At 54.3% G+C, this 60,948-nt stretch overlaps 5 protein-coding genes across 15 annotated transcripts in view; 3 read left to right on the top strand and 2 right to left on the bottom strand.

Annotated features, from left to right (window-relative positions):
• Positions 1-1,475: 1,475 nt before the first annotated feature.
• Positions 1,476-2,631, bottom strand: POP7 (POP7 homolog, ribonuclease P/MRP subunit). Of its 2 annotated transcripts, none has more exons than XM_082712953.1 (2): positions 2,432-2,631; positions 1,476-2,105 (listed from the first exon to the last, which is right to left on the bottom strand). In XM_082712953.1, exon 2 carries the CDS (start codon positions 2,093-2,095, stop codon positions 1,673-1,675), a length of 423 nt encoding a protein of 140 aa, XP_082569079.1. In that variant the 5' UTR covers positions 2,096-2,105; positions 2,432-2,631; the 3' UTR covers positions 1,476-1,672. The 2 variants fall into 2 exon arrangements, with proteins under 2 accessions (XP_082569079.1, XP_082569078.1); XM_082712952.1 differs by having other exon boundaries at positions 2,349-2,600.
• Positions 2,632-12,989: 10,358 nt separating this feature from the next.
• On the top strand, positions 12,990-27,963 carry GIGYF1 (GRB10 interacting GYF protein 1). Of its 6 annotated transcripts, none has more exons than XM_082712818.1 (29): positions 12,990-13,209; positions 16,245-16,374; positions 17,264-17,481; positions 18,406-18,557; positions 18,644-18,702; positions 18,802-18,914; positions 19,009-19,138; positions 19,248-19,343; positions 19,491-19,602; positions 19,707-19,815; positions 20,182-20,222; positions 20,411-20,581; positions 20,802-21,055; positions 21,184-21,292; positions 21,752-21,889; positions 22,067-22,164; positions 22,373-22,544; positions 22,664-22,830; positions 22,974-23,059; positions 23,150-23,266; positions 23,352-23,452; positions 23,602-23,684; positions 23,795-23,938; positions 24,030-24,257; positions 24,528-24,712; positions 24,819-24,979; positions 25,088-25,251; positions 25,337-25,466; positions 25,561-27,963. In XM_082712818.1, the coding sequence occupies exons 6-29, from the start codon at positions 18,880-18,882 to the stop codon at positions 25,611-25,613; spliced, it is 3,084 nt and encodes a 1,027-aa protein (XP_082568944.1). In that variant the 5' UTR covers positions 12,990-13,209; positions 16,245-16,374; positions 17,264-17,481; positions 18,406-18,557; positions 18,644-18,702; positions 18,802-18,879; the 3' UTR covers positions 25,614-27,963. The 6 variants fall into 6 exon arrangements, with proteins under 6 accessions (XP_082568944.1, XP_082568940.1, XP_082568939.1 ...); XM_082712817.1 differs by having other exon boundaries at positions 12,991-13,209; positions 24,525-24,712; XM_082712816.1 differs by having other exon boundaries at positions 12,991-13,209; positions 22,959-23,059.
• Positions 27,964-28,295: 332 nt separating this feature from the next.
• On the bottom strand, positions 28,296-33,803 carry GNB2 (G protein subunit beta 2). Its single transcript, XM_082712918.1, has 10 exons — positions 33,393-33,803; positions 30,944-31,089; positions 30,701-30,739; positions 30,477-30,583; positions 30,026-30,089; positions 29,780-29,942; positions 29,616-29,682; positions 29,152-29,353; positions 28,847-29,063; positions 28,296-28,771 (listed from the first exon to the last, which is right to left on the bottom strand). The coding sequence occupies exons 2-10, from the start codon at positions 30,998-31,000 to the stop codon at positions 28,665-28,667; spliced, it is 1,023 nt and encodes a 340-aa protein (XP_082569044.1). The 5' UTR covers positions 31,001-31,089; positions 33,393-33,803; the 3' UTR covers positions 28,296-28,664.
• Positions 33,804-33,896: 93 nt separating this feature from the next.
• Positions 33,897-54,869, top strand: ACTL6B (actin like 6B). 3 transcript variants are annotated; one of them, XM_082712912.1, is made up of 15 exons: positions 33,897-34,054; positions 41,182-41,653; positions 42,151-42,227; positions 42,431-42,596; positions 42,876-42,976; positions 48,600-48,697; positions 49,362-49,456; positions 49,539-49,645; positions 50,314-50,403; positions 50,559-50,620; positions 50,734-50,848; positions 51,009-51,089; positions 51,190-51,285; positions 51,477-51,563; positions 54,569-54,869. In XM_082712912.1, exons 2-15 carry the CDS (start codon positions 41,629-41,631, stop codon positions 54,647-54,649), a joined length of 1,281 nt encoding a protein of 426 aa, XP_082569038.1. In that variant the 5' UTR covers positions 33,897-34,054; positions 41,182-41,628; the 3' UTR covers positions 54,650-54,869. The 3 variants fall into 3 exon arrangements, 2 of the variants coding, with proteins under 2 accessions (XP_082569038.1, XP_082569037.1); XM_082712911.1 differs by having other exon boundaries at positions 33,897-35,825; XR_014306099.1 differs by lacking the exon at positions 33,897-34,054 and having other exon boundaries at positions 51,460-51,563.
• Positions 54,870-56,173: 1,304 nt separating this feature from the next.
• The window catches only part of TFR2 (transferrin receptor 2), a 14,781-nt gene continuing 10,006 nt past the window's right edge, over positions 56,174-60,948 (top strand). Inside the window, exons 1-3 of one of the 3 annotated variants that reach the window (XM_082712844.1) lie at positions 56,174-56,459; positions 56,705-56,954; positions 57,063-57,249. In XM_082712844.1, coding sequence (XP_082568970.1) covers positions 56,421-56,459; positions 56,705-56,954; positions 57,063-57,249 — 476 coding nt within the window. In that variant the 5' untranslated portion in view covers positions 56,174-56,420. The remainder of the gene's footprint in view (positions 56,460-56,704; positions 56,955-57,062; positions 57,250-60,948) is intronic. The other 2 variants (XM_082712842.1, XM_082712843.1) reach the window with 2 other exon arrangements.

Genomic DNA, 60,948 nt, shown 5'->3' with positions numbered 1-60,948 from the left:
CCCACCCTGGGCCTTGGCCCACAGTAGGCATTCAGCATGTTTGTTTGAATGAAGCACTAGTCCTCCTGTAAGGAGTCTTTCTGGAGTTGCTGGCAGTCATCACCCAGAATCTAAGTCCCACGACAGGAATAACCAAGCTGGAGGGAAGGATTTTGACAAATGAGAAGCCTGATACTCAGAATCCCAAAGCATGCAAGCAAACTAGAGTAAAATTCTGTTACTATTAGATCAGAGGCTTTCAAACTCTTGTGACTTGCATCCACAGTAAAAAACACAATTTATATGATAACTAGCCCGTGTGTAGTACACACAGATCTGTAACTGAAAAGCACTAACAAAACATTACCATTTCAGGTCTGTTTCTGTAAAGAGAAAGAACTTTCCAAAAGGCTAGGACCGAGTAAATTGATTTCGAGACCCGCAAATAGATCACACACTTTTACAAACATTACTTTCAATGACTTTAGCTTGATAAACATGAGAAATCAGATCCCCTCACAAATACCCAAGCAAGAGCGCTTGGGTGGCTCAGTGGGTTAAGCCTCTGCCTTCGGCCCAGGTCATGATCTCAGGGTCCTGGGATCAAGTCCCACATTGGGCTCTCTGCTTGGCGGGGAGCCCGCTTCCTCCTCTCTCTTTCTCTCTCTGCCTACTTGTGATCTCTCTCTGTCAAATAAATAAATAAAAATCTTAAAAAAAAAATACCCAAGCAAAAAATACTTATTACCTGTGAGCCTAGTAATTCAGGCAGGGGAATCTCCTCTCCCACAAGAGCAGCCCACCCAGGTGTGTCTAAAGGGCTCTGCACCACAGCTGCTTGAAACCACTGGGCCCAGCAGGACCCGGAATCACATAAAGCAGTGTTACTCCCTGTCACAGAGCCTGACACAAAGGAGATCCCAGTCTTTGCTCCCTTCATCCTTAAACTCTCCCTTTCCTCGTCCTGGGAACTGCCATCAAAAGCCAACTGCTAGGGTGCCTGGGTGGCTCAGTGGGTTAAGCCTCTGCCTTCAGCTCAGCTCATGATCTCAGGGTCCCGGGATGGAGCCCCGCATCGGGCTCTCTGCTCGGCAGGGAGCCTGCTTCCCCCTCTCTGCCTGCCTCTCTGCCTACTTGTGATCTCTGTCTGTCAAATGAATAAATAAATAAATAAATCTAAAAAAAAAAAAAGCCAGCTGCTTCCTGAGTGTACAACCATCCCAGCTGCGCTTTCAGCAGCCAAGAGTGTACACCTTCTCCACTCGACCTGCCTCTGAGAGTACAAAAAATTCAAAGCAAACACTGGGATTCTCAGGCTTTTTCTTGTACTAAAAGCTTGTTTTGTTACACTGTCCAGAGTACTATTAATGCACTCTGCTGAGGCCGGAAACACTTGGGGTTCCCTCCTGTACATACATACTTGTAAAGGTTCTTACTCTCCCTTGCCCCATACATACAGAATTTACACAGGGGAGAAACAATGGCAGTGGGGTGGCTGCATGCTAACAAAATTGGTAGTTTTTATTGCCTAGGACGATGGTTACAAACCACAAAGACTGGGAAGACCCACTGCTTGGGCCCAACAAGAGACAATACTCTCTCTCTCTCAATTCAGAGTCCTCTGTACAAGAGGAGCCATATCTGAGCCTAGTCAGGTGGGGGTGGGCGGGTAAGGTGGCCATCCCCATTTCCATTACTTGGGGGCAACCCTGAAGACCCGGATGTGGATGGCCGAGTTGTTGCGGATGCGGGTCAGAGGCTCTCGCGCATCAGTCTCTGGTTCCAGCTCATCGACCAGCTCCACGGTGGAGGTATTGGCAGCCACCTGCAAGGACCCGAAACTGCCCGCCTGCAGCTGTAAGGCAATGTTGATGGCACGGTTGATGGCCAGGCCCAGGCCATGAATGTAGATCTCACTGCACGAGTTCTGACCCCGAGCCCCTCCGTCCAGCAGCTTCTGGCAGCGGGCCAGCTGGGCCTTAAAGTCAGTCTTCATGTTGACATAAATGTCATTGGGTCTCCGGGGCAGGCGGTGGGGGAGCCGCTTCCGAAGGGTATACTCCACCGGGTCCAGCTCAGCCTCGACGGCCCCGCGGGGCTCTCGGTTTTCCGCCATGCTGTGCGCCCTGACGCGGATAAGGGAGGAGATCAGAGAGAGGTGACAAGCGACTTCGCTGCCTTCCCTACCCTGTTTCCAGCCCAAAGGGTGCAGACAGGAGGGGGCGCATTCAACTCCCCTCTCGCCTCCCAGCCTCGGTCCCCTCCCCATCACCTCAAGCTCCCGGATCTCCCTCCCCCTCAGTGTCTATTCATTCTGGGCATCGCCCCGCACCTCAGGCCCCCACCGCACCCCCTTCCTCCGCGCCTACACTCTCCAGTCCACGGTGCTCTCCCCGAGCACGCGGCCCGCTCCCGGCCAAGCCACTCAAGTGCGGCGCCCACCCGCACGGACCGAGCGCGCAGCGTCGGACACACACGACCCGGGAAGAGAAGAAACGGCGGCGCTCTGCAGGATCGCGAGATCGCGGGCGCCGGGACGGCTCCGGGCTCCGGACCGGGCTGCGCAGTGCGCACGCGCGCCTGTCCCCGCGAACCGCGAATCGCCTTCCCGGCCTCCGTTCTCCCCGCCCCTCTGGGCGCTCGCGCGACCGTGCGCTGCGTCTAAGTCACGCGAGAGCGACGGGAGACCCGCTCCTCCATGTGTGCGCCACGCAAGCGGGGCGCGGAGGCAGGAGGCGTGTACCAAGTCAAAGCTCGGGAGGGTAAGCTTTCCTAGGCCAGTCCCAGTTCTTGGCCCACGGAAGGGTCCTGAAGCGGGGAAAGGGAGAGAGGAGACTCTAATAGGAGCGTGGAGGATTGGGGATAGGGGCTGACAGAGACAACCGGCGGGGCTGAGAGTTCAAGAAAAGGTGAAGGGGCCTGAAGGCAGATCTGGACTCCCGCGTCCATCGCAGTTCCGCCGGTCGGAGAAGGCGTAGCGGAGCTGGCAGAGCCGATCTCCCACCCAAGGTCCCTGCTGACGGAAGACGCCGCCTCCGGTCTCCCCTGTAGGACACGGGGACGCGTTCTTCTCCCCTGTCTCTTGGAAGGGCTGAGCCCCCAAGTCAGCCCTTGGGGACCCAAGCTATGAGCCCTAGGTCCAGCCTTCAAGGCTCCCCTCAGAGCACGCAGACCCTCCCCCACCCCCCTACCCCCGTTTTACCCACCTGCTAGCTTATCTGCCTCTGCCCACCCCAGCAGGGACCTGCGCCCCCTGGCGGGCAGGGAGGGACGGCGCCTCGGGATTCGTGGCTCCCAAGGGCCGGTAGGGTTTCTCCCCTGGCCAGATTGGTATAGCTTTTGGAGAGTTCCCTTCAAAAATGAGTTAGACCATTAAAAAAAAACAAACAAACAACGAGTTAGAACTGCATTGGGGACCTAGAACTGTTGTCTGCTTGAGTTGCCCCAGCACTCAAATGAGGATGATAATTCGTTTTGCAACTGCGAAACTTAGTATAACCCTGTAAACTCAAGCCTACGCATGTGAGTTGGCATTTTTATGACCCCATTTGACTAGAGGTTGGAAAGGGGTCAGGTTCCTGAAAACTTCTCTCCCAGCACCATTTAAATCCTGTAGTTCTCCTTTTAGCCCCAGATTCTTCCATAATCACAAGTTTGGGGGTTTTTGTGGGGGTGAGGAGGAAAGGCTGGCCACAGCCCTGTTCTGCCTCCAAAGTAACATTTGAGCTGATTTTTTTTTTTTTTTAAGATTTTATTTATTTGACAGGGAAAGACACAGCGAGAGAGGGAACACAAGTAGCGGGTAGTGGGAGAAGGAGAAGCAGGCTTCCTGCAGATTAGGAACCCTGATGCGGGGCTCGATCCCAGGACCCTGGGATCATGACCTGAGCCAAAGGCAGATACTTAATCCCTGAGCCACCGAGGCGCCCCTTGAGCTGATTTTTTGATGGATAAACAGGAGTTCTTCAGGGAACTAAGGAATATTCTGGAAACACTGAAGGGTATTTTATTTATTTGAGAGAGAGAGAGCATGAGAAGGGAGAGCTTCAGAGGAAGAAGCAGACTCCCCGCTAAGAAGGGAGTCCACCGGAGTCAATCAGGCGGCTCCCTGATCCTGACCTGAGCTGAAGGTAGTCCTTTAACCAACTGAGCCACCCAGGAGCCCTGAAGGGTATTTGTAAAAGAATAGAAGTGCAATCTAAGCTTCCCCCTCAAGAAACTAGAAAATGAAGCACCAAATAAAGCCAAAGGAAGAGAAGTGAAGAAACAATAAATAAAACCCAATAAAACTGGACACAAAAACAATAGAGAAGCTCAATATAAAAGGTGGTTCTTTGGAAAAGATCAATAAAGTTGATAAGCCTCTAGCAAGGCTGACAAAAAAGCAAGAACAAGAGAAGGAAAACTGGAAGTGCCTGGCTGGCTCAGTTGGTAGAGCATGCAACTTATTTATTTGACAGAGAGAGAGAGAGATCACAAGTAAGCAGAGCAGCAGGCAGAGAGCTAAGGGGAAGCAGGCTCCCCGCTGAGCAGAGACGCCCCATGCGGGGCTCGATCCCAGGACCCTGAGACCCTAACCTGAGCCGAAGGCAGAGGCTTAACCCACTGGGCCACCCAGGCACCCTGAGCATGCACTCTTGATCAGGCGTTGTTAGTTTGAGTCCCATGTTGGGGGTAGAGATTACTTAAATATAAAATCCTAAAAAAGAAGGAAGACCCAATTTATGATTACCAGAAACGAAAGTAGGGATAGCACTAAAGATCCTCATAGGCCAAAGATACTTACTTAGAGAATAATACAGGCATACCTTAGGGATATTGTGGGTTGGGTTCCCAACCACTGCAAAAAAGTATCACGAGAAAGTGAGTCAAATTTTTTTGTTTCCCAGTACCTATAAAATTTATGTTTACATCATACTGTAGTCTGTTAAGTTTGCAATGGCATTAGGTCTAAAGAAGAGTATACATCTTGATTTGAAAATACTTTATTGCTGGAAAATGCTAATCATCCTCTGAGCTTTCAGTGAATTGTAATCACTGATTACAGATCACTGTAGCAAATACGAGAAGTTTGAAATGTCAAGAGAATTACCAGAATGACACACAGACACAGAAGTAGGCAAATGCCGGGAGGCTGGGTGGCTCAGTCAGTTAAACATCTGCCTTCAGCTCAGGGCGTAATCTCAGGGTCCTGAGATCCTTATGGGGCTTCCCTGCTCAGCAGAGAGCTGGCTTCTTCCTCTCCCTTTGCTCCTCCCCTTCTTGTGCAGGTGCACTTTCTCAAATACCAAAATTTTTTAATAGACTATTTTTTTAGAGATTTTACTTATTTATTTGACAGAGAAAGACACAGTAAGAGAAGGAACACAAGCAGAGGGTGTGGGAAAGGGAAAAGCAGGCTTCCCACCAAGCAGGGAGCCCGATGTGGGACTCAATACCAGAACCCTCGGATCATGACCTGAGCTGAAGGCAGACACTTAATGACTAAGTCACCCAGGCGCCCTATTTTTTTTTTCCAAGATTTTATTCATTCCTTTGATAGCACGTGCAAGGGGAACAGCAGGGAGAGGGAGGGGGAGAACCAGGCTACTTAGCAGGGAGCCTGATGTTTGATTCCAGGATCCTGGGATCATGTTCTGAGCCGAAGGCAGAGGCTTAACCCACTGAGCCACCCAGGCGCCCACCAAGCAGAATTTAGTCCGAAGTTGCCAGACTGGTTCAATATTAAAAAAACCGATAGCTCTCATTTACCATATTAACAGGCTAAACAAAACAATGTATATGATCTTCCCAATCAATGCAGAAAGAAGCATTTAACATAATTTAGTATTCATTTATGAAAAAAACTCTCAGCAAAGAATAGAAGGAACTTCCTCAACCTGTTAAAGAATATCTACAGGGACACCTGGGTGGCTCAGACTGTTAAGTGTCTGCCTTCGGCTCAGGTCATGATCCCGGGGTCCTGGGATCGAGTCCCGCATCGGGCTCCCTGCTCAGCCAGAGAGTCTGCTTCTCCCTCTCCCTCTCCCCTTCCTTTTGCTCTCTCTCTCTCTCAAATGGATAAATAAAATATCCAATAAATAAAAAATTTAAAAGAAAAAAAAAAGAATATCTACAGAGGTGGGCCTGGGTGGCTCAGTCAGCTGAGTGCCTTTGGCTTAGGTCATGATCTCAGGGCCCTGGGATCGAGCTTCAGCCCCACATCAGGCTCCCTGCTCAGTGGGGAACCTGCTGCTCTCTTTCCCTCTGATGTTCCCCCAATTGTGCTCTCTCTCTCCTGTCAAATAAATAAATAAAATCTTAAAAAAAAAAAAAAAAAAGGAACATCTACAGAAGTCCTACAGCTACAATCATACTTAATGGTGTAAAACTAGACACTTTTCTCTTAAAATCAGGAGCTCTCGTGATTAAAGTCCCAGCCAGTTCAATAAGGCAAGGAAAGGATACAGTGTAATAAGGCAAAAAAAAAAAGATTGGAAAGGAAGATATAAAACTGTCTCTATTTGTAGATGGCACGACTACATAAATAAAAAGCCCCAAGGAATCTACAAAGAACTCATAATATTAATAAATGAGTTTCGCAAGTTTAACAGGATACAAGATTAACATATAAAAATCTACCGTATTTATATGTATTGTCAATAAACAACTGGAAACCAAAATTTAAAATACAATACAGGGGTGCCTGGGTGGCTCAGTGGGTTAAAACCTCTGCCTTCAGCTCAGGTCATGATCTCAGGGTCCTGGGATCGAGCCCTGCATCAGGCTCTCTCTGCTCTGCAGGGAGCCTGCTTCCTCCTCTCTCCCTGCCTGCCTCTCTGCCTACTTGTGATCTCTGTCAAATAAATAAAAATTTTAAAAAAATCTTAAAAAAAACCAATACAATTTACAATGGGGGATATACAGGGGTTGAGGAGGGAAGTAGGAGGGAGAAGTATTTAGGTGTATGTCGGACAAAACATGTATAGGATCTGTATGCTAAAATCTACGAAACCCTGATGAAGAACTCAAGTACGATCTAAAGTAATGGAGAGATGTCCATATCCATGTACTGGAAGACTGAACATAGTAAAGATACCAGTTCTTTCCAAACTGAACTCTAGGTTTAAGGCAATTCCTTTGAAATTCCCAGGAAAAATCTTTGCAGTTATAGACAACTTTATCATTGTAAAGTTAATATGGAAGGGCAAGGAAAGTTAAAGAAATTTTGAAAAAGTTGGATTTGCACTACCTGATTTTAAGACTTACTACTACATAAACACACTGTGGAGACAGTGTTGTATCTCCCAAGGGATAGACACACAAATCAATAAATTGGAATAAAGAACCCAGAAATAGAGTCACACAAATATAGCTAGACAAAGGTGCAAAAGCAGTTGAAAGGGGAAGGAATAAGTCTTTTCACCAAGGTGCTCAAACAATTTGATAAAAAGGCAAAGATTTGAACTTTAGCCCTATGCCAAAAAATTAGCACAAAATGGATCATAGGTCTAAAAAATGTAAGATTATGAAAATTTTAGAAGAAAATAAAGGAAAAAATCTTCATGAACATAGGGTTAGGTGAAGAGTTCTTAAGACAACATGAAAAGCACAATCTATTAGAAGAAAATTTATATTTTATCAATTGTATCTCAAGGTGGCAAAAAGGGGAAAAATAAAAAAGCTTTCACGCTGTGAAAGACCATATTCAGAGAATGAAGAGAAGCCATAGACAGGGAGAAAATATTTGCAAATTTATTATCAGACAAAGGACTTGTATCCAGAATAGAACTCTCTGAACTCAAGAGAGAAAGCAAAAAACCCGATTAGAAAATGGGTAAGTCTTGAACAAACACTTTGGCAAAAAGGGTGTAAGGATGGCACATAAGCATGTAAGAGAGTCAACATTGTTTGCCATTAAGGAAATGCAAATTAAAACCGTGATGAGGTGCCACCACATGACTAGTAGAATGTCTATAAGAAACAGTCTTGACTTAATGATACCAAGAGAATGCAGGGGAACTCAATGTTTCACACACTGCCTGTGGGTGATGTTAAGTGGTCCAGCCACTCTGGAAAATAGTTCGGCAGTTTCTTCTAAAATTAACCAACATTACATACACTCAACATACAACCCAGTAAAAGCACTCAAAGGCATTTAAAACGTATTCATGGGGCACCTGGGTGACTCAGTCGTTAAGTGTCTGCCATTGGCTCTGGTCATGGTCCAAGGGTCCTGGGATTGAGCCCTGGGTCGGGCTCCTTGGTCAGCGGGGAGTCTGCTTCTCCCTCTCCCTCTTCCTCTCCCTCTGTTGCTCCCCCTGCTTGTGTTCCCTCTCTGTCAAATAAATAAATAAAATCTTAAAACACACACACAAACACACACACACATTCATGAATGTCTGTAGCAGTTTTATTTGTACTAGCCCTGAACTGGAAACACCCCAGGTGTCTTTTGATGGGTAAATGGTTAAACAGAATGGCACATCCATACCAAGGAAAAGTCCTCAGCAATAAAAGGTGCATCAAGAAGACTTGATAGGGGCGCCTGGATGGCTCAGTGGGTTAAGCCTTTGCCTTCGACTCAGGTCATGATCTCAGGGTCCTGGGATCAAGCCCCGCATCAGGCTCTCTGCTCAGCAGGGATCCTGCTTCCCACTCTTTCTCTGCCTGCCTCTCTGCCTACTTGTGATCTCTCTTTCTGTTAAATAAATAAATAAAATCTTAAAAAAAAAGAAGAAGAAGACCTGATAGGCTATTGGAGTACCAGTTATGTCACAGGATACCGAGCTGAGCAGCTCACAGTTACGTGTGGACAGCCAACAAGATGAGCAAAATAGTGTGCCCAGAGCTAAACGGGCAGCATGTACCGGATTTGGTGGAGCCCCAAGGAGGAACAGTCAATATGACCTTGGGGAGATCTAAGGTTTCCCAAAGGAAGCAGTGGCTAAGGTGAGACAGGAATGTCTAGCAGTGGGGCTCAAGTCTGTGCAGTCCCTCCTGGTACAATCGAGAGGTCTGGAAGGACTGAGTCCTGTGAGCTGAGGAAGAAAGAAGGAACCAGCAAAGGACTCAGAAGGAGTCTTAGGTAGGTAAGGAGGTAGGAGGAAACCCAGGGAGTATGGTGTCCTGGAAACTCGATGAAGAAAGCATTTCCTGGAGGAGGGAGTGACCAGCTGTGACAGACACCACAGACAGGCCACATAAGATAACGGACCAGCGGATTCAGCAACATGCAGGTCATTGATGACTTGACAAGCTGTTAGGTTTGGTAGACCAAAAACTTGGCTCATGGCAGAAAGTAACTCTTGCAATAAATTCATGTTGAGGCCCATTTTGTCTAGTAATTAACAATAAACACACAGTCTATGAGCTATTACTCCAGGGGCTTCTGGGTGGCTCAGTTGGTTAAGTGTCTGCCTTTGGCACAGGTCATGATCCTGGGGTGCTGGGTTGGAGCCCCATGTGGGGCTTCCTGCTCAGTGGGGAGTTGCCTCTTCCTCTTCCTCTCCCTCTGCCCCTCTTCCCCTGCTTGTGTTCTCTCTCTGTTGCAAATAAATAATTTTTTTAAATTTAAAAAAAAAATTTTTTTTTAAGAGAAAGAGATGGCAGGACCCAGGGTGAGAGGGAGAGGGAGAAGCAGATTCCTTGCTGAGCAGGGACCCCAGTGGGGCTCAGATCCAGGAACCCTATGATGATGATCTGAGCTGAAGGCAGATACTTAACTGAGCTACCCAGGTGCCCCAATAAACAAATTCTTTAAAAAAATTTACAAAAGGGGTGCCTGGGTGGCTCAGTGGGTTAAAGCCTCTGCCTTTGGCTCAGGTCATGATCTCAGGGTCCTGGGATCCAGCCCCACATCGGGGCTCTCTGCTCTGCAGGGAGCCGGCTTCCTCCTCTCTCTCTGCCTGCCTCTCTGCCTACTTGTGATCTCTCTCTCTGTCAAATAAATAAAATCTTAAAAAAAAAAATTTTTTTTTCAAAAAAAACCGATCACTCCTTTACTCAGTATATGTGTCTTTTCATGAGATCTGAAATATGTTCTCTAAACTTTGACATCCAGATGAATATAAAGGTTCATGATTTAGGTGGGTGAAGTCAGGCACTATAATAAACTGATTTGACATTAAGAGGGCCTTAATCTTTTTGCATTTCATTGAAGACAAATACCACAGAGGATTCTGCCATTAGGAAAAAAAGGCAGAGCTTGGCCATTTAGACTTGAGACCTCCCTTTCACCTCCATTAATCACCTAACCAGTTTCTTTTAGTAGTTCAAGAACGTGCCTATTTATTTATATTTTACTTATTTAAGGGCGAGCAACAGAGATAGTGACAGAGATAGAGAATGCGCCCAAGCAGGGGGGGCAGCATTCTGAGGGAAAAACAGACTCCCCAGCTGAGCAGGGAGCCATACACGGGACTCGATCCCAGGATCCCGGGGACCATGACCTGAGCTGAAGACAGATACTTAACTGACTGAGCCATCCAGGTGCCCCCAAAACATGCCAATTTAAAGCAACAAAGACCAAGACATTTTACAGCCTAACACCTGAATAAACAAAAATATTTTAGGTCTACATGATTTTTTGGTAATTCTCTTTTTCATTTTGTATGGGAGATGCACAGTTCTGATTTCAGTTTCCATTCTCAAAGAGGGCACTGAACAGATTTACCTTCCACAGTGTCTTCAGCAACAGGGGAGCTGCAACATGTTTCCCAGTTTTACAATTGGGGGAGATTACCTGGCCAGGGTCACAAATTGGAACATAAGGAACCCTCGGTGATCAGTCTTTTTTCTTTTATTATTATTATTTTATTTATTTGACAGGATGAGAGAAATCACAAGTAGGCAGGCAGAGGGAAAGGAGGAAGCAGGCTCCCCCGTTGAGCAGAGAGCCCAATGGGGGACTCGCGATCCCAGGATCCCGAGATCATGACCTGAGTCAGAGGCAGAGGCTGATCAGGCGCCCCTGATCACTCCAATCTTGTACCCTGGAGTCCAGCATGTGCTCCTTGCCACCTACTAGTGGGTGCTATGGTGGCATTCAAAGCCCTCAGCTGAATTTCCACTTCCTTTCTTATCCAGCTAGCAATCCACGAACTCTTCTCCAATCAGTTGGATTGCGGCTACTGTAAAGCAGACCCATGCTTTTCCTACACCTACCCAAATGCCTTCCGTGTAGCTCAGCATAGGCCCCCATCGTCTCCTACAGACAGCATTCCGCAGAGGTCTCCCCGCTTCTCCTATACCATTTGTCCACCAAAATTTGCAATCTGGCATTTGATAATTAACAATTGAAACATGCTAAAACCTTACTCATTCAGAGATTAGCTAGGCTGCTTGGGAACTTGAATCGCCTAGGACACAATCTAGAAAAGTTAAAAAACAAACAAAAAGCAGCAACAAGTTTTTGAGTAACAAAAAACTGTCCTACATTTATGAACTTTAGGTGAAGAATTCTCACTCAAGCCTGGGTTCTATTGATACATTTTTATTTATTTATTTATAAAATATTAGGCATACTCATTTTTTAAAAAAAGATTTTATTTATTTGACACACAGAGAGAAATCACAAGCAGGCAGAGAGGCAGGTAGAGAGAGAGGGGGAAAGCAGGCTCCCTGCCGAGCAGAGAGCCCGATGCAGGACTCAATCCCAGAACCCTGAGATCATGACCTGAGCGGAAGGCAGAGGCTTAACCCACTGAGCCACCCAGGCACCCTATTGATACATTTTTATACAGTGTTAGCAATCTATTACTGTCCACCCTGCTGGAACCAGAAGCCCCTGTCAGCTAACATTTGTGGAGCCCTTGCCCTGTGCCAAGTACTATGTTAAATGTTTTACCATACATTCAAGAGACGGAAGAGATTATTTTCAAGGCCACAGGTAGTAATGAATGAAACCTGCACGGGAACCCTTGCTTTAAACAACTGCCATCTTCCAGCAAACAGTGAGACTGGTAGCATTAAGATAGAAATCCTGACTGCAGGAATGTGAAGGGAACTGGGTGTGTGTGTGGGGGGGGGGACACAGACACTAAAACTGCAAGTGCCTAGAAGCCTGGGGAACACTAGGTGCAGGAACAAAGGGCCTTCTGGTAGCTACTGAGGTCTGTGCTCCAATATGGCACAACCCAAGGGACTCCAGTTCCCAGTCTGACTTTACCTTTCCCGGTCCTGAGAAGGATTACATTGTGTTTGCTAACAGCTGTTTTAGGAAGCTGGAAAGTGAGGTATACATTCTGGAATAACTATCCCCAACCCCCATCCCGCAAAAAAAGGTGGAAATACACAGAGGAAAAAAATAACAACTTTGATCCTAAAAAGTTTAGGGATTTTAAAAAAGTCTTTCTTGAAACGCCCCTTTTTAAACAAAGAAGGTGCCAATCTACTTACATTTGCATAATAATTTATCTCTTTTAACAGCCTTTCATATTCACCTATTTTAATTCAGCACTTGGGGAAGGGAGAGGAGTGGAGATGCGGGGTGGGGTGGGGCGGAGAACAGCATTAACACCTGACTCTCCCCCGTCGGGGTCTAGAAATTAGTCGGTGGCGGAGCCGGACGGAATGGGTCTCAGCAGCCAGGGCTGCCTCGGACAGTTTCCAAATCATTAGTTTCTCACTTATTTCACATATCCCAGGACGTCTGATAAATGCAGCTCTGGATTTTATGTTATCTCCTTCAACCCAGGCGGGCTTCCTGGAGGAAGCCGACTGGCAAGGAAAGCCCTGAGATGCCACCTGCGGCGGTCTCCGTCGCGACGGTCGCATGTCACGTGCCGCGAAAGAGACGGGGGGCAGCCGGGGAGCGCCCCGGGGGGGGGAACCTCCTCCCGACCCCCCTGGCCAGCTGCAGGCCCTGCGTCACGTGACGAGCCAGGCCTCAGGTCACCTGCCGGGGGGTGGGGGCGGTCGGGGGCGGCGGGCGTCCGGGCTCCCCACTGGGCAGGCGGGGCGGGCGCGAGGCCGTGCGGGTCGCTGGGGACCGGAGCGGCGGAGGGGGCGGCCGCGGCGGCGGCGGCGGCAGCAGCGGCGGCGGCGGAGGGGGCGGCCCCGCGGCCGCGTCACGTGGTGCGAGGCGGGCAGCCATCTTGCTACAAACACAAACAGAGAGGAGCGGCCGCCGCGGGAGCGCCAGCGCCCCCTCCCCCGCCGCCGCTGCCGCTGCCGTCGCCGCCGCCGCCCCCTGGCCCGCCGCACGCGCCGCCAACGCCCCGGCACCGGAGCCTCGCGCCGCCCGCCGCGGTAAGCGCTCGGCGGCCCTGCGGACCCCGGCCCGCCGCCGGGCCCGGGGCAGGCCCGCCCCCGACGCCGAGGCGGCCGCGCCGAGCCTGCGAGAGTCAGAGCGAGAGCGCGGGCCGCCGGCACGGACCCTCCCGCGTCTCTGCCCAGGCCGCCGCCGCCGCCGCCGCCCGGTGCGTCCGCCCTCCCGCCGGCCCCTCCCCGGCGCGGCCCCGAGGGAGGCCGGCCCCCTCCGGGTGGGCGGCCGCCGTCGCCCCTCGCCCCGCGCACCTGGCGCCCCCTCCCTGAAGGGCACGCTGTCCTCCCGGGCGGCCCGCCTCCTTCCCACCCCCGCGCTCCTAACGGTCGCCCTCCGGCCCCTCGGCAGCCCTGCCCGGCCCCCTCCCGTCCACCCGCATCCTCAGGCGGGCCCGCCCGGGGGCCCCCCGACCCTAATGCCCGGCACTCCCGGGAGACTTCCCCAGTGTGTCTCTGGGCTCTTGTCGGAATTAGCTGGGCCCTGCGGGTCTTGGAAGTCCAGGCGTTCCATGACTTTGGCCAACGTGGAAGCCTTGCCTCTTCACCGAAGCACCTCCGCTGGGTCTTCAGCTAAATTTCCTTTCGACGGGCGACATTAGTGCTTGGTCATTGGGGTCTCCTTCCTCCTTGTTGCCCGGCCGTTTCTAACACCTTAGTCTTTTCCTGTCTCCAGGCCAGGCTCTTCCCAGCCCAGCGCCTCTGATGCAGCAGCTCCCCGGCCACGGCCCCTCACACTTTGCACCCCCCCTCCCCAAGTTAACTTGAAAGACACCCTCATCTTGCATTTCTTACCCAGTCATTACCACAATTCCCAGTAAGCTTCCTGGTCTGGTCTTTCATAGGGCTCCAGCCCTGGGAGATGCTAAGTCTATTGCCGGCCTCTTATTTCTTCCTCCACTCACCCCAGGCTCACTCCCCTCTCGCTTCTTACTGCTGCTTAGCCAGAACGCACCCTGCAGACCTCCTCTCTCCACTGTCCCTCCCAGCTGACAATGCCAGTTGTACCTTGGCGCCCCCCAACCCCCGGTCTCTTCATCCCAAGCCCCATGGATACCAACAGGCTGGTTCCTTTGCCACTCCTGATGTGGAAGTTTGCCCTCCGGATCGCTCCCCTGTACTTTTTTCCCTGTGCAGTCCCAGACCACCAATCCCTCACCCAGCTCCAGTTTTATTTCCTAGTTGTAGGTCTTCTGTGTAATGGGGAAGGGCTGAAACAAATCTGGGCTTGGTGTTGCTGCCATGGCCCGAGGACCAGAAGCCGGAAGGGTCCCATATGGTGATGACAGTCAAGTGAGTTGTGTTCCTAGACCTCTAGCCTGCCTTTTTTTTAGCCAGTGGACAAGTTAGTTTTGTGATCTGATGAATCCAGGGACCGCTGTGTGCCCTTGTGTGTGGTTGGAGTTGGGAATAGAAAAAGCAGCCCCACTTCGGAACAGAGAAAGGGAAGAGAGAGAGGTTGCTATGTGAAAGATTTTTTAAAAAATTCTAAGGAGAAATTTAAAGTGGCTTAAAACTACCCCTTCTCCAGTCTCAAATAGTGTCTAGGAACATGGGGTCCCCTGTGGGGGCAGCTGCATCCTCCCTCCCTTGTTTTCCCTGGCTGGGTCCCAAGACTGGGCAAGTAGGCAGAAGGGATCAAGTGAGGTAAAGTGTGAAAGCGCTTTGAAAACTTAACCAGTAGACACGCCAACGGGTGTTACTTCTCGTGATGGCTCAGAGAAGTAGAGAGCTGTGCTAACTGACCAGGCGGGGGGTACACGGTTGTACCCCTTCCTAAGCCTGGAGAATCTTTCTATCCTGAGAAAGGGCGGAGTCCTCTCCCAACAGGGTCGGAACTGGGCGGTTTGCTGGTTGCTCAGATGTTGGGGAATTTGGGACTCCACTTCTGTCAATAGTGGTACCTCTTTGTGCCAAGGCACATTGCTCTGGAATGGGGCTAATTTTAGGGGTGATGGAATGAGGAAATAACGTTAACTTAGCATGTCCTAGGACTGCCTATTCTTCGCATCTTTTTCTTCTGAGAGTTCTGAACCCCAGAGAACAGGCTTCCCTCCTGTTCTGCCAGCCTGTTCTGAGCACGCTGGAGCAGTATGTGTCCTCTCGTCTCAACTCCAGCAGGGGGCAGCCTTTTAATAGCAATAATTCCAATGCCAGGAGAAGGAGCTTTTACAGAGGCAGTACTGAGGCCTGAGAAGGAAGACAGGGCAGGCAGGGACAGAGGGAGCTCGAGTAGGGAGGTGAGGCAGAGAGAAGGTAGGACCACAGGGTGGCAGGTAAGCTGGAAGGAGTCTGAGGAAATCCTTAGAAGAGGAAGCCCGGAAAGGGTGCTGTGCCCAGTGCTGTCTGCTCCCTGTCCCGGCCAGGGACCCAAACAGTTGGCTTTGAGAGTTTGTGGTCGAGAAACTTAGCAGAACGTTTTAAATCTCTTCTTGAGGATTTCCCTCCTGGCAGGATTTCAGCTGTCTGTCATGGGATCGTGTAATTAGGAAACGGTTTCCTTGCTTGGTCTTCAGCGGGGAGACCGACCTCGAATCGGTTGCTCTCTCGTCTTCGTTCTTCCCAAACAGCAAGGAGGCTTTACCGGTGCTGGTGATGCGGCGGAAGGGCCCTCAACCTTGGCAGTGTGTTGCTGTGTTGGGCCAGCTGCCGCCCTCTGTGTTCTGGCCAGTGTAGCAGCGTGCCCACCCTTCGCCTGTTAGACGCCAGTAGCACCTTCCGGCCATGCCCACCAAAGCCACCTGCAGATACTGCCACGTGTCCCCTGGGGAGCACAGCCCCTCTCCCCCATTGAGAACCCCTGGCTTGGAGGAAACCTGGAGAAGACTCCCTCGGGTCTGCAGGGCTGGGCACCGTGGGGCGGCTCGGGAGCTGCTTGGCCCCACTTTCCGCAGTTTGGGGAGCGGCCGGCGGCCATCAGCTGCCAGGACTTGGTGGCGAGGCTTACCTGGAGATGCGACTTTTTTTTCTCCAGCTGCCCCTCGGCTTCCTCTACCCTGACTGCCTTTTCCTTGCTTCCGCAGTTGCCCTGCTTCTCACACCGGGAGCCACTCCTCCTCGGTTTGCTCCTTCCAGCCGGGACGGAAAGGCGAAGGCCAGGAGCGGAGAGAGTCCAGGAGAGCTGCCGTGGCCACTCCCTGGAAGGGAGGGAGGGTGAGTGGTCCCCTGTCCCCGGAGCAGCCTTCCACAGCCACAGGGCTCTTCTGTCCCCCATCTTCCCCTTGAAGAAGTGGCTCTTCTGGAATGAGCTGCAAGAAGCTCAGAACAGTCTTTCCTGAGGTTTGCTTGAAGGGATATGGGGTGTTTTCCTTCGGGTGAGGAAGACTTAGATATGCAGTAGCTATTCCCCAATTTTTTTTTTTTTTTCCTAAACCTTTTTTTAAATGGTGGTTAAATATACCATTTAATTGAGTTTTCAGCCGAGTTTCTGAGTGTCCAGCTCTGTGAGGTCAAGTTTGTTCGCGTTGTGCAGCGGTCACCGCGGTCAGGCTCTGGAGCGGCTTCATTTGCCTCCTTCAGGCCAAAACTCAGCACCCATTTCACTGAGCAGCTCCCGGCTCTCCTCACCCGCCCCAGCCCCGGCCCGGTCATTCTCTTTGTTTCTAAACTGGATTCTTCAGGAATCGCTCATGAGAGGAGCCCTGTGGTATTTTTCTTTTGTGACTTCGTGGTTTCCTGTCGCATAATGTCTTCAAGGTTGATTGATGGGTCGAATGAAGCAGGGGTGTTAGCATGGGAAGAATGAACCCCGCTCTGTCGTCCGGGAGGCCTGCCTTAGTCCAGTGAAAGGGAGATGCAGCAGATGAGTCTCCTGACGGCCACCTATGCTATGGGGTTGTCCGTCCCCAGCAGTGGCCACTTGGGACTGCTTTGAAGCAAAGTCCGCACTGGGGGAGGTCCCCCGTTCCAGATGCTCTCCAGAGCCGCATTTCCTGCTGGGATTCTGGGACCGGGTCCTGCCTCTGTCGGGGCATTTTCCTGCATCGTTCCGTGTGCAGCTGTAAGTGAGAGTGGGAAGAATCCGCTCCTCCTTTCTTGCCAGAGTTGTGTGGAGTCGTGGACTTGATGGAAACCGTGGAGGCCCTGGGGTCCAGCCTACCCACCAGCCAGTGAGGGAAGCCCCCGTGCAGCTCCCTGAGACCTTGCCCACCTGTCCTCGCTTGGAACCGCCAGGGATGAGCTGCCTCCTCAGAGCCGTTCCTTAGAGGGACAGATCACTGCCACTGCCACTGCTTCTATCGACCTCATTTCTACTTTATGGTAAGGGGAGCTCTTTCTTAGTTTATAGCATAAGAATCTTCCTTTCTCGGGGGCACCTGGGTGGCTCAGTGGGTTTAGCCTCTGCCTTTGGCCCAGGTTATGATCTCAGGGTCCTGGGACTGAGCCCCGCATCTGGCTCTCTATTTAGCTGGAAGCCTGATTCTCTCTCTCCCTCTGTGCCTGTCTCTCTGCCTGCTTATGATCTCTCTCTCTGTCGAATAAATAAAATATTTAGAAAAAGAAAAAAAAAAGAGCCTTCCCATCTTGGTTCTTAGTAGTTGTGACGGGCTCTTCCTGAATTGTGGGAAGGGTCTGGGTGTTGATTGCTGTTGGGTAAACCAGCCCGACCGAGGCGGTCACTGGCCAGACTTACCTGCCCTCAGCCTTCCGCGTGCCCTGTCTTTGGCCTTGGAATAGGGTCTCCCCGCCATCACTCCTCTTCTTCTGGCTTTCCTCCCGACATTAAATCCCTGGATTCTAGCCACCAAACAAGCAGTCCTGAGTTCTTTCAGAAGGGAAATAGGTTTGCTCCCAAACTTGATTTGTAAATTTTTTTTCATAACTGATGTTTTTTGTCTTTCGAATATCTGGCTTCTGATGGGTTTTTGGTTTGCTGGCTTGTTTGTGTTTTGTTCTTGTGTTGAGCGTGCCCGCATGCCTCCACCAGCCCTTTCCCGAATGCCGCGCCGCGCAGGGAGGGTGCTGAGTCCCGTGTCTCGCTCAGCTCTGCTGAGGGAGTTGACTGCTCTTGAGGCCTAATGTGGGGGACAGAGGAGGAGCTGGGGCTGTAGTTCTCTGCGCTGGACAGCTTGAAGTTTCCAGCATCAGTAGATCTCCCCATTAAGCAGGACGGAGGGCCAGAAGTGGGGGGCCCATCTGGCCCATTGGTTTAACGCCAGCTCTGTTTCCTCACCTTTGGGTAAGGATCTTTCCCGGATGTGAAGCTCCCTCCTCGGGCGCCACTGCAGTCAGATCATCATCCTGTAGCTTGGGGACCTTGGTTCATTCCAGCATTGGCCCCTGCCTGAGGAGAGCCCGGCCCGGCCCTACCTGCTTCCTGTGGGCAAGGCTGCCAAGTGAGTCTGGGGCGGAGGGAGGCGACCTCTGAAGGCTGCCAAAGCCGGAAGGGGCTCTAGCCGCCCTCGCCCCTCCTCTCTGTCAGGTCTTCCCTCCTCGTGACAGTTCGCGTAACTCATGGTGTGTGGCACGTGGCTGGCTTAGGTGAGTCCTTTCAGAGTCCGTGTGGGAGTCTGTAGTTGATTCTGTCGTGGTGCTCCGCGTGTGCGGTCTCTCAGGCCTAGTGTCCTTGTGCCTCCGCAGGTGTTTGGAGAGTGAACGTGCCAGGTCCCCGCTCCTCCCTTCAGCCTCTCTGACCTCGAGGACACGCCCACCTCCATAATGGCAGCAGAGACCCTCAATTTTGGGCCTGAGTGGTGAGTTCGGCACGCTGTGGATGGTCTGGAGAAGCCAGAAAAAATAGGGTTGCTCAGACTCCTGTCTCTTTCCTTCCCTGTGTTCCTTTCGTAGGTTGAGAGCGCTTTCCAGTGGTGGCAGCGTGGCTTCCCCGCCCCCCTCCCCCGCCATGCCCAAGTACAAGCTGGCCGACTACCGCTACGGGCGAGAGGAGATGCTGGCGCTCTACGTCAAGGAGAACAAGGTGCGGGGAGACGGGTGGGGGGCGTGTGGCCCAGCTGCCTGATTGGTCTGAGCGGGTGGAGAGGGCCTGGGAGCCGGTGGGATCCCAGCTCTCCTGTCCCCGCTGACAGGTGCCGGATGAGCTGCAGGACAGGGAGTTTGCTGCGGTGCTACAGGAGGAGCCGCTGCAGCCGCTGGCGCTGGAGCCGCTGACCGAGGAGGAGCAGGTGGGGCGGGGCCGGGGCGGGGCCGGGCGCTGGGTCTTCCCCTGCAGAGGGGCCTCCGGAGCTGGAGCTGGGGAGGTAGGCGGTGGGGCTTGGGGTGAGGGGGGCGGGTGTCTGGGTCCTCACTCCCACCCCTGGCTCCCTCCTCAGAGAAACTTCTCCCTGTCAGTGAACAGTGTGGCTGTGCTGAGGCTGATGGGGAAAGGGGCTGGTCCCCCCCTAGGTGGCACCTCCCGTGGCAGGGGCAGCACTCGGAGCCGAGGTAGAGGGGGGTTCTGGGGGTGGGCCGGGGGGTGCTGCCTGTGGTTTGAGGGTGCAGAGAGGTGGTCCGGCAGGTTTCCCACATGTATCTCGTCTCTTCTCCAGGCCGAGGCCGTGGTGACAGTTGCTTTTACCAAAGAAGCATTGAAGAAGGCGATGGGGCCTTTGGCCGAAACCCCCGGGAGATCCAGCGTAGCCAGAGTTGGGATGACAGGTGCTGGCAGCATAGTGGCAGAGCCGAGGGAAGCCCTGTGGCTCGGGTCTCTGTTGTTAGAGGGCAGCCGGAGACCCTCCAAATAAGCCCTGGTCACAGAGTTTCCTCTTGGCCTCAGACTGGCTCCCTGCGGCCCTTTCGTCTTCCTTCTGATTCTCTTGGTACCTGTTTATCCCGTGACCTTTTCCTGTGTGCCCTCCTACGCTCCCTCCCAAGCCTGACATTTCTCTAGGACACCCCCCCCCCCAACGCCCTCCCTCTTCCCACCCCTCTGGGGGCAGAACGGACAGAGGGTTCCGAGGTGCCGCACGTGCAAGGGCTGGGTGGAGTCTGTCCTGTCCTGACCAACACCTTTTCCTTCTGCAGAGGCGAGAGAAGGTTTGAGAAGTCGGCCAGGAGGGATGGAGGTATGGAGAGCGGCGATAGCCTGGTCCTAAAGGTCATTGAGAGGTGTGGGGGGGGGGGGACTTAAGTGGGTGGTGTCAGTAGAGGGTGTCTTCCTGAGGGAGGCGGAGGGGACAGGAGGGCCTGGAGCTGGGCTCCTCCCGGGACCGTGGCTGCCGTTGCGCTGACTGTGTCTTCCCCCACCCCCAAGCACGATCCGGGTTTGAGGAGGGAGGGGCTGGCCCGAGGAAGGAGCATGCCCGCTCGGATAGCGAGAACTGGCGTTCTCTTCGGGAGGAGCAAGAGGAGGAGGAGGAGGGCAGTTGGAGACTCGGGGCAGGACCCCGGCGAGACGGCGACCGCTGGCGCTCAGCCAGCCCTGGTGAGGTTGGGGCCGGATGTGTGTCGTGGGGTCAGAGGGTGACAGAGCCTTCATGTGAGGGTGGGCTCCTGCGGCCGGGGGCAGGGACAGGAGGGGTTGTGGAGTGGGGTGCGTGGGAGGGCAGACCTGGAGATGCCTCTGGTTCCCGGGCTGGAGGGGAGGTCCTGGTGGGCGGCTTGACCGGGATCCTGACCTTCCTTCTCTGTCTTTCCCTGCCCAGATGGCGGCCCCCGCTCTGCTGGCTGGCGGGAACACGGGGACCGGCGTCGCAAGTTTGAGTTTGATTTGCGAGGGGACCGAGGAGGGTGTGGTGAAGAGGAAGGGCGGGCTGGGGGGGGCAGCGCTCACCTGCGGAGGTGCCGGGCGCCCGACGGCTTCGAGGAAGACAAGGACGGGCTCCCGGAGTGGTGCCTGGATGACGAGGACGAAGAGATGGGCACTTTTGACGCCTCGGGGGCCTTCCTGCCTCTCAAGGTACTGGAGGAGACGCAGGGAAGGGTGCCACGGGAGGGCGGCGGGGCCTGCCCCGGCGGGGGCCTCTCACTCCCACCCGTTCATCCCCTGCCTCTTGCTCCCCCACCGTGTCCCCTAACACTGTGCAGAAGGGCCCTAAGGAGCCCATTCCTGAGGAGCAGGAGCTTGACTTCCAGGGCCTGGAGGAAGAGGAGGAAGAGCCTCCCGAAGGGCTAGATGAGGGGGGGCCTGAGGCAGGTGAGCCTGCGGGGTGGGGTGGGGAGGAGGGAGAGCGCCTTGAGCCAGGCCAGGTGGGCAGAGGGGCCCTGAGCAGGTGTGGCTGGCTGGGGGGGGGGGGGGGGGACACGGAGCAGGCCCGTGCCTGGCCCGTGCCTGAAAGGCGGGGAGGCAGTTCATAGTCCCGCGTCATCAAGGTGATCCATGCAAATCCTTTGGAGAATCTGAAGAATGCGGCTTTAGTAGGTCTGGGGGCTCTGGGCTGTGACGTGGACACGTGTACGGTGTGTCCAGTGTTGCGAGACGGAGTTTGTGGTACTGATTTGCTGGGTGTTAGAGGAGTTGAGCAAAGTTAGGTGGGTGGATTCGAGGTTCGGAGATCTAGGTTTGGGCCACGAATGGGGGGGTTTGTGTCAGGTCATTTTTTAAGGCCTTTCGGCCCTTTGGTTTTGAATTCTGGTAATTACCTGTGTCTTTCAGGAGGAAAGGAGCTAACCCCACTACCTCCTCAGGAGGAGAAGTCTAGTTCCCCCTCCCCACTGCCCACCTTGGGCCCACTCTGGGGGGCTAATGGGGAAGGGGATGACGCCGCAGACAAGGACCTGCCAGCAGCTGAAGGTAGCGGAGTGGGGCATGGGGGGACACTCCTCTTCCTTGTGGTGGGATGGAGGTACCTGAGGCATCTTGGGAGGAAGGAGTAGAACTGGAGTCCCACTTTCCTGGTGAGGGTGCATAGGGAAGCCTCTCCTCCTCTTCTCTGGACCCCGCCCCCCATTCCACTGTCTTTGCTTCTAGATGATGTGAGGGGACTGCCGCTGAGTCCTGGGGTAGGCTCACCGTCTGGCCCACCTGGAGATCTGGAGGATGATGAAGGCCTGAAACACCTGCAGCAGGTGTGAGGGACCTCAAGGCTCTGGGCATCCCGCCGCACGGGGACGGAGAGCCATCGTTGTGTCTGTCCCTGCCCTGTCCCATGCTTTCCCCATCTGATCCTCCGCATTGTAACCTGACCTCCCGACCCCACCCCGATCTTGGCTGCAGCCCATCCTCATGCTGCGGGGATTGGGCTGTTGAGCCTTAACTCTCTCCTCTGTCTCCCAGGAGGCGGAGAAGCTGGTGGCCTCCCTGCAGGACAGCTCCCTGGAGGAGGAGCAGTTCACGGCCGCCATGCAGGCCCAGGGCCTGCGCCACTCAGCGGCTGCCACTGCCCTCCCCCTCAGCCATGGTGCCGCCCGGAAGTGGTTCTACAAGGACCCCCAGGGGGAGATCCAAGGTGCCCGTGGGGAGTAGGAGCCATGCAGGAGGGGCTGCTGGGGCAGGGGACACTGACATTCTCGTTCAGGGCTTCTCTGGCACGGCTCTCTGGCCAATGTCGTCCTTCCCTTGGTCCAGGCCCCTTCACAACACAGGAGATGGCAGAGTGGTTCCAGGCGGGCTATTTTTCCATGGCGCTGCTTGTGAAGCGGGGCTGCGATGAGGGCTTCCAGCCCCTGGGTGAGGTGATCAAGATGTGGGGTCGCGTGCCCTTTGCCCCAGGACCCTCGCCACCCCCACTGCTGGTAAGCACGGCCCCCTTGGCGAGGAGTGGGGAGGGGAAGCAGGAGCGGGGCTGGGGCCGGACGGATGGCAGCAGGGGTGCGGAGGGAGAGGAGGTCAGAGCCACAGGCGCGCTCTGGCCCTCACCCAGGGCAACATGGACCAGGAGCGGCTGAAGAAGCAGCAGGAGATGGCCGCCGCAGCCTTGTACCAGCAGCTGCAGCACCAGCAGTTCCTGCAACTGGTTGGCAGGTACGGGGCACCCAGGAGGCCCTGGCGGCTGGGTCGGGCCGGGCCGGGCCGGGTGGCCTTCGCCCCTGACGCCCGTCCCCATGTTGGCAGCCGGCAGCTCCCGCAGTGCGCGCTCCGGGAGAAGGCGGCTCTGGGGGACCTGAGTCCACCACAGCAGCAGCAGCTCGCGGCGTTCCTGCAGCAGCTCCAAGCTCTCAAACCGCCCAGGTTCGTGGGCCGGGGTCTTGTCAGGGGGAGCAGGGCAGCCCCAAGAGGAACTCGGAGTTCTGAGAATGGCGGCTTTTCTCCTCAGAGGCGGGGACCAGAACCTGCTCCCGACCATGAACCGGTCCTTGTCGGTGCCGGATTCGGGCCCCCTCTGGGACATACATACCTCAGCCTCATCACAGTCAGGTGTGTGGCCTGCTTGTTCCTGCCCCAAGTCCCTGGGTGAGCGGGGGCTGGGGGAGGAGGTGACAGACACGGTGTCTGCTCGAGCCCTCCGGCCACTCCAGCCCAGCCGAGCCTGAGCTGCCTCCCGCCACCGCCCTTGCCTCCTGCAGGCGGTGAGGCCAGTCTTTGGGACATACCAATTAACTCTTCGACTCAGGGTCCAATTCTAGAACAACTCCAGCTGCAACACAAAGTGAGTGGGTTGCCTGGGGCTGCGGTCCTCGCGTGGCGGGGGTCGGGCTGAGGCAGGGAAGGCCAGGGGGGCCCCCCGGGTCTGCCGTCTGAGCTCGTTGGCTGTGCCAGTTCCAAGAGCGCAGAGAAGTGGAGCTCAGGGCGAAGCGGGAGGAGGAGGAGCGCAAGCGGCGGGAGGAGAAGCGGCGGCAGCAGCAGCAGCAGGAGGAGCAGAAGCGGCGGCAGGAGGAGGAGGAGCTGTTTCGCCGCAAGCAGGTGCGTGCCCGGCTGCGCCTGCCCGCGCCGGTGTTCGCCCGCCCGGGCCCAGGGCCAGGCCGCTGGCCCTCACCGCGCTGCTCTGGTCCAGGTGCGGCAGCAGGAGCTCCTGCTGAAGCTGCTCCAGCAGCAGCAGGCGGTGGCCGCTGTCCCCGTGCCGCCGGCGCCCAGCTCCCCGCCCCCGCTGTGGGCCGGCCTGGCCAAGCAGGGGCTGTCCATGAAGACGCTGCTCGAGCTGCAGTTGGAGGGCGAGCGGCAGCTGCACAAGCAGCCGGCGCCCCGGGAGCCGTCGCGGGCCCAGGCCCCCAACCACCGCGTGGTGAGCAGGCCGGCCCTTCCCCCGCTGAGCAGCGGTTTGGGAGCCGTGGGGAAAACCTTGCAGTCAGCTCCCAGGGTGACCCGGGGTGGGGGGAGTCGCTTAGCCCCGACTTTTGAGGCTGAGCCCTGGTCCGTATCTGACTCCGAAGCGTTTCTCTTCCGGGCGGCCCTCCCCTCGCCCCACTGGGCCACCTCGGTGAGCCTCCCCGCTTAGTTGTTCTAGAGTGTGTCCCCGGATCGGGGCCGCTCTGATTCTTGCCATCTGTAGCAGCTTGGGGGCCTGAGCTCGGCCCCCCTGAACCAGTGGGTGTCTGAGGCCGGGCCGCTGTGGGGCGGGGCCGACAAGAGCGGGGGCGGCAGCGGCGGCCCGGGGCTCTGGGAGGACTCCCTCAAGAGCGGCGGGAGCCTGGCCCGCAGCCTGGGTTTGAAGAACAGCCGGAGCAGCCCCTCTCTCAGGTGGGTGCCCAGGCCCGCACGCCCCGTCCGGCCTCGGGCCAGGGTTGGAAGGACGGGGCAGGTGTCCCCTCATTTCCTGGCTCTCGTTCCTCCCCGGCCCACACAGTGACTCGTACAGCCACCTGTCGGGTCGGCCCGTGCGCAAAAAGACGGAGGAGGAAGAGAAGCTGCTGAAGCTGCTGCAGGGCATCCCCAGGCCCCAGGACGGCTTCACCCAGTGGTGCGAGCAGATGCTGCACACGCTGAGCACCACGGGCAGCCTGGATGGTACAGGCCACAGCGCCGGGGCCGGGCGGGGCCGGGCGGGGCCGGGCGGGGCCGGGGCTTCCGGGCCTGTGCCGGGCGGACCCTGACAGCCCCCCTCCTGCCCCTCAGTGCCCATGGCTGTAGCGATCCTCAAGGAGGTGGAATCCCCCTACGACGTCCACGATTATATCCGTTCCTGCTTGGGGGACACGCTGGAAGCCAAAGAATTTGCCAAACAGTTCCTAGAGCGGAGGGCCAAGCAGAAAGCCAGCCAGCAGCGGCAGCAGCAGCAGGTAAGGCCTCGCGGGCCCCTGGCGGGTCGGGGGAGGCTTCCTCTCCTCTCCCTGCTGACCCGGCCTCCCTCTCTGAGCCTCACAGGAGGCGTGGCTGAGCAGTGGCTCCCTACAGACAGCCTTTCAGACCAACCACAGCACCAAACTCGGCCCTGGGGAGGGCAGCAAGGCCAAGAGGCGGGCGCTGATGCTGCACTCAGATCCTAGCATCTTGGGTGAGTTCGGGGGTGTGGCCACGAAGGTGGCTTTTTACTCAGCAGGGGCCAGGAGCCTGGGGAGAGCTCAAACCCAGCTTCTCCCCGGCTTCAGGGTACTCCCTGCACGGACCTTCTGGTGAGATCGAGAGCGTGGATGACTACTGACCAGCCCGTCCCACCAGCCCCTGGGCTGTAGGCCAGGGGCGGCAGCAGCGGCTTGGACCCTTGGGTCCCCAGCCTGCAGGCTCCCCACAGGGAGCGTAGGAGGAAGCAGGGGCAGGGTCCCCAGCACTTGTTACAAACCACACGATGCACCTTAACTCACCCACCACGAGGCACTTTACAGAATGGGGGGGAAGGGTTTTTGTTTTTTGTTTTTGTTTTGTTTTTGTTTTTGTTTTGTTTTTGTTTTCTCTTGGGGAAAAAAAAAAAACATTTTAAGCAACCCTGAAGAAAACGTTAGGAGAGACAAGAAAAAATTGTTTAAAACTAGACTCTAAGCACCCCTTCCCCCTCTAGGGACAGTGAGGGTGACAATAGAAGGTCCACAGGTTTTTTGGGATTTTTTTGTTCTTTTTGTTTTTTGTTTTTTTTTTTAAGAAAAAGAAAATGAAAAAAAAAAAAAAAGGTTAGGAGATTGAAAGAAAAAACCACACTGTTATTTTGGGGCAGTGGGGACACGGGCCCCACGGACCTGTCCTGCCTGGCCCCCGAGGCTGCACTTACCCTCCCTGCCCCGCATGGTGGGCCATTGGGGTAACTGGAAGCTGGGGTGCCAGCAGTTTGCACAGCGAGGCCCCCTCAGCCCCGCCAGCCGGACCCGCTGTGAACGGCTCCCTTTGTTGCTCTGACTGTGGCAGAGGCGTCCGGGGTTGGGGCCAAAGTAGCCCCTCGGCTTTGCTGCTTTGGGGGAAGAGTTGCACAAATGGGCCGGGCCGCCTCCGCTCTCCGGGCCTCCGTCCTGTGCTGGCTGATGAGGTAGAGGGGAAAGGGCCAGCCAGTGCCAACCTCATCTGGTTGTCAGGGTGGTGGAGGTTCCGCTCTGGCCCTGGTGAGGGGCTTCCCCCACTGCTGCCATTGGGGGGGTGGGCGGCCTGGGCATGAAGCTGAAAGCCTCAGCTCCCTGCCTTGCCACATGAATGTATTCTTCGGGCCACAAGCCCCCGCTGCGCCTTCTGCCTCTACCCTGCGCGAGGTGGGAGTGGAGCAGTGCCTCCAGGAGCTGGAGAGAGAGGCACCACTTCGGGACTGTTCGCTCCTGTGAAAGGGCCTAGGAAGCCGAGGGAGTGGGCAGCGCGGGGCTTCAGGTTGCGGCGTGGGGGCTGTTCGGAGGGAGTTCCCTGCCTGCAGCCAGCTACGTGGGCTGCGGACCACCCAGCTCTGCTCTGACCCCTCCATTGACCAAATGGGAGAGGAGCAAGTGGCCTCTCCCCTTCCCGCTCCCCCGATGCGTTTTTCATGTTGGGTAAGGTGCGGGGGTCCGGAATGGAAGTGTCGTCTCTCCTGGGTCAGGGGTAGGCTGCCCTTCTGTCGCTCACCAACTCTTATTCCCAATCACCTACCTGGGTTTGTCTCCGTTTGTGTTTTCTTTTCTTTTCTTTTTTTTTTTTTTTACGTTTTTCTTTTGGGTTTTTCATTTAACTTCTCCCATTGACCTCATTGCTCAGAGCGCAGTATTAGGGCAGGAGTCTGCCACTGCCTCCCCTCCATGAATGTATTTATCCTTCCTGCCCTGGGGAAATGGGGAGTGGCCTGTTTTCTTTCCCCATCCATCCCCAGAGAGACCACATTTTTGTTTTTGTTTTTGTTTTGTTTTGCACCAAAGTGGCAACTGGGTCAGTGTTGGGGGATAAAGCTGGCCTCGGGGGTGGAGGGGCACCCTCCGCCCGCTTCTCCCTGGTTTCAACAGTGTTAGCGTCCGTGAAAAGACAATATTCTCTCTAAAGCAATAAGGGGGTGATGGGCCAGGGGGAAATGTCTTGCTGCTGCTGGCCCCCCGCTCCCCCCTTCCTCATGCCAGTATTTGGCGGCTAGAGGAGTCGGGGGGATACTGTTGTGACTGAATGTAACCGCCCCCACCCCTGCCGCAGCCAATGCAGGGGAGGGGGGTGACACTCTTCCTTGTCTCTCCCTTCCCCTTCCCCCCAGCTAAAGAGACTTTGAACTTAGGGGGCCCTTGAGCCTGGAGAGGCCTTAACCCTGTGAGGAAGTGTAGGGGGAGCCCTCTCCCACCCCCATCCCCTTCTGAGAGTGGTCAATGTTTACAAGCCCCTGAGCCCCCCAGCCCAGGGGCTCCAACCCCACTGTCGTCCTTCCCCACCCGTCTTCCTGGGTCTTCCTGGGCCCCGGCTGCTCTCCCACCCGCCCTGGGTTGGGGTGGGTGCAGGGGCTGTTGTGTATCCCCTTGTCTGCCCTGGACCCCAAACCTCCCCTACCCCCACCCTGTGTGACTCCCCTCTCTTCTACCTGCCCCTGTAAATACTCCCCTTCCCCCAATAAAACTTGGTGTGTGTTCTCCCCTTCTGCCCTGTGTCTTTTGTTGGGGAAGAGGGTCTTTGGGGAATGAGGCAAGGCTAAGCGCTGGGAACTGAAAGAGCCGTGGCCGGGGACAACTGGTCAGCCAGCCGGACTCAGGGCTGTGTGTCTTTGGGAGCATGCATGGCCCTATTGCGTAGAAGATCCTCCTGCCTGACTTTAGCTGAAAAATTCCTGTGGGAATTTCTCCCTGGTCCCGATTTCTAAGGACCCGTATCCACCCCACCACCCCCACCGCACCCCTGATGCATACACTGGTCTGCCCTGGGAGCAGAGACCGGGAATGAGAAAGACACAAGGGCAGAGACCAGGTACAGAGTTGGAATTGGTTCCTTTATGGAAAAACTGAAAATATAATAAAAATTAAAATAAAACCAGTTTTAAAAAAGCCAGCCCCTGGAGTTTCTACCTCCTGCCTCTGGCCCTCCAGAGGGACGAGGCCCCAACCCCAGGGCAGCAAAAGGATGAGGGCTTTCTGCCCCTCCTCTTCCCCCATTCTATCCCCATCTTTATCTCCACAGTGGGGGCCCCCGGGAGGAACCAAACCTGGGTAGGGGAGCAGGGCAAGGCCCCGTGGCCCGAGGAGGGAGGCTTGGTGTGTACCCAGCCCCAAAGCTCCTGGTCTGTAGTGTGGGCATGGGCAGGGCCCCTCTTGGCCTGGGCCCAGTGGGGCGGTAGCTGTTAGTTCCAGATCTTGAGGAAGGAGTCCCAGGAGCCTGTGGCCACAGCCATGCCATCATCAGTGACCCCAAGGCAGCTCACACGGTTGTCGTGGCCGGCGAGGACACCTGTGAGGGACAACCGTCAGAACCCAGGCTCCCTGGGCCCAACACCCACCCCGCCTCCTGGCACCCGGCACGCACCTGCACGGTCGCCCTTCATGGCGTCCCAGATGTTGCAGTTGAAGTCGTCGTAGCCGGCGAGCAGCAGCCGGCCGCTGCGGGAGAAGGCAACAGAGGTAATGCCGCAGATGATGTTGTCGTGGGAGTACATGAGCAGCTCCTGGTCAGCCCGCAGGTCGAAGAGGCGGCAGGTGGCGTCGTCGGAGCCGGTGGTGAAGGCGTAGCCGTTGGGGAAGAACTGCAGGGCACGGGACCGGAGCGGGATGAGGGTAGAGCAGAGCTGGGAGCCTGGCAGACGGGCCAGCCTGGCTCCACCCGGAACTTACCGCCACGGCATTGATGTCCGACTCGTGGCCGATGAAGGTCTGTCGGCACATGGAATCCCGCACGTCCCACAGCTTGATAGAGGCGTCACAGGCACCAGACACAAAGGTGCGGCCATCGGGGGCCAGTGACAGGGACATCACATCTCCACTGTGCCCAGCAAAACCCACTGTCTGCTGGCCTGTCTCAATGTCCCACAGGGCACTGGAGACATGACGGAAAGAAGGAAGCGATCAGAGAGGGATACAGGGCAACCCCCCGCCACCCCAACCGTGCGAGCCCGGCCCTGAGAGAACGTGCGAGCAGGGGGCACACGGAGCCACCAGGTCACAGGAAAGGGAGGCCAAGTGTTCAGAAGACCCCCTGCTCGCTCCGGGCACACGCTACATACTAAACACCAAGGCAGGGGCACTCCAGGCAGGAAGTATTGGAGAGTCCCGACTACCTAGCCCTGGCAGGGCCTCACCAGGTGGTGTCCCCGGAGCTGGTGATAATTTGGTTGTCATCCAGGAAGCGGCAGCATGACAGGTACCCTGGGGGAAGGGGCTGGTCAGCCGAGGCTCTCAGGGCGGGCGGCACAGCCCCTCCTCCCTGCAACTGCGCCCCGGAGCCCTGCCAGGTCCCTCTCACCGGTATGGCCAGGCAGCTCCCGGCTGACCCGGACATTGCCCTCGCGGGTCTTGAGGCTGTAGATGGAGCAGATGTTGTCTAGCCCTCCGCAGGCCACAAAGTTCCCTGAGGGCGCATAGGCACAGGTCATGACCCAGGAGGAGCGCAGAGGGATGGCATGGACCTGGAGAGAAGGGGCAGTGCCAGGGGTTGGAGCCAGCCAGGGCCTGCGGCCCCCCGACATCTGGCCTCAGGCCCCACCTCTACCTTGTTGGTGGTATAGCTGTCCCAAATGATGAGCTTCCCGTCCTGGGAGGCGCTGACCAGCAGCCTATTGAAAAGTGACAGGGGAGAGGCAGAGGGGTCAGGGTGGGAAGCTCCCTCTGGAGACAGGACACCGAGGCCCTCTGCAGCAGCAGACCTGCTGACCCCAGCAGCGGCCAGGAAGTTCCTGCCAGTGTGCTCCTGCTTCCCACCCCCTGGGGCTGTCTGGGAGTCACTGTCTTCCCAAACACGCTCAACAACACACAGGCATGCCGCTCATCTCGCCAGATCCGCCAGGTTGCAACCCCTGCCCCAGTCGGCCTGCTACAAACTCAGCCCAGGGCAAACACACCCCTCAGCACACGGCCCCAAACACACACACACACACACACACACACACACACACACACCTCAGCACACGGCTCCAACCACCCCCCCCACCCCACACACACACCTTGAGTCTGTCCCCCAGTGCATGGCATAGATTTTTGCCAGGTGCCCACGGAGGGTCCTCCGTGTTCTCATCTGGATTCTTCCCACTGGGTCCAGCCCAGCTGTGATCTGGAGGTAGAGGCAGAAAGCGCTCAGAAGGGTTCAGGCAGCAGGGCCCACCAAGCAGGGTGCCTCTGACCCTCGCTCCTGCCCCAAACCCCAGGTTCAGCCCTGGATTCATCTCACCTGGGTCAATGTTGAATCCCCACATGCTTTTCGGGCATCCTGAAAGAGATGGCAGAGCCCCTCAGAGGCAGGAGAAGAGGGGGAGGAGGAGGCAGGGGAAGGGGTGACAGACGAGTGGAGGAGAGGAGACAGAGACTAGGGTGGCGGCAGACACAAGAATCCACCCCCCACCACCACCCCGGTCCATTTAGGCCACCTGGCCCTGGCGGCTCAGCCTCCCCAGCCCCGCGGTCAGGCCCTCACCCGGATCTGGTTCCGGAGCTGCTCAGCCTCCTGTCTCAGTTGCTCCAGCTCACTCATGGCGCCGGGCCCGTGGGGCGGGGTTGGGGGCGGCTGGGGGCCGCGGGACGGGGGCTGGGGGAGACAGCTCCTCGCCGCTGGCCCGAGGCCTGGGGGATGCAGGGCTGACGTCAGGCCCAAGGCCGCCGGGGAAGGGGGAAAAGGCGGGGTTGAAGAGCGGCCCGGAAGGGGTAAGTGCCGGTGGGGCTGGGGGGAGGGGACAGCAGCGGCGGCCGCGGTCGGCCAGGCAGAATCTGGGTCTTTGGCACAGGAGGGATGTTGCCCAGGAAGAGGTGACTTCCCCAATCTTCCTCCCGCCCCCCGGAAACGGAGCGGGAAGTGCAAGAGGAAGCGCAGGGGAAACCCCTCCCTCGGACAGCAGCCCGGGCGGGACACCCGCGGCAGGAACTGAAGGGGGGACGACGGGGGGGAGGGGAGGGGGCGGGGAGAGTCCCTTGGAAAACAGACCTGGCGTCCGCCCGGGCCCGCACAGGCACCGCCCTCCTAGCACCTAATTTTAAAAGGGGCGGTGCCTCTTTAAATTCACCCCCACACGCCGCACACCCTCCACACACACCCCCAGCTTCGACTGGGGTGGGGGAGAGACCAGAGGGGGAAGCTGGGCTGTTCGTGGGGTTGCCTAGGCAACCGTCACCCGGACTGAGAGCACCTCATTGGTGAAGTGCCCCCACCCTAGCCCTGTTGCCAAGGCAACCGCATCCACGGCAGAGACCTGTAGGGTGGGTGACCCCACCCCCGGCCCCATCGCCCCCGCCCGACCCAGCCTCCCGCCCCAACCCAGAACCAGCCGGGGTGGCTGTTTACAGGATTTGGGAAAGCCGATTGGCACTAATAGGTTCGGGACGGCTCACCCCGGATAATCCCTGGGCCGGCTGCGCCCCATTAGCCGCCCCTGGCGGGCGGAGGGAAGGGTGGCGGGGAAGGCAGCCCCAAGCCGCTGCTCCCTCCAGCGCCGAGGCCGCCTGTCCCAGCGCGCCCGCAGAAAGCCCGTGGGAGCCGCTCTCGAGTAATTAGTGCTCCGAGGAGAGGTCCCCAGCCCCGAGGCGCGGAGCTGCTCTCTCCCAGACGCGAGCCGGCGGGCGGGCTGGCGGCCCCAAGCGGCCCGGCCCTGCGCCCTCGGCACCCCACGAGCCCAGCCTCCGGGCTCCGCGCCGGGGCCCCAGGGGCCCGGCCGGCTCCGCTCCAGGGCCCGCAGTCCTGCCCCCTTCTCCGGACACCTGTGTGATCTAGCCGTGCACGCTGCACTCTGTCGACCCAGACGTCCCCCACCCAGCTCCCACTTCCCCCAGGCCTTGGGCGTTCCTCTTCCCCACTGACATTTCCCCTCTTGCCAGTTCAGCTTTCTACGCTAGCGCCGGGGGATGCCCCTCCAAAAAAGCGGGGAGCCTGTTGCGGTGGGGGGCAAAGTCTCCCATTCCGCGTCCTCAGTTCCGGACAAAGCCCCTTCCTTCCAGCTGCCGGCAGCCCAGACCGAGCGGCAACGCCAGAGGCCAGGCGCAGAAGGAAACAGGCCGGGAGGAAGCCGCCGGGGGCGGGGGCGACGCTTCCAGCCCTCAGTCCCCATCACCCTCCAAGGACCCCTCGGCGGCCCCCGGAACCTGGGCATACAGCAGCCGGGGCCCCAAGGAAAAATGGGGGTGCCACCGCCTCCGCAGGTCTGGCTGGGCGAAGGGGAGGGGACATGGGAGGGTCCCCGATCTGGCAGCTGGAAGGCGCGGGCCGGTGCCTCGCTGCGAAGCGCAGTGGGCCTGGCCCTCCGGCCCCCACGACCTCCATTTTGCCCAAAAGAAAGCTAGACGTGGGATAAGGGCGTCCAGGAGCTGGGTTTGGGGTTAGGGCTAGTAGAGGGAACAGGGAGCCGAGGTCTCCGGTCTAGGGTAACGCGGGCAGAAAACACGTACAGAACCCAGATCGAGGGAAGGGTGGAGGCTAAGGGAAGGGTGGCCTCGCGGCCTTGCCTGCCTCTCTGAGGATTCTGGAGTTTTGCAAGGCGAACGCCGGCATGGGTGCAAAATGGGAGGACACGAGGGGTGCTACCCAGGGGCAAACGGGAGGGTGGTGATGGGGGAGAAGGGGGCGGGACGGGGCCTAAAGGAAGCCCGGAATTCGGCCCCCCAACTTCTCAAGGAGCAAGAGGCAGGAGAGGCTGGGATGGGGTCTGGGGTGAGGCAAAATGCCCGACGGTGCGGGGAGCGCGCGCATTGTTGGGGCTGAGGGTCCCCCCAGTTCCCCTTCCGGGTTTGGGAGCGACGGAGCCAGAGGAAGGGAGGGGAGGTCTGGGGCGCTACGTCCGCTCCCAAGAGGCTAGACCGGGGCGACACAAGGAAGAGAGGTTCCCCCACGGGAATTTGGGGCTGGGGGAGAAGAGGACTTCTTTTGTCAGCGGAAGTACCTGTGGCGGTGGGATTCTGCGAAGGGTCGCTCGAGGAGCGCGGGAGGTCCTGTCTTCCTCCGCGGCGGAGGCGGCAGCGGCGGCGACGCGGATGGATTTCCTCAGTCACCCCAACTCAACCGTCCAGCACTGCTCTCCCCAGAGCGGAGGGATCCCGCCCGCCAGTGACGCGGCCGTCGCCGCCGCGCCCAGGGCCCGGCTGGGCGAGACCAACTCCTTAGTTGGGGGGAGGCCGGAAGGCAAAAGACCCCTTAAGGGGCCAGGATTGACTCCGTCACAACAAAGATACTACACCAAATTACTTCGACGCAAAAAGGACCAAAACGAATGCTTTGCTTCCCGAAAAGGAGCAAGACACCCCCCCCTCCGGGACTGACGGAAGTGGTACCGACATCGGGGAGGGGGGGGAGAAACCCGCTCGCTGGTCACGTGACCCACCCTCCCGGACTGGGCGGCTCCACACTGGGCCGGGGAGCTTGACGCCCCAGTTCTTGGTTCGCCACGCCCCTGCCCCGTGAGACCACGCCCCTCTACGGACAGGACCGAGAGGGTGAGATCCCGACCCGCACCGCCCTGGGCCCGCGGCCCTGACGCGGCGGAGGGAGAGAACGGCTCTTCTGAAAGTCCCCGAGGAGTGGTGCGGTCCCCTGAACTTGGGAATGGTGAGAAGAGTCGTGCCCGGGAAGTCCCCCAGCGTGGGCTTTTGTAGAACTCTACTGGAGCGCGTGACCCTGTAACAATACCTCATATTTACTGAGTTCCATATTTATTTAATCCTCACGACAGTGCTGTGAATGTCAGGACTAGCATTGTCCCCATTTTATAGTAGTGGAAGCAGGTTCCTAGGACTGCGGAGTTGAGATAGGAACCAAGGCAGCTTTAGCGACTTAATTGTGCGGTAATTATCAATACTGGCCTCTGGAGGAACGCTCTCATGCACCCTCCCTGTAAAGGACTGAGAATGTAAGCATAGGCCTTAGTTTCCACATCTGTAAAATGAGTGTTGACCGCTGCCTGCCCTGCCAGTCACGTTCGATCGTTAGGAGATTGTGACATTGTGGAAATGCTTTGGAAGGTTCAAGTCAAATGACCGGCCTTCACTGAGCCCTCATCCGATGGAAAAGTGAAAGTACCAAAGCAGACAACTTCTTGTAGTCTCAACTCAGGCATTACAAAAGCTTAAAGGCATTCCAAAAAGCTTTCAAAGTACAGTTTTCTCTTTTTTGTTTTTTGCTTTTAAAGAAAATAAGAGGGGCGCTGGGATGGCTCAGTGGGTTAAGCCTCTGCCTTCGGCTCAGGTCATGATCTTAGGGTCCTGAGATTGAGCCCCATATCGCCCTCTCTGCTCAGCGGGGAACCTGCATCCCTTCCTCTCTCTCTGCCTGCCTCTCTGCCTACTTGTGATCTCTCTGTCCAAAAAAAAAAAAAAAAAACTTTAAAAAAAAGAAAAGAAACCAAAGTCACATTCTTTGTTATGCACAAATCTTTTATGTGCACGCACCAATTCAATGACATATTAGCAGTAGATGATAGATGTCAGTTAGGCATTAGAATTTGGAAGGGACCTTATACATAATTCACTTCAATTTCCTGTCAATCTACAGATGGGCGAAGTGACTTTCCAAAAGTCACTTAGAAAACTGGCAGCCTAGGACCAGAACCCAATTTTATTAATCTCTGTAGTGCATCTGACATCGCTTCCTCTCACTTTTGGCTTCACTTTTCCTCTCACTTTTGGCTAATATGCTTCTTTGTTCTAACTCATGCAGCAAACGTTCGTTCGCTTAGTCTCAGTGATGTACAAGGCACCATCCTAGGCTTGGAGGATACAACCACGAGGTTACAGTTTACGGAGGAGACAGATGGTAGATGATCATTGAAATGACAATTAGTGCTGCTGGTTTGGAAGTGCCATTTGCTGAGAGGAGAACATTTGAGAGGGGACACATTTGGGAAGGAAGATCAAAAGTTTTAAGTTGGGACATGTTAGGTTTGTAGTGCCTAGGAGATGTGCAGAGAAGAATATTTGGTGGCTGTCAACGGAGGTCTGGGGCTCAGCAGAATAATATGAGTTGGAATCGAGCCTTGAGAATGAGTGGCATTTTAGAACAGATGAAGTCATAAAGAGGTTCAGGGAAAAGACAAGATGGCCAAAGACCAAGCCCTGAGGAACTCCAACATTAGAGGTCAGGCAGAGGAGAACAGGCTGCCAAAGGAGAAGCCAGAGAGCTAACAGGAAAATCAGGAGAATGTGGAGTTCTGGAACCCTAAAGAAAAGGATGTTCCAAAAAGGGATGGCAAACTCTGTTCAACGCTGTGGAGGGATGAAGCAAGACTGGACTGAGAAGTGTTCATGAGATTAAGTAACGTGGAGGCCATCGGTGACTTTGCAAGAGCGCTTGCAGTGACTGCTTTGCTTGTGGTGGGCTGAAGGTAAGTAAAAAAGAAAAAGGAAAAAAAAAAAAAAAAAAGGAGGCAGTGGAGATAACCAAAGTGGCCAAAGTTCTGGGAATCTTGACTTGGAAGGGGTGGGGGTGGAAAGGTGGAGCTACCTATGGTGAGAGGAAAATCTGAAGTCAAGGTATTTGCGTTGTGTTAGGAGCTACTGGAACTTCTGTAGATGATAATGGGAAGGAAGGGGTCTGGGGGAGGTGAAGGATACAGAAGGGTTGGGGAATGGCCAATGGTGACCAATTTCTCTGAGAAAGCGGGAGCCCTGGAGCACATGTGGAGACCCCGGCTCTCACGGGGCACGGGCCGCTTCCTCCTTCCTCTGTCTCTCCTTTTTCAGGCTTCTCCTCGGTCCTCCAGGCCTCCATGAACATTGTTTCTCTCAGGATCCCAGTCTCAGCCTCCTTTTCCCACGGGTGCCTTCCTCCATTACTGTGACTGTCCTCGAATTGCTTATACCTCTCAAATCTCCAGGTCAGGCCCAGAGTTCTTCCCCACCCTCCCCACCCCCGGTGTAGACTTGGTATGTGTCTAACTGCAACCTGAGTATCTTCACGTGGTTGCTCACAGACAGAGGTGTGCTGGAGTCAGCGTGTCTGTTCACACCGGCTCACAAGAACCCAGTGTGCACCTCTCTTCCCAGCTCCTTGTTCAGTGAAGTCATGTGGATAGAAGTAACTTTTCAGGGCTCCCCTTTCCAGAAGAGCTGATTTTTTTTTTTTAAGATTTTATTTATTTATTTGGCAGACAGAGATCACAAGTAGGCAGAGAGGCAGGCAGAGAGGGGGAAAGCAGGCTCCCCACTGAGCAGAGAGCCCGATGTGGGGCTTGCACCAGGACCCAAGGCAGAGGCTTTAATCCACTGAGCCAACCAGGTGCCCCCAGAAGAGCTGATTTTTAAACCATTTACTCTATACCACTGGTCACAGACATGTCGCCTCCAACACGTTCAAAACTAAATTAATCCTCTTCTACCCCATCCCACCCTGCCCAACACTACTCGTCTCTGAATCTCTTGGCCCAGTTAATGGCATCACTGCCCACTCAGGAGCTTCTCACACCCTCATTCCCCGTATCCAGAGATGATCAGCTAGTTAAGATCTAGGCCAAGGGGCACCTAGGTGGCTCAGTGGGTTAAGCCTCTGCCTTCGGCTCAGGTCATGGTCTTGGGTCCTGGGATGGAGCCCCACATGGGGCTCTCTGCTCAGCGGGGAGCCTGCTTCCCCCTCCCTCTCTGCCTACTTGTGATCTCTCTCTCTGTCAAATAAATAAATAAAATCTTAAAAAAAAAAAAAAGAAAAGATCTAGGCCAAGCTGCTATAACAAAGAGTCCCCAAAATTCGACCGCTTAAGAGACTATTTATTTATTTATCTATAGATTTTATTTATTTATTTGAGAGAAACCATAAGCGGTGGGAAGGGGCAGAGGGAGAAGCAGATTCCCGGCTGAGTAGGAAGCTGGACACAGGGCTGGATCCCAGGACGCTGGGATCATGACCTGAGCCAAAGGCAGATGCTTAACTAACTGAGCCACCCAGGCGCCCCAAGACAACTTTAAAATAGATCTCCAGGACTGTGGGGGCATGCCTGCCATCCTCAGCACCTAGCATCCACCTCTGTGTCTAGTATGGCCTGAGCAGCATTCCACAATCATACCTGGGGTAGAAAACGTAAGTTCTTTCCTGTTTGAGGACAACACTAACTTCTGCTCAGAGATTGGCCAATTGCAAGGAAGGCTGGGAAATGTAGTCTTTAGCCATATACCCACCTAAAACATTAATAAAGAAAGAAGGGAGACGGCCATTGATGTAAAGCTAGCAATCTGTGTCACTGGTGGATACATCTTGTCCATGCTACCTCTTGTATATTGCTTAAATCCATCCCTTCCGCCATATGCCAAATACTATTACCCTAGTCCTAGCCTGTATCCTGGCCTCTAAGTTAGTTCCTCTCTATTCATCTGCCAAATAGCTTCCAGATATACCTTTCTAAAATGCAAGTTAAATCATATAACTTCATTGTTCAAAACTGTGCAGTAGGGTGCCTGGATGGCTCAGTTGGTTAAGCAACTGCCTTCGGCTCAGGTCATGATTCTAGAGTCCCAGGATCGAGTCCCCGCATCAGGCTCCCAGCTTCATGCAGAGTCTGCTTCTCCCTCTGACCTTCTCCCCTCTCATGCTCTCTCTCTCTCATTCATGTCAAATAAATAAATAAAATCTTAAAAAAAAAAAAAAAGACAAAACTATGCAGTAGTTGCCCACTGATTCCATGAGAAGGGCCAAACTTCATGACACACAGGCTGGGTCTTGTCCCCTCCCAGAATGCCTTCCACCCCCACTCCAAGACGACTTCTTTGTCAGCTGGGAAAATTCGGTTCCATTTTCACAGGCTTCATTTAAATATTGCCTCCCCGACTGCACTGTTGTTTGTGCTCCACTGCAATGCTGGCTCCACTCCTATTGCGGCCTTTTCTGGGCGCTCACCACTTTCACTAGGGAGGGGCTCCCTGTGAAGCCAAGACTCTTGATTTTTCTGGCAGAGGACTGGGGGAGAGCTCATTGAGCAAGGAATAGACCATCACAAGATGCCAAATCACTTCCAAGGTGTGGGGTCTGAGGGTGCAGGCCCCACCACCTTTCACCTCATGACCAGATGTCCGTCTTTGGCCACCCCGAATGTGGGCTTGGAATGTGAGAACTTCCAGATGATTTTGTGGAATTAATTTTTTAACCGTCCATCTTCCAGCATAGACATTAAACCCTAGGAGAGTCACATCAACTTATATGAGCCATGTTATTCCTGGTGTCTATCAGGCCCCTAGAGAACATTTATGAAATGAACAGAAGCAAGGTAACATTTCCCCCAGGATCAGTACTTTTCACACACTACAGTTCAAACCTCAGCTCTGTCATGTACTAGCTGAGCGACCTTGGCCCAGTCACTTGATCTCTCCATGCCTGTTTCCCATGCAAAGTGGGGATGATAGTCGGATTATTACAAGAGCTAAATTACTTAACATTTGTAAAGCACTTATAATGCTTTACATCCAGGCACTGGATGTTTTGTGTTTGCCAAATCAAAATAGAGTTTAAGTATGAACGAGTTGGTCTCTGGCCACTTTTCTAGTCTCATTTTCCCCTGACTCTGGTCTCTGCCATCAGCTTATCTGCAACCCTCCTTCAAGCCTGAGCTCCTGACTCCATGTATGCCAGAAATGTTCATGTCTCTAGAACTTTGCACATGCTATTCTCGGTGTGGAAGACCCACCTTGTTCACCAGTGAAACCCTATTCATTCTTCACAATTCAGCTCACACTTCACTTCTAGAAGCTTCCCTGAGCTTTGAGAGACAGGTAGCCCCTCCCTCCTCCAGGCCCTCACTTCCCCCCACCTTCATGCATGTCTGAGCTCCTCATTGCACCAAAACCCCTGGAGAGCAGGGATAGATTTTACGCATCTTGGTACTCCCATGCCTTGCACAAAGATGTTTGCTGAATCAATGAGTGGATGGTGAAATATATTAGTAATCTTTTACCTGAACTATATACATAATGCAGCAGAATCATAATACAACAGAATGACCCATGGAAATTGGCCACAGTTGACTGGGAGGTAAATCAAGTCCAGGGGTGTAATCAGCCAGCTGTAGTTTCTCCACCAACCATGAGAGGAAAATTCAGTTCTTATTACAACACTACCAATTTCTAACTTACGAATAATGGTAGTAAAGCCTCAAAAACTCCCCAGTGTTTACTTAGGACTAGTGTTTACTGAACAGTCCTGCATGTCTAGCTCTTAGCCAGATACTTGATTCTGGCATCAGACTGTGTCCTCACTCCCAGCCATCCTTCAGCTAGGGATGGTGAAGCTTGGACTGGGACACAGAAGTATTATGAAATAAGGTCATGTCTCAACTGGCTGATCAGAGATGTGAGTTCTAGCTCAGGCTCTGCCCCGGTCGGGTGTGTGACCCAAGACAGGGCTGTGCCTCCGTCTGGGGAAATCCCTGTAAATCCAGGGGCTGGACCCATTATCAGTGAGGTTTCTCCTGACTTGGGGCAGTCTCTGAAACAGACCCGACCGGGTTAAGGGATGGGGTGACAGAGGAGTGAAGCAATGTCATTAAATGTCAACAAAAGGAGAGGGGCAGGCTGCGAATAGAATCACTTTCCACTCCAGTGTCCCTGTAAGTCTCACCTCAGCAATAACAACAGAAACAATAATAATAATAACAATAATTGTGAACAATAAAGAAACGCAGGTGCCAAGAGGTCAAGGGGCTCATTCAGTCATCCAGGTCTCATTTATAGAGGCCAATAACTAGGTCACTCAGGAATATTTCAGTTTCCCAATAGAGTCAGCTTTCTCCCCTACAGCTCACCCCTCCCACTTAAGCCTGGACACCTCCAGTCTGAGGCGCCAGGCCTGGACTCCCAGCCAGCTTTGGGCATGTGAAATACCATTGTTGCCAATGGGTAATCAATGAGCCATCTTAAACCATCTGTCCCTTGTGGGGGAGGGGCGGGCGAAGCCTCTTCCAGAATGGGCATCTGGTGAGCAGAGAAACTGCTGGGGCATTGGCTGTCACAAGGTACCCTCTCCCTGTGCCATCTATGGTCTTTGGTGGGGGGGCTGAAACTCACCATCCATGGTCTTATTGCTCCCCCCACCCTCAGCAAGTAGGTGGTAGTGCCCTCAGAGCAAAAGTATTGGGGCGCCTGGGTGGCTCAGTGGATTGAGCCTCTGCCTTCGGCTCAGATCATGATCTCAGGGTCCTGGGATCGAGCCCCACATCGGGCTCTCTGCTCAGCAGGGAGCCTGCTTCCTCCCTCTCTCTGCCTGTCTCTGCCTGCCTACTTGTCAAATAAATGAATAAAATCTTAAAAAAAATAAATGAATAAAATCTTAAAAAAAAAAAAACGTATTCACATGCATATACATACACACGCACACACATGCATATGAACACATACCCTGACACTCATAAACCCGTACATTCAGGGACACATCTACACACATGTTCACGTAAGAGTCTTTCAGCTAAGCCAGGCTGTCGGAGCTGCGCCTTCCCCTTTGCTATTAAAACTGCTGTGGAGGTGGTGGCAGGCCAGGAAAAGAGCTGGAGAGAACTAATGAGGGAAGGAAGCTAAAGATGGGTTAGCTGAGCACGGGTACACGTGTATGTATAGGGCCCACGCACCTGAGATGAGAATGGAAAAGAGGGGCCATTAGAAAGACAAGGGTGGGAAGAAACAGGGAGAAGATGGAGACACACCCCCTCCTGTGCCTCTCCTTCTTCCCTTCTTCCTTTCCCTCCTTTGCCCTGTGATTTCATTCAGGCTTGAATATGGCAGAACCTTGCTCAGGAGCCCGAGAATGGACAACTCTCCAGGACTACGGTGCCCTCTCCTCCACCCCATTTACAAAAGTAATGGAGCAGGGATCCCATCAGTCATCCCGCGGCGTCCTGGTCCAGATGGACAAGGTTTCCATCTCTTTCGTACGCCTGCTCTCTACCTGGCTATCCCTTGGGGTCAGTCTCAAAGTCCTTGGCTATCCTCTCCCAAATCTTAAAGTTGCGGTGTCTGCCCCTTTAAAGCAGCAGCCCCCGGTCAGGTTATTGTCTAGCCTTGTAGCCAATCGGCGGCGCCATTGGGGGCGGGGGATCCGGCCTCCTGATTGGCCACCGCGCGACCCGCCCCGCCCGGGATCCCGGGAGCTGTCCGGCCGCCTCGGTGCTGATCCCGCCGCCGCCCACGGGCCGTGAGCAACGCTGAGAGGGCATTATGAGCGGGGGCGTCTACGGCGGAGGTGAGCTAACTTCGGGCTTCAGGCTCCCCAGCCTGTCACGGCCTCACCGGCAGCCCTGCACCTCGAACCCGCGCGACCTAAGCTCTGGGCACCCCAGGGCCTGTCACCGGGCGCTCGAACGGGTTTGGGTCCTGCGCCACTCCTACCTTGGTCCTCCCGGGTCGGTAGCTTCCGCGCACTGGGCTCACTCTCCACCATCCAACTCACCTCCTCCCGCACCCCGCCTCCGGCCCCTTCTTTCTTGGCAAAGAGAGTGGCCTGAATAGGGCCACCGGGCAAGAAGGGACTCTGTAGGCTTGAGCCCACTCCCAGGACCCCAGACTCCAGGCGGAGCTCCCACCTGCCCTGCCCTGGCAAGCGTTGAAGGTGGCGAAACTGTGTCTCTGCCCTGACCTCCTGACCTCAGAGCTATCCAGGGCCGAGGGTGGGGGGGCGTGGGGGTGGATAGCGGCGAGAGTTTGGAATAAGTCCCCTCATACACCTGTCTCCCTGCACAGATGAGGTGGGAGCGCTGGTCTTTGACATTGGCTCCTTCTCAGTCCGCGCTGGGTACGCTGGGGAGGACTGCCCCAAGGTGAGCTTTTCAGCCCCATCCCTGAGTCCTAGGAGCTCCAGACTCTGCTCCATGCTTCCTAGTGACCCAGGGTTCTCACAACCCAGAGAGAAGCTCTGGAGACCAGGAATGTGGGAATGAACCCATGGGCGGGCTGAGGACCTTGCTATGGGCCTGGCCAGGGGCAGGAGGTTGATCCCTCTTCCTGCCCATGTTCCCTCCAGGCTGACTTCCCCACCACGGTGGGGCTGCTGGCCGCGGAGGAGGGGGGCGGGCTGGAGTTGGAGGGGGAGAAAGAGAAGAAAGGGAAGATCTTCCACATCGACACCAACGCCCTGCATGTGCCTCGGGATGGAGCGGAGGTCATGTCGCCCCTCAAGAATGGCATGAGTAAGGAGCCCCCACCCACCGTCTCCCGCCACAGACCCGGAGCCCACACACCACAACCCGGGACACATCACCCCACACCCATGGAGTCTACCTTGCAGCTGCCCACAGCTGCCTGGTTCCCAGCCCAGGGGCCCGACAGATACCTAGGAAGGGGGGATTTCTGCCGGAACTGATCTCACTTCCCCTCCCCTGGACTTGGCCTCCCTCCTTGCTTTGCTTCCTGTCCCTGGACCCTTGCTGGCCCACCCTCATCTCTCCATGCTGGTCTCCTGGCCCCAGTTGAGGACTGGGAATGCTTCCGTGCCATTCTGGATCATACCTACAGTAAACACGTCAAGTCTGAGCCCAACCTGCACCCAGTGCTCATGTCCGAGGCCCCGGTAAGTGCCTTACCCAAACCCCAGTCCTGCCCCAGGGGCTCCCTGCCTCCTTTCTGCCTTTCACTCCTCTTCCCCACCCTTAAAGCGTCTGCCATCCATCATCACTCCACTTAACTTTTCGGACTTTTCTTCCAACTCCACGCCACCTTCAAGCACTTTTTTCCTCTCTGGTTTTAGTCTTTATCCCTCTCCCTCCTCCTGTTTTATCCATTCATATCTTTTATGTATTCTGGCTTATTTACTGCTGTTCCTCCCCTCCCCCCCACCAAAGTCCTTTTTGGATCTTTTAACTTAAAAATTTTGCCAATGTTGTATATGTACATAATCAGTTTGCTTTATAAACTATGTTAAGGAAAGAACTACCATTCATATCCCCTTCTTTCCATTCCCCTTTTCCAGAGGCACCTGCTTTTCTTTTAGATAAGTTTTGTCATGTTCTTCCATATCTCTAAATATCACACTCAAAATGCTGCTTATGGACTTTACAGTTTCAGGCATTGGTTTCCCACTATAGAAAATCGGTAGAATGTTGGGACGCTTGATTTTGGCTCAGGGTATGATCTCAGGGTCCTGAGATTGAGCCCCACCTGGAGCTTCATGCTGAGCGGGATCCTGCTTGGGATATTCATTCTCTCTCTCTCTCTCTCTCTGTGCCTATGACCCTCCCCTGCCTTGGGCACATGCACACTCTCTAAGAAAGGAAGAAAGGAAGGAAGGAAGGAAGGAAGGAAGGAAGAAAACCTTGAGCTCTCTTTCCTCCTTCAGCTCACACTACACACTTCCCTCATTCCCCACCTTTAAATATAGTTTTATTTTAAATTTTTTAAAAAATCATTTTCTGGGGCACCTGGGTGGCTCAGTTAAGTGGCTGCCTTTGGCTCAGGTCATGATTCCAGGGTCCTGGGATCGAGCCCCACATCAGGCTCCCTGCTTAGCAGGGAGCCTGCTTCCCCCTCTCTCTCCACCTGCCTCTCTGCCTACTTGTGATCTCTCTCTCTCTGTCAAATAAATAAATAACATCTTTTTTAAAAAAATGGAGGCACCCCTCCATTAGATATTCTATCAATTTCATCTTCTTGAAGAAGTCTCTCCAAAGATCCACTGATTTGCTCCACCTTGGACTTGTTTCCTTCTACACAAAGGACATAGCTCTCATCCTGACATCTCTCTTCGCCTTCTTCTTAAAGCATCCCTTCACCTCTTTCCTATGCTAGAGGTCCTATTTCTTATATCTCATTACTCCTTTCTTGATGTACTCCCTTGTTTTCCTGGAGCACATCCTCTAGTAACCGCCTTAGAAAGGTCATGAGAAGTAAAATTTTTAAGACCTTGCATGTCTGATGTTGATTGATAGCTTAGCTAGGTATAACATTCCAGATTGGAAATAATTTTTCTTTAAAATCTTGAAGGTGCTTCTAGCACCTATTGTTGCCATCAAGAAGGCAGAGCCCTGGTGATTCACAGACCTATACCCCTGAGGATAAAAATACATTATTTGTTTATAAAAAAATTTTTAAAAATTTACAAACAAAACAAAACACACACACACACACACACACACACACACACGACAGAACTATCTAATTCATAAACTTTTGGTGTAATGTTTTTCTTTGTGAAAGTTTGTAGAATTTTCACTTTGTCTTTCGTGCTGTGTAATTTCTCCATATTGTATTGTTTAATTTTCATCCATTGCTCTAAAAACTCAGTATGTCCCTTCAATATGAAAACCTATGTCTTTCAATTCTGTGAAAAAATACGTCAGTAATTATTTAATTAAGTAGTTTTAATTATTTATTTGATAATATATTTCTTTTTTAAAAAATATTTTATTTATTTATTTATTAGACAAAGAGAGACAGCGAGAGCAGAAACAGAGCAGAAACAGAAGAGGGAGAAGCAGACTTCCCGCTCAGCAGGGAGCCCAATGTGGGGCTTGATCCCAGGAACCTGGGATCATGACCCCAGCCAAAGGCAGACACTTAACAACTGAGCCACCCAGGCACCCCAATATGTCTCCCAATATTCTCTGTTATGTCTTTTGGAAAATATCATTTGGATTTTGCACCTCCTGAACTGGTCCTCTCATTTCCTTGTCTTTTTTTCTTGTGTTTTCCTTCCTTTTCTCTTTTCCTCTAATTACCAAGATATTCCCTCAACTTTATTTTCAGCCCTTCTATTGATTTCTTCATCTCTCCTCCTGTACTTTCAATCTCCAAGAGCTCTTTTTGTTCCATGAATATTACTTTTTAGGACTTTCAGTCCTTCTTTTATGGGTGCAGTATCATGTGTTTTCTCAGAATAATATTAGTTTTGTTTCTGTTTTGGGAAGTTTTCATTTCCCTGCATGATCTCTGTTCTTCCAAATTGCTTTTCCCCCATGCCCTTTTTGGGAGGTCTCTATCTCATTTGTGAGACTTTTCTCAGATTCTGAGAAATCCTTGGTTGTGTGCTTATGTTTGCAAGTGGTGGACTGAAACACTGGTTGGAGGCACTCATTGACTGTCATGATAAAGGATGTTGCTACAGGATGACTTGCCTGGGATGATTGTTAAGCAGCCTCTGATAATTGGCATCTTTAGATCTCTGATGTAACTCATGGGAAAGACTTGTACCCTACAGACAGGACTGGCCATCCCCTTTCTGGGAGCCAAGTGAGGGAATAGGGCTGAGTTTATCACCATTTAATATGCATGGAATCACTTACTTCTCCTGTTTTAAGTATAATGTCTTCACTCCTGACTGTGTCAAGTGTCTCACCAGGACAGAGGCCCTCAGTTTTACTCTAGGGAATAAATCTCCAGTCTTCTGCAGAGGTTGGGGTGGGTACTATCCCAGTGACATGGAACTGGGGAGAGAGTTTTGGGAGCTGTCACTTGAATGGCTTTAAACAATCTTATTTTAGCTTGCCCTTGACCTTAACTGCCACAGGTACCTGAAACTACCAATTCCTGAACCCTCTGAGGATTCTACAGTTTGACACAGGTTGTTCCTGGCTTTTTCCACTACCAACTTAGGAGTCCATGTTCTTGAATCTGTTAAATCAGTTACCACTTAACTATCTGATTTCCAACCTTCAAAACTATGTTGCTCTTTTTTCCTTCCTTATTATTCCCAAACCTTGAGGGTGCCTCTCTATCTCTTCTTCTATCTCATTTTTGAGGTAAAATTCACACAACAGAAAATTAACTTTTTTAATGTTAACAATTCAATGGCATGTAATACATTCACAATGTTGTGTAGCCATCATCTTTATCTAGTTCCCCAACATTTTCACCACCCCAAAAGAAAGTACATTTTCTTTTCTTTTTCTAAGATTTTATTTATTTATTTGAAAGAGAGAGAGAGATCACAAGTAGGCAGAGAGGCAGGCAGAGAGAGAGAGGAAGGTAAGCAGGCTCCCTGCTGAGCAGTGAGCCCAATGTGGGACTCGATCCCAGGACCCTGAGACCATGACCTGAGCCGAAGGCAGAGGCTTAACCCACTGAGCCACCCGGGTGCCCCAGAAAGTACATTTATATTAACCAGTTTCTCTCTACTCTCCCTCCTCTTGGCAGCCATCAGTCTGGTTTGTGTCTCAATGACTGTATCTATTCTGGATCTTTCTTATAAATGGAATCATACAACATGTGACTTCTCATGTCTGTATTCTTTCACTTAGCATAATATTTTCAAGGTTCATCCATGCTGTAGCATTTATTTGGCATTTTATTCTGTTTCATGGCTGAGTAGCATTCCACTGTATGGCTGTACCACAATTTGTTTTTCCAATTCATCCACTCATGGACTTTTGGGTTGTTTCCATCTGTGGCTATTGTGGATAGTGCTGTTTTGAATAGTTGTGTATGTGGATTTATTTCAGTACCTGTTTTCAGTTATTTTTTGGATATGGAACTAGGAGTGGAATTGCTGGGTCATATGGTAATTCTGTGTTTAACTTTTTGAGAAACTGATTGTTTTCCGTAGTGGCTGAGCAATTTCATCTTCCCACCGCAATGTACAAGGGTTTCAGTGTTTCTATGTCCTTCTTTCTTCCTTAATTATTATCAACACTCTAGTGGGTATGAAGTGGTATCTCATTGTGCTTTCAAATTTCATATCCCTAATGGCTAACAATGCTGAGCATCTTCTCATGTGCTGGTTGGCTTTTGTGGCTTTGTGTCCTTTTTTTTTTTTTTTTTAAAGATGTTATTTATTTATTTGACAGAGAGAGATCACAAGTAGGCAGAGAGGCAGGCAGAGAGAGAGAGAGAGGAGGAAGCAGGCTTCCCTGCTGAGCAGAGAGCCCAATGTGGGACTCGATCCCAGGACCCTGAGATCATGACCTGAGCCGAAGGCAGCGGCTTAACCCACTGAGCCACCCAGGCGCCCCCCCTTTTTTTTTAAGATTTCCTAATTTATTTTAGAGAGAGAGAGCACAAGCAGGAAGGGCAGAGGGAGAGGGAGAGAGAACCTCAAGCAGACTCTGCACTGAGTACAGAGCCCGATGAGGGGCTTGATCTCACAACCATGAGATCACGACCTGAGCTGAAACCAAGAGTCAGACACTTAACCAACTGCACAACCCTGGCACCCCACACCCCTGTTTTAAAAAGTAACCTCTATGCCCAATGTAGGGCTCAAACTCATGACTCCAAGATCAAGAGTTGCATACTCTACCAACTAAGCCAGCCAGGTGCCATGGGTTTATATCTTTTTAAATTGTGCCCCCTTTTTAGTTTATTATTTTTTTAAGATTTTATTTATTTATTTGACAGAGATCACAAGTAGGCAGAGAGGCAGGCAGAGAGAGAGGAGGAAGCAGGCTCCCCACTGAGCAGAGAGCCCGATGCGGGGCTCGATCCCAGGACCCTGGAATCATGACCTGAGCCGAAGGCCGAGGCTTTAACCCACTGAGCCACCCAGGCACCACTGAGCCCCCTTTTTAAAATTTTATTTATTTATTTGAGAGAGAGACAGAGAGAGAGAAAGCACAGGTAGGGGGAAAGGCAGAGGGAAAGGCAGACTTCCCGCTGAGCAGGGAACCTGATGCAGGGCTTGAAACCAGTACTCTGAGATCATGATGTGAGCTGAAGGCAGATGCTTAACTGACTGAGCCACGCAGATGCCCCTAAATTAACCCTTTTGCTGGGATCTTGGAAGAGGATAACATTGGATGTTTTAATTTAACCCACAGTTCCTACCAGAATTCCTCTTCTCTGCTTTCTTGCTTCTGAGATGCTTAAAGTGAGGAAGAGAGGGATAAACTGGAGGCTCAAAGGAGTCTATATACTTTGACTCCTTTGTACAATAAAGTGGCCAGTGGCCCTCTTGATAGTGGCCAGAAGTCAAGAGACTATGACTCTACCAAGCTCTACCAAGGGCTTTGTGTGTGAACTTGGTCAAGTCACTCTCCCTGAGTTTTGATTTCTTCAGCTGGGTTTGGATTGTAACCTTTGAAATTCTTCATAGTTCTCACACCCTAAAGGTCTGTGTGGATCAAGAGACTTGATCTCTGTCTTCAGTCCAAGTTCGTGTGTGTGTGTGTGTGTGTGTGTGTGTGTGTGTGAATGCGTGCATGTGTGCGCGTGCGTTTCTGTGCCTCTCCCTTTTTGAAGCCTCCCCTCCTGCACTTTCTCCCCAGTGGAACACACGGGCCAAGCGGGAGAAGCTGACAGAGCTGATGTTCGAGCAGTACAACATTCCTGCCTTCTTCTTATGCAAGACGGCTGTGCTCACCGCGTATCCTCTGGCATGGGCTGCTCTGGCTGGGTGGAGGGCCAGGGTGGGGATTGCAGTGTGTAGAGCAGGAGGCTGGACCTGATTCTGTGGGGATAGTGTCCTGGAGGGGCAGACACCCACCTTGTACACCATTAGTGCAGAAGGACTCCTGTGGGCTAAGTGCCTTTGACCCTGGGGTGGCCAGATCAGCAGCTCTTTCCTATTCCTTGGATCAGGCTGAACCAGGGTGGGGAGTGGGGGTGGGGGAGAGTGGGACCACATTGACAGCAGGGGCTGGTACTGGAGAGAACAGGGAGAAATATCTAGCATTGAGGAGTTTCCTCCACAAACAGCCAATCAGCATTCATTTTTTAAAGTCTCTGCCTTGCACTGACCCCTGTGCTAGGCGCTGGGGCAATAGGGCCCCTCATCTCAAGGTGCCCACAAAGCACTGAACAAAGACTAAAGAGAAACTAGGAGGGCAGAAGGAAGGAGAAAGAGGAAGAAGTTGTGATTCAGACAGGGAAGAAGAGACAGGGGTCTCAGGAACCTTTCTCCAGTGATGGGTCATAAGCCAGAATGAGAGATGGGCTGGACCAGGAAAGCAGAGAGTGACCAGGCCAGACCTGAACCCTAGTCCCTCACTTGCTGCTGCTACCTCTTTGACCTCCCCATCCCACACCAGCTTTGCAAACGGACGTTCCACGGGCCTGGTGCTGGACAGTGGGGCCACCCACACCACAGCCATCCCAGTACATGATGGCTACGTCCTGCAACAAGGTGGGGGCCTCGACAGGGGTCGGGGACGCTTTAGTTGGCGGGGGGGGGGGATCCAGCCCCTAACACCCCCCTCCCTTTCCAGGCATCGTCAAGTCACCGCTGGCAGGGGACTTCATCTCCATGCAGTGCCGGGAGCTCTTCCAGGAGATGGCCATTGACATTATTCCGCCTTACATGATTGCAGCAAAGGTGGGGTCTCCGGGGGGTCTTGGGCACTCGCCCTGTGCCTGTTGACCCACTGACCCGCTAGATATCAGAGCAGGGAGCAGAGGACCCTGGGTCCAATTCCTTAATTTACAACCGAGGCATCGGAGATCGGACAGGCTGGAGGATGTGGCCAAGGTCATACAGCCAGCCAGTAGCAGGATGTATGAGGGCAAGCGGGATAGACCCAGGTTCAAGGTCTGCCTTTGCCATGTAAGCGCTGTGCCACCCAGAGCAGGAGATCAAAGCTCCCCGCACCTTGGTTTCTTCCCCCTGCAAAGTGGCATTAACAGCATACGGGGCTGCTGGGAGTGCTGAGACACTGCCTGCGGGGTCCACCCTGGACCCCCCACCCCATGGAACACGGCTCAGGAAAAGCCTGCTTCTTGAAGGTTCTGGTCTCCCGCTGTATTCCCCGCGCCCTCAGCTTTCTCTGGCTGGGGGCTTTCAGATCAGCTGTCCCTGCTGCAAGAGTGGGGGACATGCGGACAGGCTCTCCCTGTTCTCTCTCCTTTGACAAGGGAAGGCGGAGAGACCGCTTTTGTAGGCAACAGAGCAAACAACCCGGTGCCTGTTGGCAGCAGCAGCAGGCGTGGGGGGCTGGACAGGGGTGGAGTGGAGGAAGGGTGCTCAGAGGCCTTGTGCCCCCGCAGGAACCCGTCCGGGAGGGCGCCCCTCCGAACTGGAGGAAGAAGGAGAAGCTACCCCAGGTTTCCAAGTCCTGGCACAACTACATGTGCAACGTGAGGAGCGAGTCCCCCGAAACAGCCCCAGGCCCTCCCCAGCAGCTAGTCCCCTGCCCTGAGTAGAGGGGAAGGGACAGGGAGGCCTGGCAGGTGGGCAGCCTGGGGATGCTGCGGAGGGAGCCGGGGCCCTGACCAGCTCCCTGGGTCCTCAGGAGGTGATTCAGGACTTCCAGGCCTCTGTGCTGCAGGTCTCAGACTCTCCCTATGACGAGCAGTAAGTGGCACCCCCCGGCCCAGGGGTGGGCAAGAGGGCAGGTCTGGGACTCTGGGGGTGCCCCTGGTCCTCTGTGAGTACCCCCAGGCAGAGTCTCTCTGTTTCCTGGGCAGGGTGGCTGCACAGATGCCCACGGTGCACTACGAGATGCCCAATGGCTACAACACAGACTACGGTGCCGAGAGGCTCCGCATTCCAGAGGGCCTGTTCGATCCCTCCAATGTCAAGGTTGGCCCCCCCGGGGACGGTATTGGTTGGGGCTGGTTGGATTCCCCAGACGCCAGCGTGTTGCGGGGGCGGGGGGGGGGGGGTCGGTGCTGGGAAGGATCCCTGGGGTCTGGGGAGAGAGGGCAGAGGGCCCCAAACCCCAGGTCACCTTTCTCTGCAGGGCCTGTCGGGGAACACCATGCTGGGTGTGGGCCACGTGGTGACCACCAGCATCGGCATGTGTGACATCGACATCCGCCCGGTGAGGCCCGGGACTGTGTCTGGGCAGAGGGGCGGGGGGGGGGGGCGCGGGGAGACTGGCAGGGGCTGGGCCCTGAAGGCGCGCTCCTCCCTGCTCCCAGGGCCTGTACGGCAGTGTCATTGTCACTGGCGGGAACACGCTGCTCCAGGGCTTCACAGACAGGCTCAATCGGGAGCTTTCCCAGAAGACTCCGCCGGTAGGGGCCCACCCCGACCAGGGTCCTGGCTTAGCTCTTCAGGACACCGCCCTTCCTCCTTCCCCAATAGCAAGGCTTCTGGCCACCAGAGCAGACCCCTCCCCCTGTGGCTTCCCAGACTTCCCCACTTCCAGCCCTGTCCCTTCCCGGAACCCAGGTGTCTGCTTCCCCCAGCCCCTCTTTCCCCCCAGAGCATGCGGCTGAAACTCATCGCCAGCAACAGCACCATGGAGCGCAAGTTCAGTCCCTGGATCGGGGGCTCCATTTTGGCCTCACTGGTGAGAGGGAAGGGGCCCTGGCTGTGGGAAAGGGACAGACCCACACAGCTCCATCCCCTTGCCTCTTTATTCATTCATTCAACAAATTTTTATTTATTTAAAGATTTTGTTTATTTGACAGACAGAGATCACAAGTAAGCAGAGAGGCAGGCAGAGAGAGAGAGAGAGGGGGAAGCAGGCTCCCCACTGAGCAGAGAGCCCAACGCGGGGCTCCATCCCAGGACCCTGGGATCAGGGACTGAGCTGAAGGCAGAGGCTTTAACCCACTGAGCCACCCTTACTCTTATTTTTGAGAAAGAGTAGTTAGTGCTCCCAGAAGGGTGACTCTGCCATCAGGACAAATCAGGGAGGACAGGAAGCTGGAGAGACTGGTGGGGGTTGAGACTGTGGCTGAGGCTCCCACTGTGCTAAGCAGAGGAGAGACACTGAAGATTTGGGGCGAGGAGGAAGTGTGACAGTCCCAGTCGTGTTTGGGAAGACTACGTCAGGCATGAGTCTCTGGAGATCAGGGTGTGAGCTGGACACGGGGGGACCTTGCGAGGAGGCTCCTTCCATTGGTCCGGAGTCCCAGAGTGAGTAGCAGTGAGGACAGGGTGCTGGGTAAGAGGCAGATAGAAGGGGAGACAGGCAGGCTGGTTCTGGGGCAGTAGGTGGGGAGTTCTGTCTGGGCCTGCTGTTGGGCAAAGGCAAGACGCTGAGTGGGGAGCTGGAGATGAAAACATCATCTCACGGTGTCAGTCCCACTGAGGGGACAGTGGGGCCATGACATACCGGGAAGGACAACGCCTAGAGAGAGGGGCAGCCCCTAGGGAGACAGACAAGTGTCAGAAATACAGGAAGCTGGGGCGGGTGCCTGGGTGGCTCAGTGGGTTAAGCCTCTGCCTTCCGCTCAGGTCATGGTCTCAGGGTCCTGGGATCGAGCCCCACATTGGGCTCTCTGCTCAGCAGAGATAATATATAAATAAATAATAAAATCTTTAAAAAAAAAAAAAGAAAAAAGAAATACAGGAAGCTGACAGTGCAAAGTCAGCTGGGGGCCGGGAACCTATCAGCCATACAGTTCCTGTGGCCCCACCTGCGTGCCCGACCTAGGCCCCTGCTCCAGGGGCAGGCCCTTAGACAAAGTGTGGGGGTGTTCCTTCAAGGGAGGACCTGATCTAGGTCACGAAGGGTCACGAAGGGCCTCCCAAGGAGCATTCAGGCTGAGATGGAAGACTAAGAACTCTCGAGGCAAAGAGGGAGAGATGGTGCCTGGGCTAAGGAAAGAGGCAGGCAAGACCTAGGCGATGGGCAGACGCGGTCGGACCGGAGGTCAGTAAGCTCACCGGGGCAGCCGAGTGGAGAGCAGCTTGAACAGGGCTGCTGTGGGCTCCACTGTGACGGGGTCTTGACAGAGCAGTGCATGTCAGGCTGTGGAACCTGAAGCCCATCACAAGTCCAACGGACGGGATGTGGGCAGCATTTGGATCCAAGAAGACAGAGGGAAGGAGCCCAGGAGGACACCCAGGGTGCTGGCTCCTGGCAGCTGTGTCCAACAGGAATGTAATGCGAGTCACACATCCGACTTTAAATTTTCTAGTAGCCGTACTTTAAAAGAGCCCCAAGAATCAGGAGAAATTAAGCTTAAAGAATATACTTTATTTGGGATGCCTGCCTGGCTCAATTGGTAGAAATGCGACTCTTCTAGGGCTTGTGAGTTCGAGCCCCATATTGGGTGTAGAGATTACTTAAAAACGGAGTCAGCCAGATGTCCCTCCTTTAAAAAAAAAAAAAATCTTTAACAAAATGTACCTTATTTATATCCAAAATGTTATCATTTCAGTATGTGATCAATATAAAAATGAGATTTAAAAAAATATTTTATTTATTTGACAGAGATCACAAGTAGGCAGAGAGGCAGGCAGAGAGAGAAGAGGAAGCAGGCTCCCCACTGAGCAGAAAGCCCAATGCGGGGTTTGATCCCAGGACCCTGAGATCATGACCTGAGCTGAAGGCAGAGGCTTTAACCCACTGAACCACCCGGGCGCCCCTAAAAATGATATTTTTTTACATTCTCTTTCCTGGACTTAGTCTTCAGTATCCGTTGTGTATTTTATAACCGTAGAGCAATCTCAATTCCGACTAGCCACCTTTCAGGTGCTCCGTGACCACTATATTGGCCAGCGCTAGTGTAGGAGGTGAGAGAGACCACCGGAGCAGGTCTGGGTCAGGCCTGGGGGAGCTCAGTGGTGCACATGCTGAGTTTGCAGTCCTGAGGGACTCAGAGGGAAGTGCCCAAAAGACAGCTGAGTATTTGGGTCTAGTATTCGGGTTCAGCAAGGGGAGGGTGAGGGAGGGGTGGAGTTTTAGTGCCTGAGCAGAAGTCCTAGGAGTGGATGAGCAGGTTCAGGACTCTGAGCCCAGGAGAGAAAAAGGGACAGTACCAGGGACCCAGGCACCAGCTTTCAGGAAGAGATGAAGCAACCATCAAAGAAGGGACAGTCCGAGATGCCCAGCACAAGAGACCCTCAAGGGGGAAAGTTCAACGTGGGGGGGGGGGTGGCATGTAGAATCAAGACAACTCCAGTGAGGGCAGAGCAAAGATTCTTCTTGGGAATGTGGGAGACTGGACAAGTTTGTAAGGCCTGATGGAGTGACCGGTACAGGAGGAACTGGGGGGCGGGGAGGCTGGTTGGCCTGAGGCTGTAAGCTCCACTACCCAGCTCTAGCCCAGCGCAGGGCCCAGGGCAGACAGACGTGCAATAAATACTTGTTGAATGAATGAACGAACGTCTTGACTGAACAACGTGAGCGGGGGGGTATTCACCCTCTGAATTGGAAGGAGGGCTGGGAGGCTTGGGGAGGTCCCTGAGGGTGGAAAGGCCGGGGTCCGAGGGCAGGAGAAGGGTTTCCAAGGGGCTGGGCCTGCACGGGTGGAAAGTGGGAGGGCGCGACCCCCCACCCCCACCCCCTTTCCTCCAGGGACGTCCTGATGGCCTCTGTCGTCCCCCCCTCTCCCCTCCCAGGGCACTTTCCAGCAGATGTGGATCTCCAAGCAGGAATATGAGGAGGGAGGGAAGCAGTGCGTGGAGCGGAAGTGCCCCTGAGGGCGCCCCCTCAACACCCACACGCCCGCCCGCCGCCCGCCGCCCGCCGAGGTGGGGTAGGGGACGCCAAAGGCGGGGAGAGGGTTTCCCGGCTCGGCCTCCGCCGGCGCAGATCAAAACCCCCACCCGCCCATGCCCTCGTCTCTACCCCTCCCTTCTCGTCCGCTTAGATTGTGATGTTTCTGGGTTGAAAGGAGTAAAAATGTTTTAAGAAAACAAAGTTTGGCCTCCTTGGGCCGGGGGTGGGGTGGCGGGAGTGGGGACAGGGGGGTGGGGGGGAGGCGAAGAGAGGGCTACACCAAGTCCCTCGGTGATCCCGCGGTGGACGCCGGGGCAAAGTCTGCGGGCCGGGGCAGAGCCCCGGGAGCCACCGGAGCCTGGAAGCCTCAAGTTTCAAAGGGACCGCGACCCAGGGAGGATCACGCAGCGAGGATCCGGCAGAAGCCCGCGAGAACGGGTCCGAGCTAGGAGCGGGGTTGGGGCGGGAACAGGGTGCCGGAGACCCGACCCTGAGGCAGGGGTGGGCGGGGCCGGGGGCCAGTCCCGGGGTTGGGTTTGGGCGGGGCCTGAGGCTGGGGCTGCGGTGGGCGGGACCTCAGGTGGGAGGCGGTGCCTAAGCCTCCGCGGACCTGCGCTCGCATCTTCCGTCGGGTCTTGGTGGCCAAGAATGGGGCAGGGACTGGGGCATTAGTGCGCCCCAGCAGCTCTGAGTTTCTCTCCTAATTTGGGTAGGAGCTGAGGTTTCCCAGGGGAGACCCCGACACGGGGCCCCTGAGCCCTTCTATTCCAGAGCTACTTTTCTGGGGGTCCTCGCTAGGGCTTGGGGACCAGCACCCGTGTGTGAAACTCTGGGTAAAACTTAGCAGTTCGTGCCTGTGATGTGTTTCTGGGGTGCCCAGACCCAAAAGAGGTAGAAATCAAGTCCTTCTGTCACCAAAGAGAGAGGTGCGCAGAGAAGGCCGTGAGTTGTTGAAGGTCATCCAGTTGTGCTCAGGTCTTGACCAGGACTTTCCACCAATGCCTGGTGGGCTTCGACCCGCAGATCCTGGAGAACCCCGACTTGGAGCGCTCACTTGTCTCGCTTAACCTTATGCTCCCACCCATGCCCCTCCCTCCGCAGAAGTTAATGGCTTGAGACCCACTTTTCAGCCTGATTTTAATGAGACAGTCATCTGCAGGGCCAGACCAACCCCCAGGTCACACCACTGTGACCAATTCAGTTTAGGATTGCTTGGGAGCAGATGTTGGGAGCCGGGAACTCATGTGTTACAAGGCCCGGCTGGCTGTGTGCTCTGTGCACGTGCTTGGTGGGCCTGCAAGCCGGATGACTTGAAGGGGAGCGAGGTTTTCATGGCGGGGAGCTTAGGAAGGGGTCCCCAAGGACAGTGGGAGGGGTGGAAGCAGGAGCCGGCATCCTTATCTTTTTGCACTCCCCGGCCATCAGTCCCCCCCTCCCCCACCCCTGACCGGAACTAGGAGGCCAAAGTCTGCCCCAAGGTCAAAAAAATTGATTGTTTTGCCGGGAAGGAGCGGGAGAGGGACTGTGGAGGGATTGGCAGGGGACGGCACAGCCCCCTTGTCCTCTAGCCTGGGCTGGGGGTTCATATCTGGAAGGCTGGACTGAGGCCAGGACAGTGCCCCCACCCCTTTCGGGGAGAGAAGAACAGCTTGGGCCCAGGCTGCCTGCCAGGGCTGATAAGGGGCCCTCTTGGGGCTCCCACAAACGGTTTATCACTGTGGGGGGAACGGCCCGCAGGGCTCAGGAAGGGGCATGAGCATGGAGCGACTTTGGGGTCTACTTCAGAGAACGGTAAGACCAAATGGGTTGGGGGACACTCTAGGCCTTCTCTCCAGGTCCTTCCACCACCCCCCCAAACCCCAAGGCTGGTCCCTCCCCTTCCCACCGCCATCTCTCCCCTCCAGCTTGCCTCTGGGGACCCTTTCCCCTGCCTTGTGCTCCTTTGGCACTCCAGAGCCACTGACCGTTATGGCCAGATCCTACCCCCTATGCCTCTTTCCCCAGTCTCATGCCCACCGTGCCCCCACCCCCTGCAGCAAAGGTTGTCCCCACGACCCTCTCAGACCATCTACAAGCGTGTGGAGGGCACCCAGCAGTGGCGCCTGGAGGAGGAAGAGGAAGAGGGGGAGGAGGGGGCTGAGCCAGCAGCCCACTTCTGCCCCATGGAGCTGAGGGGCCCCGACCTGGGCTCTCGAGCGGGGAGGCAAAACCTTGGACTCTGGGCAGCAGCAGGACGAAAGGCTGCCCCCTACCTGGTCCTGACAGCCCTGCTGATCTTCACTGGGGGTGAGAGTCTTCCCTCCCCCACCAGGGAAGGGCCTGGGTTGGGGGGATTTACGGAGTCCGGAGTCCGGAGCGGGGCGCCAGGGGAGTCTCCATCTTGCCCTCCCCCAGCTTTCCTTCTGGGCTACGTGGCCTTCCGCGGGTCCTGCCAGGCATGTGGGGATGACGTGTTGGTGGTCCCCGAGGACGTAAACTATGAGCCGGGCCCAGACTCCCACCAGGGCACCTTGTACTGGAGCGACCTCCAGGCCATGTTCCTGCGGTTCCTGGGGGAGGGGCGCCTGGAGGACACCATCAGGTAAGGATCAGCCTGTCCCCTTCCCCTGGCCTTGAAAACCCTCATTCACTTGGTTGGACTCCGCTTCCTTTTCTCTCCTCCTAGGACCCTGATGTGGGGTCGCTTCTGAGTCCTTCCACTCGCCTCCCTGGCCTCCCTGTTCAGTGTGGTCCTGGGAAGGATGTCTGTTTGGAGCCCAGGGGAGGGAGAGTGTTCTGGAGATAAGAGAGCAAAGGTCGGGACGCCTGGGTGGCTCAGTGGGTTAAAGCCTCTACTTTGGGCTCGGGTCTTGATCCCAGGGTCCTGGGATCGAGCCCCATATCGGGCTCTCTGCTCAGCAGGGAGCCTGCTTTCCTTCCTCTCTCTACCTGCCTCTCTGCTTACTTGTGATCTCTGTCAAATAAATTTTTTTAAAAAATTAAAAAAAAAAAAGAGGGCAAAGGGCTTGGGGTCTGAACAGCACGCTTGGGAGATTCGGGAGCGAATGAGGGAGAGCATAGGGGGCCAGTATGCAGATAGGAGGCAGGACACATCCAGAAAAGTCCTGAATGCCACATCCCGGGTCCGTGGATTTGGACCTGGGACTGTGGGGAGCTCTAGGGGCTGGGGGCAGAAGGAGGGGCGGGGGAGCTCTGAGGAAGGATATTTTGAAAAATCAGAAAAAAAAAAAAAAAACAAAAAAACCAAGAAAAAAAATGAGAAAGCATATGCATTCAAGAGCACAGACCACCCCCCTCCATCTACATTACGGGAGAGAGATGCCAGCCAGAGGCAGACCACACGGGGTTTCTCTTGTTTTGCTGAGGTCACTTTCCCCATTGGGAAGGAGCTGCCCAGGCAGGTCCAGAGAAGAGGTAGAATCACCAGGAGCACTATCTTGGGTCAGGAATAGTATTTCAGTGGATTCTCCTGGGGTTTCTAAGTAGAAGCTCACATAAGCTATAGACAGTAAGAGATAAAAAATTTCTTTCTCAATGGTTATACCCTTTCTTTTTCATTGCTTTATCACATTAGAGAGGACATGAATTTAGGTAATGATGACAGGAGATAGGCTTGTCTCCTGACTTGCATAGAAAAATTTTTTAAAAGATTTTATTTATTTATTTGACAGACAGAGATCACAAGCAGGCAGAGAGGCAGGCAGAGAGAGAGGAGGAAGCAGGCTCCCTGCTGAGCTGAGAGCCCAACATGGGGCTCCATCCCAGGGTCCTGGGATCATGACCCAAGCCGAAGGCAGAGGCTTTTTTTTTTTTTTTTTAAAGATTTTATTTATTTATTTGACGGAGAGAGATCACAAGTAGGCAGAGAGGCAGGCAGAGAGAGAGAGAGAGAGAGGAGGAAGCAGGCTCCCTGCCGAGCAGAGAGCCCGATGCGGGACTCGATCTCAGGACCCTGAGATCATGACCCGAGCCGAAGGCAGCGGCTTAACCCACTGAGCCACCCAGGCGCCCCTGGATTTTTTTTTTTTCAAATATTTTTCCAGACTGTACTGAAATGATCATCTGATTTTTTTGCTTCAGTTTATGTCTGTATGTTTTTAGTGTATGTTTCTGTTGTAATTAGTATCGATAGATTTTTCTCATCTAAATGGGATCAGTGTGAAACTTGATCATGGTGTATTACTACTCTTTGCATACACTGGACCCACCTTGCTCAAAGACCTTGCGTCTGAGCCATCAACAACATGCGGGGCCTCCTCATTTTCTTGAGCAAGAGTCGGTCTGGGTGCAGGCTGAGCAGGCGGATGGTTTGTCAGGTCCCACAGGCAGGTGTGGCACCGGGGATGCCATCAGAGGGCAGGGAGGCAAGAGGGGGGTGGTGAGGGGGGCGAGCAGTGAAGGGATTCACCATTCCAGGGTGTATGGAAAAGGAAGGAACGGGATAGTCTGGAGCACTCAGTGGGGTTGAAAAGCAGGCATAGGGGAGGGTCAAGAAGCAAGCCGGAACCTGGGAAGATCTAGTCAGAGAGTGGGATATTGGAACTTTTAAGATTTATCTGATCTCCCAGGTTCTATTTATCTGCATGTGTCCAGCGCCTAGCCCAGTGCCTGGCATTTAAGTTGGTGCTCAGTAAATCCCCAGTGGGTAAAGATTCCAGAGATGGAATTCTGAGTAAGCACAAGCCCGATGTGGGTGTGGCAAGGGAAGTGAGCGGCTAGACTCAGTGACACTGATGAGGTCATTCATTCATTTATCCACCAAATGTCTTTGAGCCTGTACTATGTGGCAGGTGCTCGGCTAAGTAGGTGGGGTTAGTGGAGGAGAGAACAAAAGTCTGGGCTATGTCCTTATGAAGCTTACAGCCTGTGGGGGAAAATCAGTACTGAACTAATAATCACTTTCATGACAATGTATTTATTACTACAGTCACTGTTTCAAAGGAAAAGTAAAGGATGTGGGGAATGACTATAACCAGGGGAACCTGACTTAGATTGGGGGCCAGGGAAGGCTTCCTGGAGGAGGTGATGAGCTGAAGCCTGAGGGGTGAGTTGTTCACCAGGCAAAGAGAAGGTAGAAAAGCATTCCAGGTCAGAGAAGAGTAGGTGCAAAGGGGCTGGGGTGGGAAATGGTGGCTTCTTGGAGGAAGTGAAGGAAGGTCCATGTGGTTGTCTGAAGGAGAGCAGAGGGGTCCGGTATCCAGACAAGTGGTGGGACAGACCCAGAAAAGTCTTGAAGGCCCCATCATGGACCTTGGATTTTTGACCTGTGGCCTCAGGGACCTGTTGTGTCAGGGTGGATATAGCTCAGGCCATAAAAAGCCTTAATATCTACCCAAACTGCTTTGGATTTTATTCTAAGAGAAAAGAGAGAAATGAAGACTTTTTTTTTTTTAAGATTTTATTTATCTGAGAGTGAGAGCAAGAGAGAGAGAATTGGAGCAGTGGGGAGGGGCAGAGGGAGAGGAAGAAGCCGGCTTGATCCTGGGACCCTGGGATCATGACTCAAGCTGAAGGTAGACATTTAACCAACTGAGCCACCCAGGTGCCCCAGAAATGAAGACTTTAAAACAATAGAATATCATGGTCAGATGGGAAGGGGAGGGGTTTTTAAATTTTTTTAAGGTGAGTGCCAAGAACAGTTTATAATACTCCTGACATGGTGGTTCAGCGTCTTTGTGAAGGGCTTTTTTTGGTTTGGTTTTGTTTTTTAAAAGATTTTATTTTTAAGTAATCTACACACAACGTGGGGCTCAAGCTTAATAACCCTGAGATCAGGAGTCCCATGCCCACCGACTGAGCCAGCCAGGTGCCCCAGTGAAGGGCTTTTTAAATTTCCCTCCCTAGCCCGTAGCCCTCTTTCCCATCCCCTCCCCCAGAAGCAACTCATCTTTTTTTTTTTTTTTTAAGGTTTTATTTATTTATTTGACAGAGATCACAAGTAGGCAGAGAAGCAAGGGGCGGGCAGGCTCGAGCAGAGAGCCTGATGCGGGGCTTGATCCCAGGACCCTGAGATCATGACCTGAGCCAAAGGCAGAGGCTTAACCCACTGAGCCACCCAGGTTCCTCTAGAAGCACCTCATCTGATGTTTGCTGTGTGTCTTTAAATTCACACATGGCCTTGCTATACATGTAATGTTTTATGGGCACATGTAGATTTTTCAAAACATAAATGTTTGCCTAAAATCCTCTGTGTCCATTATTTTAAAAGTTAAGCCATATGGAAAAATACAAAGGGGAAAGTTTAAAAAAAAAATCAGGGGCGCCTGGGTGGCTCAGTGGG

The sequence above is a fragment of the Mustela nivalis genome (genome assembly GCF_964662115.1).
Source record: "Mustela nivalis genome assembly, chromosome: 19".
Lineage (NCBI taxonomy): Eukaryota > Metazoa > Chordata > Mammalia > Carnivora > Mustelidae > Mustela > Mustela nivalis.
The sequence above is the reverse complement of the archived record's forward strand: the minus strand, read 5'-3'. Positions and strand labels throughout refer to the sequence as shown.

What these genes read in the sequence shown, in the direction of transcription:
- POP7 (XM_082712953.1), bottom strand. Translation starts at nt 2,095, where the DNA reads ATGGCGGAAAACCGAGAGCCCCGCGGGGCCGTCGAGGCTGAGCTGGAC.
- GIGYF1 (XM_082712813.1), top strand. Translation starts at nt 18,880, where the DNA reads ATGGCAGCAGAGACCCTCAATTTTGGGCCTGAGTG. An exon ending in CCCCCAGGGGGAGATCCAAG is followed by an intron (nt 22,545 to 22,663) that starts GTGCCCGTGGGG and finishes CCCTTGGTCCAG; the next exon opens with GCCCCTTCACAACACAGGAG. An exon ending in AGGCCCCCAACCACCGCGTG is followed by an intron (nt 24,258 to 24,527) that starts GTGAGCAGGCCG and finishes CATCTGTAGCAG; the next exon opens with CTTGGGGGCCTGAGCTCGGC.
- GNB2 (XM_082712918.1), bottom strand. Translation starts at nt 31,000, where the DNA reads ATGAGTGAGCTGGAGCAACTGAGACAGGAGGCTGAGCAGCTCCGGAAC. An exon ending in GGGATTCAACATTGACCCAG is followed by an intron (nt 30,584 to 30,700) that starts GTGAGATGAATC and finishes CTCTACCTCCAG; the next exon opens with ATCACAGCTGGGCTGGACCC. An exon ending in ACAGCTATACCACCAACAAG is followed by an intron (nt 29,943 to 30,025) that starts GTAGAGGTGGGG and finishes CCTTCTCTCCAG; the next exon opens with GTCCATGCCATCCCTCTGCG.
- ACTL6B (XM_082712912.1), top strand. Translation starts at nt 41,629, where the DNA reads ATGAGCGGGGGCGTCTACGGCGGAG. An exon ending in CTGGGGAGGACTGCCCCAAG is followed by an intron (nt 42,228 to 42,430) that starts GTGAGCTTTTCA and finishes TGTTCCCTCCAG; the next exon opens with GCTGACTTCCCCACCACGGT. An exon ending in GGCACAACTACATGTGCAAC is followed by an intron (nt 50,404 to 50,558) that starts GTGAGGAGCGAG and finishes CTGGGTCCTCAG; the next exon opens with GAGGTGATTCAGGACTTCCA.